This window comes from Nerophis ophidion, linkage group LG13 (genome assembly GCF_033978795.1).
Source record: "Nerophis ophidion isolate RoL-2023_Sa linkage group LG13, RoL_Noph_v1.0, whole genome shotgun sequence".
Classification (NCBI taxonomy): Eukaryota; Metazoa; Chordata; class Actinopteri; order Syngnathiformes; family Syngnathidae; genus Nerophis; species Nerophis ophidion.
This window is the reverse complement of record NC_084623.1, coordinates 30,696,302-30,768,390: the sequence shown is the minus strand read 5'-3', so window position 1 is coordinate 30,768,390 and position 72,089 is coordinate 30,696,302. Positions and strand designations below refer to the sequence as shown.

General features: G+C 40.6%; 2 protein-coding genes across 2 annotated transcripts in view; one reads left to right on the top strand and one right to left on the bottom strand.

Moving 5' to 3' along the window:
• efhd1 (EF-hand domain family, member D1) overlaps nt 1–2,761 on the top strand; it is a 34,665-nt gene extending 31,904 nt beyond the window's left edge. The window contains exon 4 of the mRNA XM_061918754.1: nt 1,265–2,761. Within this exon, the coding sequence (XP_061774738.1) occupies nt 1,265–1,399 (135 nt within the window). The 3' untranslated portion in view covers nt 1,400–2,761. The remainder of the gene's footprint in view (nt 1–1,264) is intronic.
• Nucleotides 2,762–14,367: 11,606 nt separating this feature from the next.
• On the bottom strand, nt 14,368–68,690 carry kcnj13 (potassium inwardly rectifying channel subfamily J member 13). Its single transcript, XM_061919463.1, has 3 exons — nt 68,512–68,690; nt 36,568–37,095; nt 14,368–15,775 (listed from the first exon to the last, which is right to left on the bottom strand). Exons 2-3 carry the CDS (start codon nt 37,082–37,084, stop codon nt 15,201–15,203), a joined length of 1,092 nt encoding a protein of 363 aa, XP_061775447.1. The 5' UTR covers nt 37,085–37,095; nt 68,512–68,690; the 3' UTR covers nt 14,368–15,200.
• Between the last annotated feature and the right edge of the window lie 3,399 nt (nt 68,691–72,089).

The following is a 72,089-nucleotide window of genomic DNA, read 5'->3' as shown; positions in this document are numbered from 1 at the left end:
TGCACACAGCTAAAAGCAACTCGACCTGCCTCAGCTAACGTTAGCCATGCTAATAACGTTAGCTCTCGGCGAGAGCGTGTGGCGCTACATACGCGACTGTATGTGACGTAGGTAACAAGGCGGGCTTGTTTTATGTCTCTGTGAGAAGGAGACACAAGAAGGTGTGAGAAACGCCAGTAATGTAATGCACGCAGCTAAAAGCAACTTTTGGAGAACGTATAATCAAATATTACGATATAGTCATTTTTGCACAGAGACAAACCTGCGATATATCGTTTATATCGATATATCACCCAGCCCTACTTTAGATGCTAACTTTTCAACATAACATGTTTGAAAAAAGCATTTGTTAAACAAGTCAAACATAAGATGGCATAAGCTCCCAAAATAGACATTCTTTTTGTTTCTGCTTGTTTGGATGCTTTCTGATAATGTGCTGCATCTTTAATGTAGTCATGTTGTGAAATGCCAGCTATTTGACAGTGCAAACAAACATTTCACCACAATGTCTGTCTTTTTCACTTTTAAATGATCACAAAACCTTTGACAGCTTCTCACATCTTCACTCTTCATTATTTATTATTTGTCCTTATCTCTCCAAGTGGCACTATAAATGATACAATAACATCAGCAACTAATAAGCCTTTTTGAAATAGGAAATATAGTCAGTTGCATACTTGTATACTTGGGATTTTCAACTAAATTGTTTTGGGTTCCATAGTTCCAGAAAGCTAAGGACCTGGGGCAGCACTTTTCCTTTCAGTATTAGTCTTATTTTGTATATTCCAGAGAACCAACATACTCTACAGTATATTTTTGGCAGAGTTACAGGAGCGCTCTGCAGATTTGAAGGATTTGGGCCACCAGTTGAATAGCCCAAATTATATAAGAAGAGAGGACCTTAAATGGAACCTTGAGGAACACTACTAGTATAACTAAAGAAATTGAACAAGTGACTACTGACTGCATCTGATGTGAACGAGCTACAGCAATACCGTAGTTGAATAAATCACATTATATATTTTCTGTGAAAATGTTTGTCTCCGAGGTTTTCAATTGAGCCCGGGTTGCCAAAAGTATCCATGCCAACACAACCTATAAATCTATCATAAAAAAAGGCAAATCCATGGGTCTGGTACAGAAGATGGATGGTTAATATGATGTAATCTCTATATTGTCTTTGCATGCTAAATTCTCTTTGCAATGTGTAGCAGAAAGAATGTCTTTGTGCTCCTATGAAGGGATATTGTTTGTGTGACACCAGATGCAGGCTCTTTCTGTGAGCAGCAAGTTTGAAGCCGAGATTCGAGAGGAGAAAGAAGAACGCAAGAAACAGGAAGTTGAGAAAAAAGAGAGGCAGGCTGCCTTCAAGCAGCTGCAGTCGGCATTCTGCTCATGATAATGCACAGGAAGCAGACGGCAATCCTGACAACGCATGTCCTATCTTTAACAGATTTGAAAACGACATTCGCAGTACTTTGATTCTTAAATTATGTTGCTTAGAATTTGGCACTTTAAAACACTGTTAGGTAGTTATATTAAGTAACACTCACGTCCAATTTGTTATGATCGTGTTAAAAAAATAAGAGTTGAATGGTAAATGCACTACTTGAGAAAGAAAACAATTGGGACTTGTCCAATTTCATATCTCCAGTCTACTATTGTTTCTCTATTCTTCTGTACGTCTCACTATGTACAAGTATTGCATTTTGACCCTCAAGTGAAATTCTTTTCATGTTGTATTTTCATTGACTACTGTTTGTTTTCATAGATCCCTACCTTTGCTCAGTTCATTTCAGATTGTTAATTGGGTATGTAAGGCGTTACGTTGTAGTACGGTCCTGTTGTTTAACTTTTTAAATGTATTTCAAATAACTGTATATTTGTGTGGAAAAGTAATATATTTCAGTAATTACATTTCAATGTACTGGATTAGTTGTGTGGAAGCATTGGGAGCTAGGTCTTATGCAGTGTTGGCTCCTGACTTTGACTCACGTTGAACATTGAAATTCATTGTTACCGATCTATAACTACCCCATTTCTTTCTGTTGGTGACGATTTGTTAAATTTTGCGATTAAGTTGTACATTATTGTGAGGACATCTTCCGGAATTATGTTTTCTCTAGTCCCAAGATAGGGGTGTATTTGAGTAAGGTGTACTGTGATGTAATTATGACCAAATCATTCCTGGCACGTTATTAAGCCGTCCCGAAACAGTGAGAGGGGGGAAAAGCATTTCATTCAATACTTCTCATCATTCCTCTTTAAAGTCAAAGTTTTTGCTTACCATTGATACTATTTGATTTTTCTTAGTGTGCGGATTAAAAAGATGATAATAATAATAACGTGTTGTACAGGCCAACATTAGTTGTTTCTAAATGTGTTTTATTGTTTGTTTTTTGTGCACCCCACATTTAAACCTACGCAATCAACTGTAGCACAAGAGCAATCAAGTAATGTACTTCTGTAAAAGTTAGTTATCCATTATAAGTCTCTCATTCGTCCTTTCAATAATTAATGTTTGTATGTTGTATAACAAAACCTACTGTGCATACATCTCTTATGCTCTTGGGTATTTTGTTGTGGAAAAAAGTATTTTTTCATGTAATAAAAAAAATATATATTTGTTTTAGCAGAGACCTCTACAATATGTTGCCAAACATTAAAATGTTTAGTGAGATCTATTTTTGGGCACCTGAAATATGTTATCATACTTCCTATCAGATTGGGGAGATCATTTCAATAAAGGACTAAACGCACAGATGTTGTGAAACTGTCATTTTTGTACTAAAGTACTATTTGATTTCTTGATTTGACATATGGCAATCCCATCCAGGGTACATTTACCATTGGAAGTCTACCAAATTCATTTTGAAAGTATTCATTAAAAAAACTTTTTTTTTTTTTTTTTTACTTTTCAAATACAAAAATGGCCAAAGCCGTCCATTTCCATCCATTTTCTACCGCTTATTCCCCTTTGGGGTCGCGGGGGGAGCTGTCGCCTATCTCAGCTACAATCGGGCGGAAGGCGGAGTACACCCAGGACAAGTCGCTACCTCATCGCAGGGCCAACACAGATAGACAGACAACATTCACACACTAGGGCCAATTTAGTGTTGCCAATCAACCTATCCCCAAAGCCAGTGGTTCTCAATTATTTTCTGATAAATAATCATCCATAAAGCGCCATCAATACTCCATTTACATTTCGTGACCGCAATATTGGCCAAGTATTAGCGATATTGTTATTTTAAGCGCTAACGTTAAGGAACTACATTTAGCTGCGCATTGATCTGAGAGAGGTAACTTCCTTATGCCGCTGTACTGATATCCGCTGGTGAGCTGCTTTTTCGCCTGATCTGGATTCAGATGAGTTTGTCAAGAGTAAAAATTATCTGAAATTTTCAAATTAAAGAAGCTACATGTTTTCACTGCATATCGCAATAGCAATTCTGTGTATCCCCTGCAGCAAACACGCGCATAACTTCAGAGGAAGCGAAGCTATATGCCATGTTAAGATAGAGGCAACACTTCCGTGTTTGGACACTACGTACTTCGCTGCTTAGAAATCATTTACAAAAAGTGGATTGTTACGTTTATTACTCGATTGTCTCAGATGTTGATAATGAAACTTGTGACATTTCTACCCAAATAAATGCTGTTGATAATCTGTAAATTTCGTGTTCTACTTGTGAGATTTTCTGGCGCACATAAATATGCTAAAATATTAACAAAAATATTCAACTATCCCCTTCTAACTTCATATGTTATTAGTTAAATGAGTCCAAATTAACAAGTTGTGTTGTAGATCATGCTGCTTATGTACAATATAAACCACATGAGTAAATTACATTTATCACATCCTGTAATTTGATTAGCTGATGGTGGGGACCATCAACCTGAGGGTTCCTGGTTCATCCCCACCTTCTACCAACCTCGTCACGTCTGTTGTGTCCTTGAGCAAGACACTTCACCCTTGCTCCTGATGGTTTGTGGTTAGGGCCTCGCATGGCAGCTCCCGCCATCAGTGTGTGAATGTGTGTGTGTATGGGTGAATGTGGAAATAGTGTCAAAGCGCTTTGAGTACCTTGAAGGTAGAAAAGCGCTATAGAGGAATAACCCATTTACCATTTAAACATTGACAGCAATGAGAGCATTTAAACCTGCCGGACTCAATTCTACTTTAGTCCTGAAGAAAGAGATGAAATTGTTGCAATGCTTCTGTGTGGTGTCCGAGTGTAGGTGAGTTTGGGGTTTGAGGAGATGATTTATGGTGGAGAAAAGTTGCTTGGAGTTTCCAGGGCTATTTTTGATGATATTGGAGTACAACCGGTACCATGTATCACTGAAGGACATTGCATAGGCCTTCTGGTGTTCTCGATAGGCTATTTTGTTATATCACCACATGGGCTCGGGAACACTTCATAAAACCCTTGTCAGTAACTACAGTTGGTTGCTACATCTGTAAGTGCAAGTTAAAACTCTGCTATGCAAAGCAAAACAAATTTGTCAACAACACCAAGGAACGCCGCTGGCTTCACTGGGCCCGAGATCATCTAAGATGGACTGATGCAAAGTGAAAAAGTGTTCTATGGTCTGACAAGTCCACATTTCAAATTACCATATTTCCTTGAATTGCCGCAGGGCATATAGTATGCGCCTGCCTTGAATTACTGCCGGGTCAAACTCGCTTCGCAAAATAATTAGCGCATGCTTAGTATTGCCGCCTGGTCAAACTTGTGACGTCACGAGTGACACTTCTCCTGTCATCATTTTCAAAATGGAGGAGGCTGATTTCAATACCAGTAGTTTGAAATCGCATAAAGGGAAGAAGATTAAGAGCTATTCAGTAGGATTTAAGTTCCAAGCTTACATTACAATCAATTTTTTACTGCATGCCTTTGGTAAGTGCCGGAGTGAGAAGAGGTTTTAAAATAATTAGTGCATGCTTACTTTTACCGCATGCCTTTGGTAAGGGCAGGAGTGAGAAGAGGTTTTAAATTAATTAGCGCCCCGGCGGCAATTCAAGGAAATACGGTATATTTGGAAACTGTGGACATGGTGTCCTCCGGAACAAAGAGGAAAATAACCATCCGGATTGTTATAGGCGCAAAGCTCAAAAGCCAGCATATGTGATGGTATGGGGGTGTATTAGTGCCCAAGGCATGGGTAACTTACACATCTGTGAAGGCACCATTAATGCTGAATGGTCCATACAGGTTTTGGAGCAACATATGTTGTCATCCAAGCAACGTTATCATGGACGTCCCTGCTAATTTCAGCAAGACAATGCCAAGTCACGTGTTACAACAGCGTGGTTTCGTAGTAAAAAAAGTGCGGGTACTTTCCTGGCCTGCCTGCAGTCCAGACCTGTCTCCTATCGAAATGTGTGGCGCATTATGAAGCGTAAAATACGACAGCGGAGACCCCGGACTGTTGGACTGGAGCTCTACATAACACAAGAATGGGAAATAATTCCACTTTCAAAGCTTCAACAATTAGTTTCCTCAGTTCCCAAACGTTCATTGAGTGTTGTTTAAAGAAAAGGTGATGTAACACAGTGGTGAACATGCCCTTTCCCAACTACTTTGTCACGTGTTGCAGCCATGAAATTCAAAGTTAATTATTATTTGCAAAAAAAACAAAAGTTTATTAGTTTGAACATCAACTATCTTGTCTTTATAGTGCATTCAATTAAATATGGGTTAAAAAGGATTTGCAAATCATTGTATTCCGTTTGTATTCACATCTAAAACAATTTCCCAACTCATATGGAAACGGGTTTGTACACTGTATATACATACATATATACATACAAGGTTCTGGATCATCATTTGTCCCAAAGTCCTCCAAGGTTCTGGATCATCATTTGTCCCAAAGTCCTCTGTTGTCTCTCCCGAAGAATGCTGCGAGTAGTATTGTTGTTGAAGGAAACTGTGGTTCATGCATCATGTGACTGCTCATGCTTACTATCTCACAAAGTGGCATAATAATTGTTACTTAACTCTTATTTACCCAGGAGATTTAGCATCTCTTTTTCAAGGGAGTCCTGTACATTCATACAGTACTATAGGTACCACTGTCTTGCCCAAGACACAAGCCGTGACTAGGATTGCGGAAGCTGCAAACAATCGAACCTGGAACCCTCAAGTTGCTGGCACAGCCGCTCGGTGAGATTTATATTATTTTCATCATATCTATTTACTCGCAAAAATTCTAAGTCTTTTGGTGTTATAAATAAAAAATATATGCTAAACGTTTCATTATAAAGTCAACTTACTTTTTTCATGATACTGTTCCGTGATGGTCAGTTCTCGTTTTGCCATGTCTAAAATGATCTATTTGTACAGGTTTCAAAGACAGCGGGAGTAACGTGCAAATGGGTAACCTCGTCAATATCCCTGCTTTTACTTTGAAAAGAAACTATTCTGGTGTCTGTGTAATAAAAAACATCCGTTTTGGTCTGTTTTTCCTTTTCTGTTTCCTGTGGACTTAAATTGTGGTTTTATGAAATATTAAATTGAAATCAGATCACTTTTTAGTTGTAGTTATTGCTCTTTAACAGCAAAAATGAAGAACGCTTTGTTTTTGTATTTATTTTTTGTAATATAATATAAAAACAGTGTATTTATTGGGTTTTTTTTTCAATTTCCATTCATGAAAATAAAGTTCAAAGCCCTAAACCAGGAGTCGGCAACCCCAAACATTGAAAGAGCAGTATTGGACCAAAAATAACAAATAAAAAAATCTGTCTGGAGCCGCAGGAAAGGTAAACAAGAACGCCTTATATAAGTGTTAAAATAAAGGCAACACATGATGTAAGTGTCTATACTAGCTATATTAGACTACTATCAAAATGACTGAGTCGCAGGCTGATGCAAATCTTCGTTGACAGAAATGCCATCCATCCATTTTGGGGTCGCTGGGGCGCTGGAGCCTGTTCCAGCTGCATTTGGGCAGGAGGCGGGCACAGGTGACAGGAATGTTAAAATATATTTATTCTACGCATGTTTACAACATTGGAGAACATTACTAAAACAGAGGCTTTTCAGAGAGTGTGATAATTCCTGGAAATGACTGGCTTAGAATGGCCAAAGGTAAAGATGTGTGTGTTCAATTTGAATGAAACGGAAACTACAAATAAAATGACCTCAAATATACTTAAAATACAAGACATGATGATTCATTAAGTACATGCAGCTAGCATAAATAGCATGTTAGCATCTATTAGCGTGCAGTCATGCAGTAACCAAATATGTCTGATTAGCACTCCACACAAGTCAATAACATCACTAAAGCTCACCTTTGTGGATTCACGCACAGCATGAAACGTTTGATGGACAAATAGAGACAAAGAAGGAGTGGCATAAAACATGTCTTTCTGTGGTAGCATTAAGGAAAGTTGCACATAAAAATAAACTATGGTGCGTTCAGGGACTTCCTAAATTAGGACAAAAAGGCACTGGCCAAACACTCTCATCAGTGAAGTGGGATTTCTAACAATCAGGAAGGTTTGTGTCATGCTTGTCCTCCTACAGAAACCATATTAAAACAAAAATATATTTTTTTCCTCATCTTTTTCCATTTTTGAAACATCTTCAGGGAGCCACTAGTGCGGCGCTAAAGAGCAGCTTGTGACTCGGAAACCGTGTGTTGTCCGACCCCCGCCCTAAACATACACTGACTTACACGGTTTCTACAGATCATGAACTTAACTAAAAAATGGAAGCAAATAGGTTTTTGCCTGCAGTTCAGTTCATCACCACAGAGGGACAGCATTTTTCCTCCAGCTCCCAATCAACTACATCACATGTTTTATGTGGTTAAGACCGTCCATGTGATGTGATGATATTGGAGTTCATATTTGTACAGCAGTAACAGTCAGGCTCAGTAACAAGATTGCTTAGAAAATATTTATTTATTGTAATGTACACTGTACAAAGGCACCAACGCATGTGAGACACAATGACATGACACCCGTCACAACAGCTGAATTAGCTCCAAAATCTTATCCAACAATTTGATTCTCTTTACATGAATGAAAATACATCTAATACAAGCACCTGGTTGTATACTAACTTGCTTAATAAAATACAAAAACATCAATATTTGAAGTGTTGATCTATGCAATGATTTTTCAAAATAAAAGCAATCAGTCATTCTATTTCCTTAGTTTTTTAGTTAAATATTGCATTTTATGTGGTAGGTTTAATTAAAATACTCACCAAAAAAGCATAGTAATCAATACAAAAAATAAGTTGAAAAATATGTAACATCGAGATTTAGATGCGAGAAAGCTTTTTTTCCGATCACAGTCATTAACAAAACAGCGATGAAACATCTTTTATTGCATCGTTTATTTTCATCAGGGAATGAGGTTTTAGCAAACTGTGCTTTTAATCTTTGAGATGACCACCTAATTACAGTATAATTGTTTCACGTAAAATGTAAATTGACCTTTTTTTTTTGTTTGCATATACAAGGAGATATTTAGATTGACGGAATGGTTTGAGAAAGGGTTCAGTGATTCCCAGTATTATCTTTACAATAGAATACAATACACTTTGTATGGCATGAGTAGGCCTACACTTCACTTCGTATACTTAGGGCCTGATTTACCAAAGGTTTGCGAATATTAAAACACGTGCAAAACTGATAGCACATGTGGTTAAAAAAGCGAAAATAGAAAAAAAGTGGTGTCAAAAATGCTCTGAACGACTGCTTCTAAACTGCTCATTAAAAGTGGGAGATGTCTCCTGTATGTTTTAAAGTATATTCAATTGCCACACACTGTAAAAGCAAATAGTATACCTTACTATATAAAACAAGGTGAGTTTACTAGATTTTAACCAAAATGTTGATTTTACTATCAGTGGCTATGTGCTGTGAACATCAAGTTGGCACTATCTCACATAAATGGTATCATTCAAGTTAACTTACTCAGAGAGCCTGAGTTTTCGCTTGGAATAATGAACAGCAGGTGCCGATAATGCCCCTCATGGAGGTCAATCGCAGTTAAAAAAGCTTCAGAAAAAGAAGTAGCTTTGTCACTTATTTCAGTAATACTGCTTAACCTGTGATTCAAGGGTGTTGTGCTAATAAAATCTAAAGGCCAAAGCACATTCATTTGTGCTTTGGTACAATAGTGTGCCAAGATTGGTGACCTGGTGTGTAAAAGATATAAAAACAGATTTCTTTCCTTTTTCTTTTCTTAGGCTGACGATGTAGATGCAGATATCAGCCAGTTTTCAGTTGCAGTGCTCTCTGTAATCCCGTAAAACAAAACAGGCCTGACTCCAAACTCCTTGCATTTGGAAGGTGAAATAGCCATCATTCTGGAGTGATGAGTTGTCGTCGATTTTCTGCCAGATCTGCCAAAATCTGTGTCTCCTATTTGGTCTGATCTATACTCTCAATTTGTACTATCCAAAGGCCATGCAGAACACTTTTGAATTTATTCAGAGGGTGTTTGTTTCATTAGGAGGCAAGTCTCTGAAACCCATCCATCCATCCATTATCTACCGCTTGTCCTGTTTGGGGTCGTAGGGGGTGCTGGGGCCCATCTCAGCTGCTTCGGGCGGAAGGCGGCGTACACCCTGGACGAGTCGCCACCTCATTGCAGGGCCAACACAGCTAGCCAGACAACATTCATACTCACATTCACACACTAGGGCCAATTTAGTGTTGCCAATCAACCTATCCTCAGGTGCGTGTCTTTGGAGGTGGGAGGAAGCCGGAGTACCCGTAGGGAACCCACGCACTCATGGGGAGAACATGCAAACTCCACACAGAAAGATCCCGAGCCAAGGATTGAACCCAGGACCTACGTATTGTGAGGCACACGCACTAACCCTTCCGACCTACAAAAACTCTGAATAACCAGCTTTTGACTTATATTTTTCACGCCAAATAAGTGGAATGTAATCGTGCTACCTGCAGTTGCAAACAAATGCACTACTTTAAGTTGAAGAATAACATTACCACTCCAATGTTGTGAGGCACTAGATAGAACCTAAGTGAACTTTAAAATGGTCTTTTTGCCATTTTTTTGTGTTTTTTATAACTATGTTCTGTTAGTATTCATCGGTACTCAATATCTTTTTTTTAAAGGTTTCAACTGAAGTAACCCGGTAAAATTGCATTGAAAACTCGAGTCTGACGGTACTTGCATTTGATCCTTTTTGTATACGGAGATAGGGGAAAAAACTAACTATTTGTATGATTTATTCACCTCAATGTTTAATAGATTCAGTGAGAGACGGGTATTACTTGTTTGATTTTTTTTTTTTTTTTTTTTTAATGTGATCATACTTTAATCTTAATATACTCTACTGGATTACAGCACTGCACAGGTTGTTCACATATGCATCTGTTTTTATGCATATGTCAAAGTTCAAGGTTGTACTTTGTGACTGCTTATCCATTGAAAGTTGAAGCTAATTGTGGCTGCTTGTTCCAACATATTTAGTTCACTTGAAAGAAGTTGGGAAAACAATTGCCTCAGTTTATCCAAGTAACCATAAATTGTCTCTAGTAAGTTAAATGAATGACTTGTAGTCATTCATTATGCTGATTCGAATTGTTTAAACATATTTAAAAACGATCTGTTCACCTATCTTTAAATTGTTTATTAGTTTAACTTTAATTTGGCTTGAAAGTTTGCTTTAAAAAAAATGAGGCAATTGATTTCCCGACTTTTTTTTTTAAAGTAAACTATCGGTAGTTAGAATTTACAGTGTGCAGGAAATAGAGTCTTCGTGCTTATTCACACATAAAATCCTCATTTGAACAAGGCAGTCTGCACCACTTTTTAACTGCACATGCAGTCTGAGTAGATCACAGCAACACGCCTAGTAATAGTACACACTATTTTATAGATTGCAAACGCTGTTTAGCGCATGGTATTTAGATCTTAGTGAATCAGGCCCTTAGTGTATCCGGTGTACTTATTTCCTGAGTGTGTGAATTTTTTCCATCCCAATGTTCTCCCTGTGGTTAATTGCAACTACTCAAGTTAGTCACAAGATGGCATCTTCCTGGGTTGGTAAGGGTCAATCACTTGGCAGTGTCTCAATTTGATTCACACTTAATCTTTTCAATCCGTAAGTTTTAATCTTTTCAATGCGTAAGTGTGTTCACACTGATAAATACAGCAAACTGCAGTGCACTGACAGAGTAGATGAACAGATGGTAGATAGAGAGAGAACTTGGAGGGATTCAGCGATCGGGGGAGAGACGAGAGAAGAATGGGCACACCAAAACAGTGTCAACATGATGATGATAGGAACAACATTAACGAAGGAGCAACTTGTAGTGGTGGAAAGTGTAATACATTTGGAACATAGCACTAAACGGTCAAAATTACAGCACTCAATACTTTTTAAAGTGTACTGTATTTGAGATACAACTTAAGTGTAAAAATGGTGTACACTAGAGGTGTCTCAACATTTTCACTTCCGATACGATACCGGTACTGGAGCCATATTGGTCCAATATGATATCAGCATGAATCATACATACTTATATTATTGTGAAGTGTCAAATGTTAGTAACAAGCATTGATCAAGTGAAATTACCCAAACAGAAAACAATTGTAGGTATGAAAATCCCATTTAAACTCTTTTTTTATTTTATTTTGAACTGTCTTTCACTTGACTGATTGTTTTTAAGATATACAGTATTTTTGATCTAATTGATTTTTTTAATGATAAGTTTTATTCTGTCTTGTGCATTTTCTTTTCTGCTTTTCTACATTTGTACTTGTTTGTGGTGCACAGCCCTTTGTTATTCAACAGTGCTGGTTCTCGGGCTTTATACAGTAACTACATTGGTCTGCTATTTATCAATAACTGTCTGGTAATGATGTATGCTGTCTTTAAGTTGAAGTGGAGTGGTCATTTATTTTAACAAATCCAATACTTGTTTCATTGCTGTTATTGCACCGATATCATATTGGATCAGGACACCTCCAGTTAATTCATCCAGGCAATCCATAAATACACTGTATTATTTTAAGAACTTCTATAAATTGCTGTTGTAAATTCCAATCTGCTACCATGTTCTGTGTCTATCATTAACAATCTCTATGGAAGACAAGAACACATATGTTTTCTTTTTTTTTATGCATTCTCATTTGTAATATATGCCACAAGTATTAGGTGGCTTATAATGCAACTAATGTTAGTACATTATTCCGCCCACAAAGCCCTTTAAAGGAACATCCAAAAACCGCCAACAGTGTTCCATTTACACCTTGTGGCCTGAATATTAAGCAAGTATTAGCGATATTGTTATAAGTGCTAACGCAGACAAACTACTTTTAGTGGCGCCGTGATCACATAGCGGTAACTAACTTATGCTGCTACATTGTTGACATATTGAACGGGTTGGCTTCTGCATCGCTGGCTGGTGAAAGTTAATTATGAATTATAAATCATGCCTCTCACCCTGATAGTGGAAGGTTGTGGCCATAAACTGAGAAGTTGGTCAACTTTGACATACAATTTATACCCACAGATGGCAAGAGAGACAGGAAAAAACCCAAATTTTTTTGTTTGTTTTTGTTTTAACCTGTGTAAGCTTTATGACTGATTCTTCAACTAAACGGGAAGAGACACATATCCCATCAGTCGGCATACTAGTGAGAGCAAACATTGTTCAGTAAATGATTGCTTTATTATGTTCCTGTTTTATATTTCCTGGTTAGCACTTGGCAACACTGTCGTATGACCGTATTTCACTGAAGCTTTTTCTGTTTAGCACATAGCTTTTAAAACTTGATGCTCATTCTCTGTGTATTCAGGATCAACAATATTAGGTTGTGGATCATCATCTTTGTTGTCTCTCATGAAGTCTGTCATGAGTAGTAGTGTTGTTATTGTTGAAGGGAAAAGCGAAAGTTGTGATGTGTCTGTGAAATAAATATGACACCATAAAATAACTAAAATATGTTAATATTCCAGGTTAAATATACCTGTTACTACATTACATACGTATACACTTACAGCCATGAGCGTAACTACCATTGAGGACACCAAGGTCATGTCCTCTGTATAAGTGACAAAAAGAATATGATATAACTCACAGCAAATGTACTTTGGGGGACGAGATCTGACCAATCTAAGTCTATGAGCACAAACTCATGAAGTCTCCTCGGAAGAGCGGCGAAACGTCTTCAAGGTTAAACCAAGCAGTCCAGTTGCGAACGATTGAACGCCCCGAGAGTACTTTGTGTAGCACATCGTGTGCGCTGTACAACATCATGTGGCAGATCATCCTCTCTCACTATACATGATCTTTGGTCATGAACAGCCCGCTATAACTTTAACAGCGTAACTTAAAGTAGTCCACCTTTGCTTTAAAGATCATCCGATCAGAAATGTGCTGTCAACCTAACATTAACATTAAATCCTACTGACGTAACTAATATTGCTTTCACCAGAATAAAATTGATGTGAAACGCTGTCGGTAAAATAAGACGCGCTCTGCCTAGGGCTTTGCATCTCTAATGTGTGTGACGAAGAACATTAAAATTTAAATTATTGAACGACAAAATTTTGCCCGAAACGTATTTCTGGCCACATCATGCTCGGTCGCTGATTACAATATGAAAAAACTTTTTTCATATTCTACTTTCGTTGGCTCCGTGGCAGATACAAAGCAGAAGACCTTAGGTTCGAAACCTGCCCGCGGAAAATACTTTGATAGGGTTTTTAAATGTATGTTTTAATGATGTTAAAATTGTGTAATATGTATATTATATATTATTATACATAAATAATGAAATCATTCATTAAGGTAGAACTATTACACTATATTATCTAACATCTTCGACAATTAGCATGATTTTGTAATAGTCCACCTTTTTTAAATTATCATAGTGCTGGGATGCCCATGATTTCAGCCTTGCAAAGCTTCTCTTGGACCACCATTTTTTGACCCCAGTATTTGTCAAATCCTAGTTACGGCCCTGCTTACAGCATGTATAGAAAACCTTAATTGAGGGGGTTTGGATGTTTTTGGAGCGCTTTATAGGCGGACTAGAGCGGAATTGGCTCCCTTGTTAACTGACTTTTGCTAACGTTCATTTATTCCCCTTTGAGGACATTCTGCAAAAAAGCTATTCAAAAATTATCTCAATGATAGCACTCTATAGTATTAATAAGAATATGATGCAAAAATGCGAGTCTTTCACAAGTATTTTGAACTGAACTTGAATTGAGGACTGAGGACCTAAAATGGAACCTTAAGAAACACTTCTAGTTTAACTGAAGAAGTTGAACAACTGACTACTGACTGCATTGGAAGTAAGAAGCTACAACAACACCTTACTTACATGAGTCACATTACAAAAACAAGTGGAAAAACAAGTGGAACTGCCAAAAAGGAGAGGACTAGAAGGAGTGTTTTGAGGAACGCCTCAGTTCCCAAGTTTGGACCCCAGTGTTTTATGTTTGTTAGCAAAGTTTAAATGTTGATGCAAGGATCAGGCTATGTGGTCCAAGATACTCTATACAACTATGAGTACTTTAGTGTTTTTAGGAATTCACTGCAAAATGTTTTGTCTCCCAAGATTTGAACTGAACAGGGCCATATTTGGCCCCCACACTGCCTGTTGAATAGATGAAGCTGAGTTTCCCTTGCCGCTGCTCTACTCTCCTCAAAACCTGGATGCGGGACCACGTGCTCTGAACCCCCTGTCGAGCCTCCCTTATCTCTGTGTGAACTCCCTGCCAGTAATTTGAAAATGGAAAAAAAGAAAAGTGAATACAAAGAACGGTAAGCTGAAAATGAACACTTATCAGTGTCAACAAAAATCTACAGATAGGTATTTAAAAATAATAGTTTTTGTTCCTGAAACAACTGAGCGATGTAATTTTTAAAATGGTTTGAATCTATTAAGAAAAGTGGAAGAAATTGAGGGGGAAAAAATGGATACACAAGAAGGCTCTTCAGCAATCACACAATTATGGTAAATACTTTTTTTTTTTTATCATTATGAAGCTCTAACTTTTTGTGAGTAGTGTATATGTTTATGTTACTCAATAGGTGAACTTGATATGACAATGTATCACCTTTTTGGCTTTATTGAGTTAAACCATGAAAATGAACAGTCCCTTAAGAAAGACTGACATACTGTATTTCACAATGCAAAAATGATTGACCAAATATCTCTTGTTGTCCCAGTAGAACCAATATTTTCACTCCATCCGGTCACTACCGTCACCGTTGATCTGCACAACACAGTCCTTGTCCAAAGGTTCCTTCGAGTGTGTTGTGTCAAAGTGATGGTTGCTCATCACGTACCTCCCGTGGGCATCGAGACCTAATGCAGGCACAAAGCGACGGTCAAACTGGATTTCCTGGCGAAGGTAGGAGGTCCTCTTCTGACAGGTGTCACCTGTTCCCTCCTGCGAGGCCGACAGGAACACCACCAGCTCAAACTGACTGGACGTGTCCTCATGCAGAGCGGGGTAGAGGGGGCTTCGGCGGTCCAGGGGATGGAAAAATGTGAGTGGGAAGATAAAGAAGGGACAAGGCTGTTGGCCAAGATGATCCATGAAGAAGTCCACAGAGGTCTGATGCAGGGCTTGGCCTTCATGCTCCTCATAGAGCACAGCACTCACCTTCACATCCACCAGAGGGCGCCTCAGAAGGTTTGTGGCTCTTAGCATGAGGCAAGTTTGACCCTGGTGTTGGCCCACCACGGCCTGGGTACTGAACTGGATGGCTCCGGCTCGCTTTTGAGGACAGGAAATCTTGGCCACAAATGCACCTGGTAAATGCACAATTGAGAAGTACTATAAAGACAGTGTATGACAATTGCGATATAGCGGCTCCTGTTTGGGCCACAATTAATTTCAACCATGAGTGATCTCGTCCTAAAGTGCATCGCATACAGTAGTGCTTCTCAAATGGGGGTATGCCTACCCCTGGGGGTACTTGGAGGTATGCCAAGGGGTACGTGAGATTTTTTTTTTAATATTCTAAAAATAGCAACAATTCAAAAATCCTTTATAAATATATTTATCAAATAATACTTCAACAAAATATGAATGTAAGTTCATAAACTGTGAAAAGAAATGCAACAATGCAATAATCAGTGTTGACAGCTGGATTTTTTGTGGACATGTTCCATAAATATTGATGTTAAAGATTTATTTTTTGTTGAGGAATGTTTAGAAATGAAGGCCTACTGAAACCCACTACTACCGACCACACAGTCTGATAGTTTATGTATCAATGATGAAATCTTAACATTGCAACACATGCCAATACGGGTGGATTATGTGACCTCATCCAGCAGATCAATAAGGCAGCTGTGATCTTGGCTCCTCGGCTTCTCTCAGAAACACTGGCGTTCACCGCAGCCATCCGACTTTCAGGTATGACTTTATAATCTCACTAAAATACTATTAATACAACAAGCAGATAATGGATTTCCCAGAATTATCCTAGTAAATGAGTCAAATTACATCTGAAACGCTCCCACTGCCGCCGCCTGGAGCCGTCGCCTTTTTAAAAAAAATTTTTTTAGTGCTTCACTCTAACTTTCCTTATCCACAAATCTTTCATCCTCGCTCAAATGAATGGGGAAATCGACGCTTTCTCGGTCCAAATAGCTCTTGCTGCTGGAGGCTATGATTATAAACAATGTGAGGATGTGAGGAGCCCTACAACCAGTGACATCACGCGCACATCGTCGGCTACTTCCGGTAAAGGTAAGGCTTTTTTTTTATTAGCGACCAAAAGTTGTGAACTTTATCGTCGATGTTCTCTACTAAATCCTTTCAGCTAAAATATGGCAATATCGCGAATTGATCAAATATGACACATAGAATGGACCTGCTATCCCCGTTTCAATAAGAAAATCTCATTTCAGTAGGTCTTTAAGTTCATGAGTCCAGATGGATCGCTATTTCAATCCCCAAAGAGGGCACTTTAAGTTGATGACTACTTCTACAGTGGGGCAAAAAAGTATTTAGTCAGCCACTGATTGTGCAAGTTCTCCCACTTAAAATGATGACAGAGGTATGTAATTTTCATCATAGATACACTTCAACTGTGAGAGACAGAATGTGAAAAAAAATCCGGGAATTCACATTGTAGGAATTTTAAATAATTTATTTGTAAATTATGTGGAAAAATAAGTATTTGGTCACTTCAAACAAGGAAGATCTCTGGCTCTCACAGACCTGTAACATCTTCTTTAAAATGCTCTTCTGTCCTCCACTCGTTACCTGTATTAATGGAACCTGTTTGAACTCGTTATCTGTATAAAAGACACCTGTCCACAGCCTCAAACAGTCAGACTCCAAACTCCACTATGGCCAAGACCAAAGAGCTGTCAAAGGACACCAGGAAAAGAATTGTAGACCTGCACCAGACTGGGAAGAGTGAATCTACAATATGCAAGTTGCTTGGTGTGAAAAAATCAACTGTGGGAGCAATTATCAGTAAATGGAAGACATACAAGACCACTGATAAGCTCCCTCCATCGGGGCTCCACACAAGATCTCATCCCGTGGGGTCAAAATGATCATGACAGCGGTGAGCAAAAATCCCAGAACCGCACGGGGGGACCTGGTGAATGACCTGCTGAGAGCTGGGACAAAAGTAACAAAGGTTACCATCAGTAACACACTATGCCGACAGGGAATCAAATCCTGCAGTGCAAGACGTGTCCCCCTGATTAAGCCAGTGCATGTCCAGGCCCGTCTGAAGTTTCCCAGAGAGCACATGGATGATACAGCAGAGGATTGGGAGAATGTCATGCGGTCAGATGAAACCAAAATATAACTTTTTGGTATAAACCCAACTCGTCGTGTTGGAGGAAGAAGAATACTGAGTTGCATCCCAAGAACACCATACCTACTGTGAAGCATGGGGGTGGAAACATCATTCTTTGGGGATGTTTTTCTGCTAAGGGGACAGGACGACTGATCCGTGTTAAAGAAAGAATGAATGGGCCATGTATCGTGAGATTTTGAGCCAAAACCTCCTTCCATCAGTGAGAGCTTTGAAGATGAAATGTGGCTGGGTCTTCCAGCATGACAGTGATCTCAAACACACCGCCCGGGCAACGAAGGAGTGACTCCGTAAGAAGCATTTGAAAGACCTGGAGTGGCCTAGCCAGTCTCCAGACCTCAACCCCATTTAAAATCTGTGGAGGGAGTTGAAATTCCGTGTTGCTCGGCGACAGCCCCAAAACATAACTGCTCTCGAGAAGATCTGCATAGAGGAATGGGCCAAAATACCAGCTACTGTGTGTGCAAACCTGGTAAAGACCTATAGTAATCATTTGACATCTGTTATTGCCAACAAAGGTTATATTACAAAGTATTGAGTTGAAATTTTGATATTGACCAAATACTTATTTTCCACCATAATTTACAAATAAATTATTTAAAATTCCTACAATGTGAATTCCTGGATTTTTTTTTTTCACATTCTGTTTTTCACAATTGAAGTGTACCTATGATGAAAATTACAGACCTCTGTCATCATTTTAAGTGGGAGAAGTTGCACAATCGGAGGCTGACTAAATACTTTTTTGCCCGACTGTATGTGTAGAAATCTTTATTAGGGTCCTTTGGCCCATTGTAAAATGACTCCCAAAGGAGTCCTTTTACAATGGGCCAAAGGACCCTATTGAATTTGTAATTTATAATTGAATCACTTGTTTATTTTTCAACAAGTTTTTAGTTATTTTTACATCTTTTTTTTCCAAATAATTCAAGGAAGACCACTACAAATGAGCAATATTTTTCACTGTTATACAATTTAATAAATCAGAAACTGATGACATAGTGCTGTATTTTACTTCTTTATCACTTTTTTTCAACCAAAAATGCTTTGCTCTGATTAGGGGGTACTTGAATTAAAAAAATGTTCACAGGGGGTACATCACTGAAAAAAGGTTGAGGACCACTGGCATACAGTTTTGTTTTGTCCTTCAACTAATTAAGTCCCCATTGGCAAATACATAACATTTTAGCGTGGTTGTCATGTGACAGTCAGTGTGTCAAGTTAAAATGTGGGGAAGCTAGCTCATTTCCAAGAGCCTATTTTTTGCCATTAATACTATACTATAGTGTAATACAGTGGTTCTCAACCGTTTTTCATTGATGTAACCCCTGTGAACATTTTTTTAATTCACGTACCCCCTAATCAGAGCAAAACATTTTGGTTGAAAAAAAGAGATAAAGAAGTAAAATACAGCACTATGTCATCAGTTTCTGATTTATTAAATTGTATAATAGTGCAAAATATTGCTGATTTATAGTGGTCTTTCTTGAACTATTTGGAAAAAAACCTAAAAAAAAAACTAAAAACGTGTTAGAAAAATTAACAAGTGATTCAATTATAAATAACAATTTCTACACATAGAAGTAATCATCAACTTAAAGTGCCCTCTTTGGGAATTGTGATAGAGATCCATCTAGATTCATGAACTTAATTCTAAACATTTCTTCACAAAAAAACTAATCTTTAACATCAATATTCAGGGCACATGTCCACAAAAAAAATGTATCTGTCAACACTGAATATTGCATTGTTGCATTTCTTTTCACAGTTTATGAATTTACATCCATAATTTGTTGAAGTATTATTCAATAGATATATTTATAAAGGATTTTTGAATTGTCGTTATTTTTAGAATATTTTTTAAAAATCTAACGTACCCCTTGGCATACCTTCAAGTACCCCCAGGGGTATGCATACCCCCATTTGAGAACAACTGGTGTAATATATAGGATGGCCACCGCTGTGTGTGTGTGCGTGCGTTTTGAAATGGTGTTTTTATTTTGTTTTGTTGTTTATCAATGCATGGTGCAATTGTACATGCACAACATGTATTATTCCTTGCAAATGTGTTGTTTTTTTTAGTTGGGTTTTACTCTTGTAGCTGTATGTAGAAGTGGTAGCTAATTGCATCGTCTCTGTGCTCTTTTATTATTGTTGATTTTCCCTCTTTTTTTGTGTTTTTATCATTTGCTACAACATAATTTCCCCGATACGGGATAAATAAAGTCTATCCTATTTTATCATATCCTCGTCCTCTTACCATTTCTAGAATAATTTCAAATGAAACAGGCAATGATAATTTCACGTATTTGTCAAAATAGCAAAAATACTAATAGGCGCTCAGTAAAATGCCATTTTAATTATGTGGAATTGATATAACTATATGTTTTTGTTTTTTTTCCCGGTATGTCTGTTAAAATTAGCACAAAAACTGTGAAGTTGAGATTTTTTTTCAAATATGCAATACGTTAAACATAAATAGTATCACATGTATGTAACATCACACATATATGACAATAATTAGTTGCATATCAGACAAAAAACATTAGAAATGTGTCTTGGACTGTTATATATTTGCCATAATTTTACTTTAAATCATAGCTAAAATGGGGCTAAAAGCCTAATATTACATACTCAAGACAGCAATATGATCATAGCGTGTTTTAAATGACTTAATTAAATAAATATAGTACAAAGTTTGAACAGTTGAAGTGTAATAATGCACACCATAGTATAGCCTTATTGTTACAATGCTTTAAATTAACCTTTCTTGGAAAAATATATACTTTTGAAATGAACTAGTGCTTTCACATGGTTCCATATCCTGTCATAATCACATGACTGTCACACCTAACCACTCCAAAATGTTTACTATATGTCCCTTAGAGACTTTGGGTCCTGTTCTCCAAAAAAGCTGCACAATTGCTTGCAGTCTGGTCTTCATCCAAGAAAGATGATGACCCTTAAATGGAGGCGTTCCCTCTCAATTCTGGGTTTGCGAGAATTCTCTAATCGACTTAAGTAATTTTGCTCCTACGCGCTTCTGAGGCTCCAATAAGTCAAGTGCCCCGGGATGGGGAAACATTATATTACACTGGAAGTTTGGATGCAGCCCAGCAGGCACAAGACATTGATACAATGCTGGTTATACATACATGTCCTTTAAAATTGACTTTGAAACATCCATCCATCCATTTTCTACCGCTTATTCCCTTTCGGGATCACGGGGGGCGCTGGCGCCTATCTCAGCTACAATCGGGCAGAAGGCGGGGTACACCCTGGACAAGTCGCCACCTCATCGCAGGGCCAACACACTTTGAAACAATGTTGCAAAATAGTTGTATTTGTAAATTAAGACAACATTGGTGTCTAATGTTGGATCCACGTTGTTGGTTGGGAAATTACCACATTTCAACTGTCAAATCAGCGTCAGAACCCAACATTGATTAAACGTCGTCAAAAAGCATGTTGTTCAAACGTTAGGTGTGAGTTGTTCAACGTCAGGACTTAATTCAACAAGTTTTCAATGTTGTTTTAATGCATAGCTGGGCAGATATTTTGACTCGGGGACATACTTGCCAACCTTGAGACCTCCGATTTCGGAGGGGGGGGGGGCATGGCGTGGTTGGGGCGTGGTAAAGAGGGGAGGAGTATACTGTATTTACAGCTACAATTCACCAAGTCAAGTTTTTTGTATATATATATATATATATATATATATATATATATATATATATATATATATAAATAAATACTTGACTTTCAGGAAATTCTAGCTATATATGAATATGGGTTGAAAATGATTTGCAAATCATTGTATTCTGTTTATATTTACATCTAACACAATTTCCCAATTCATATGAAATTTTATATGAAATGGAGAAGATAACTGCCTATCTATAAATTAGAGAAATTTACTTCATACTGGGAAAATTGGGTCAATTATGTCACGCCCCATAAGCCTGACTTTAATTTCTCGAATTTGTGTATGATTGTACTGCTTAAAAAAAAGGATTGCTCCCAATATACATACATATATATATATATATATATATATATATATATATATATATATATATATATATATATATATATATATATATATATATATATATATGTATATATATATATATATATATATATATATATATATATATATATATATATATATATATATATATATATTTAAATATAAATAAAATAAATAGCGGTAAGGTGAGGCGGTTTAGCTCGGTTGGTAGAGTGGCCGTGTATATATATATATATATATATATATATATATATATATATATATATATATATATATATATATATATGTATATATATATATATATATATTTTTTTATATATATATATATATATATATATATATATAAATAGAAATAAAATAAATACTTGAATTTCAGCGTTCATTCATTTACACATATACACACACATAACACTCATCTACTCATTGTTGAGTTAAGGGTTGAATTGTCCATCCTTGTTCTATTCTCTGTCACTATTTTTCGAACCATGCTGAACACCCTCTCCGATGATGCATTGCTGTGTGGCACGCACTAAAGTCATTGGGCAGACACGCTGTTTATATTGTGGGAAAGTGGACGTGAAAACAGGCAGTCCTCACTCAAGTCCGCATGGAGCTAGAGGGGGTGTGGCCTCCAGCTCCGCCTGAATTTCGGGAGAAAATTTGTCCCGGAGGTTTTCAGGAGAGGCGCTGAATTTCGGGAGTCTCCCGGAAAATCCGGGAGGGTTGGCAAGTATGCTCGGGGACCACATTGAGAAAAAAAAAAGTGTCTCAGGGGCCAAGGTTTATGTGTGTATAAATCATATGTACACATTAAGCTGTAAAAATCTGCTGTACAGTATGTGTGTTTGGATCTCTTTTTTTCTGGAACACTAATACCAAAAGTCAAATTGTCCAATAAAATTTCAAAAAATGTTCTGACAGACCAACTCCAAAAAACGGACTGGAGTTTGACAGTTTTTTTTTTTTTTTTTACTGAATGGGACACCCAAAATGTACATTAAAATAAAGAAAGTGGGATTTACAATATTAAATATGAATAATAAAACACTGAATATTACCAACATATGAACGTCGCTCTTCTTTTACTTCTCAGACCAAGCAAAACACAACAAAAATGTAAAAAAGAGCAAAAAATAAAATTGTAAATAAACACTTACAATATGATATATGATAACATAAAAATCTACTTCCACATCTGTTTTTGACACGGGCGCTGAAAACATAGATAAACGGGTCACAAACTACAGATGGCCCCTGTGCCGCACTTTGTGCAACCCAGCTGTAGAAGCTCTCTGTTATAGCCACTACAGTCTTGGTACCGTACTGTATTTGTTCCTCTTTTTGTCACATATGGGACGCGTGTTGTCTAATATCAGCACCGGTAGTTGTAAAATCAGCGCTTCACCTGGCGGGATTTTTTCGGGGATGAAAAGGGAATTCCTTCAATAGCTGCCATCTTGTTTTGTCATATATTGTTGCCTTTGCACCTGTCAGTGTTTATTTTTGTATGCACATTAAATCAACAAAAAAATCCTGACTTCGGAGCAATATTCACGTACTCTAGTATTCGACTCTCTATTAGATGCAATGGCTTTCCGTAGTGGGACCATGACTTTGGTCCTAACTTGTTGATGTCTCAAAAAGGGTAAAACACACACACACAAGCACACACGCACGCACGCACGCACACACACACACACACACACACACACACACACACACACACACACACACACACACACACACACACACACACACACACACATACACATACACACACACACACACACACACACACACACACACACACACACACACACACACACACACACACACACACACACACACACACACACACACACACACACACACACAGCTGTCAATGCAAGCCCCTCTGACGCGTCACGGCTTCATAAACAGTTGTACTAAACAGAACACTTAACATCACAAATAACATCTGCGTGGCTAAACCCGAAATAAGTGAAAAAAAGTTTCATTTACGGATTACCCTGCATATACACACAACATCACAACGACAACTCACATACAACATGGTGCGGCCTGATGAATACTGCCTTGTCAAACTTAAAGTGTTATCTTTTTCATGGCTTTCTTTTTTTGTCAATTTATTTTAATTTACTTCCAGCATCAGACATTCCTATCCATTGCATCATATTCACATACATCATATATCTGTTGTCTGCCCTAAATGTCAAAATATATATTTTTGTTTATCTCCCAAACATTCCACCCCCACCCCCCCAAAAAAGAAAGAAACAGCAGAGCAAAAAAATAGTACTTGCAAATACATCAATTAAATAAAGAAAAAATAAATAATAATTAAACAGTAATAATACATTATTAATAATAAATATCAGAAATAAAATAAATATAAACAGTGGAAGAAGGGTTAGTGCGTAATATGAAGGTGCTGGGTTCAATCCTGCGCTTGAAATCTTTCTGGATGGAGTTTGCATGTCCTCCCTGTAACTGAGGCAGCCGCTGGAGTGTGATCCAGCCAGAGGTCCGGTGCTGGAGTGTGATCCAGCCAAAAGTCAGAAACTGAAGTAGGATCCGGACCGGGGTCAGGGCCTGGCGTGTGAACCAGTTTAGGACTAGGACTCGGACTACGACGAGGGCTAGGACTGAGACTAGAACTTGAACTATGACTACGAGTATGACTTGAACAAGGACTTGGACTACGACTAGGAGTATGACTTGAACAAGGATTTAGACAGAGACTGAGACATGGACTAGGACTACGACTAGGAACGTGACTAGGAGTCAGCCTAGGACTTGGGCAAGGACTTGGGCAAGGACTAGGACTAGCAGTCAAAATAGGGCTTGGGCAAGGACTAAGGCAAGGACCAGGACTCGGACTACGCATCAGTCTACGAGTCGGACTAGAACTTGGACTGAACACAGGTGGAGGAGGTGTAGCTGGTTGTTTCGGCTTAGTGGGTCACAGCTGTGCTACCTCCGCAGCACAGCTGCTAGTACTAGCCTCCCCCCCCAAGAGGCGGATTCCAGGATTCCTTATGGTCAGCGATTGACCCTAAAGGTGGGTGGTGGGAGGTCAGGAGGAGGGTAGACTCCACCCAATTAGTCTGTACGAGGAGAGGATTGTTCTGAGCAGCAATACATTTCTCCTCCAGCTCCAGTTCAATCAGTGCTCTCCTGTACCACTCGTCCATCCAGGCAGAGCTATATTTCTCTAGGTCAGTTTTAAAATCAGGTGAAGTGGGGGCAGGACGTGAAATAGGCTGAGGAGTGGGCGGGCTTGAACCATATGGGGTGGGGGGGCAAAGTAATGGAAGGATGATCTTAACAATCAACAATATACTGAGGGTGACTAGAATCAATAAAAATGTCCTGATATTGTAAGCTACGGTAAGCTAAGCTAAAACTTAGCAGAGTCCAAAGAGTCCAAAATCAGCGTCCTGAGCGCACGAAAAGCTGAGGTGAAACTTAGCACTAGAATATATAAAGAAGAGATACCAACGTGAAAGTTGCGTGCAGCAAACAAACCATCCAGGATGAATAAAGGTAATAAATGATAAATGGGTTGTACTTGTATAGCGCTTTTCTACCTTCAATAAACTAAAAGCGCTTTGACACTACTTCCACATTTACCCATTCACACACACATTCACACACCGATGGAGGGAGCTGCCATGCAAGGCGCCAACCAGCACCCATCAGGAGCAAGGGGGAAGTGTCTTGCTCAGGACACAACGGACGTGACGAGGCTGGTACTAGGTGGGATTTGAACCATGGACCCTCGGGTTGCGCACGGCCACTCAGGTAGCAGGCAGTCTTAAATACTCCGGTGAACAATTACAAACAGGTTTGCGTAGAAACAAGGGTAGGTGGGACAAATCAGAAACCATGGAGATGAAATAAACAGGAAGTGCTCAAACCAAGGAAAACCAACAGAAATGAAGTGATAGATCGTCACACCCAAACCACATTCAGCACGTGTTACAACAGCGTGGCTTCGTAAAAAGAGAGTGCGGGTACTTTCCTGGCCCGCCTGCTGTCCAGACCTGTCTCCTATCGAAAATGTGTGGCGCATAATGAAGCGTAAAATATGACAGCGGAGACCCCGGACTGTTGAACGACTGAAGCTCAACATAGAAAAAGAATGTGAAAGAATTACACTTTCAAAGCTTCAAAAATTTGTTTCCTCAGTTCCCAAACGTTTATTGAGTGTTGTTAAAAGAAAAGGTGATGTAACACAGTGGTGAACATGGGTTGAAAAGGATTTGCAAATCATTGTATTCCGTTTATATTTACGTCCAACACAATTTCCCAACTCATACAGAAACGTGGTTTGTAAGTTAATTATTTGCAAAAAAAAAAAAAGTTTATGAGTTTGAACATCAAATATTTTGTCTTTGTAGTGCATTCAATTGAATATGGGTTTAAAAGGATTTGCAAATCATTGTAAAAGGTGATGTAACACAGTGGTGAACATGCCCCTTCCCAACTACTTTGGCACGTGTTGCAGCCATGAAATTCAAAGTTAATTATTATTTGCAAAAAAAATAAAGTTAATGAGATTCAACATCAAATATCTTGTCTTTGTTGTGCATTCACTTGAATATGGGTTGAAAAGGATTTGCAAATCATTGTATTCAGTTTATATTTACGTCTAACACAATTTCCCAACTCATACGGAAACATGGTTTGTAAGTTAATTATTTGCAAAAAAAAAATAAAAAAGTTTATGAGTTTAAACATCAAATATCTTGTCTTTGTAGTGCATTCAATTGAATATGGGTTTAAAAGGATTTGCAAATCATTGTAAAAGGTGATGTAACACAGTGGTGAACATGCCCCTTCCCAACTACTTTGGCACGTGTTGCAGCCATGAAATTCAAAGTTAATTATTATTTGCAAAACAAATAAAGTTAATGAGAAAAGGTGATGTAACACAGTGGTGAACATGCCCTTTCCCAACTACTATGGCACGTGTTGCAGCCATGAAATTCAAAGTTAATTATTATTTGCAAAAAAAATAAAGTTAATGAGTTTCAACATTAAATATCTTGTCTTTGTTGTGCATTCAATTCAATATGGGTTTAAAAGGATTTGCAAATCATTGTATTCCATTTATATTTACATCTAACACAATTTCCCAACTCATATGGAAACGGGGTTTGTATATCCATTATGATTTCCATCCATTGCTTCAGAGTTGGGCTCTACTGTGATATCCATTTCCTAGTAATGGTCTTTTTACAGGCCGCCAGTAGGATATTCATTAAGTGTTTATCTTTCTTTAGCCAGTCCTGAGGTACATGTCAGAAAAACAGAGAGTCTTACTTTGAAGGGGTATTTCATGTTTGAAAATATCCTGTAGAGCTTGGTTTATCTCTTTCCAATAGTCCTTAATGGCGGAGCAGTCCCAGAAAACATGGTAGAGGTTTGCATTTGAATTCCCACAATTTCTCCAACAGGCAGGGGAGTTATCATAGTGAGACTTCTGAGAAGGTGTGATAAAAAAAAAATCTGATCCAACTTTTCCAGCCAAACTCCCTCCACTTGGGTGAGCTGGTACAATTCTATTTATATCTCCATATTATTGTCCATTCTTCCTCAGATATAGTTATCCCTCCTTCCTTCTGCCATTTTGTTTTAATATATGAAGTTGAGTATGATTTCATATTCAATAGACCCTTATACAAGCATGAAACAGTTCTATCAATAGTTTGGGAATTGTAGGCTTTTGTAAACGATTCAATCAAAAATATACTTGTATTTGTGACACTTTTCACCATCAGATTAACAAAATGCCACAACTGCAAATATCGATGGTCTTGGTTTTCTAATATACATGTCCTTTTAATAGTTTCAAAACGAAGCATTATTTTGATCTTCCATTACGCTATATAAAGCTCTTATACCCTTAGATATCCAGTCCTTGAATCTTGAGTCTAATTTATCAGGTGTAAACTCTGAATCATAGGCACACCATTTAAAAACTGCAATATCACTTTTGAGTTTTTATTCCTTTATGATAATTTTTCATGAATGTTATTTATGTGGCTTTGTAAATTGTTATCCACCAGGATTGCTTGTATGGGCATGGAGGGCATTTCTTCTTCAATAATTTTCCATTGAGCAACATATGACGGGTTGCAACAGCATATCACTGGTTTCATCTCGGCTGCAAAATAATAATATCGGAGACAAGGTAAACGCTACCCTCCCTTTTGTTTGACCAGTTGTAAAGTTTTCAGACGAACTCATGGCCTTTTACTTTGCCAAATATACCTAGATAGCATTTTGTCCCATTCAGGGAATTGGTTTTGGTTAATCTCTATTGGTAGGGTTTGAAATAGGTACAGGAGTCGTACAGGAGTTGATTTTAAGTGAATCAATTCTAGAAATAAAGCTAAAAGAAGGAATTAAGTTCCATCGTGCTATGTCATCTTTTATTTTTTATGTATGGGTATATAATTGTATTGTGATAATGGTTAGATCTTTTGACAAATTGATGCCCAGGGATTTAAAAGACTCTGTTTGCCATATCAAGGGGTAACTGTTTCTGATGTCCCATGGTGGGTTATAATTATGAGAGTAGATGGGTTTAACTATAATGATTTATATCCTGATAGCTGACCATATAGTTCAATGATTGCATTAATTTAGGGAGCGAGTATGTTGGGTGCCCGAGGTAGACCAAAATGTTGTCCTTATAACAGGCCAATTTATACTCTCTTCCTTTTTATCATAATTCCCTTGATGGCTTCATTTTGTCTGATAGACTGAGTTAATGGCTCCGGATATAACGCAAAGAGTAATGTGGTGAGCATACACATCCCTGTCTAGAGCCCCTTTCCAGGGTAAAACTATTTTATAAGTATCCATTGACTTTAATCCTAAGCAGTAGGATTGTTATATACTGCCTGTAGAGTTTTAATTATTTAATCCCAGTGGTCCCCAACCTGTACTGCGCCGCGGCTCGATTGGTACCGGGCTGCAAAAGAATTTTTTATATATATATATATATATATATATATATATATATATATATATATATATATATATATATATATATATTTTTTTTTGTTTTTATTTTTTGATTGAAGCAACATAAAAAACACAAAATACACTTACAATTAGTGTACCAACCCAAAAAAACCTCCCTTTTTCATGACAAAAAAAAATTTGAAAAAAATCCCCCCTCCCCACCCCCCGCCGGGCCGCGGGACAAATTATCAAGCGTAGACCGGTCCACAGCTACAAAAAGGTTGGGGACCACTGTTGTATCCTGAAAGCCAAATTTATATAGAACTCTGTAAAGAAGGTTCCATTTGACCGAGTCAAAGGCCTTTTCAGCATCCACACTTAAAACAATTGCTTCAATGTTTTTTATTTGGATATGAACCATAATATGTAGTGTCTTTCTTATATTGTCTTGTATTTGGTGTTGATGTATAAAACCTGTTTGATCATTATGTATTGTGGTGTCTCACTCAAGCACCGCCTGACAGGTAGGCACCTCACAGGGGAGGGGAGCCAGAGGACAATGCCCAAGGTGTGGCCGCATCATGGAGGGGCGGTACATTCCCCTGTACCTGCTCAATCAGTCTGAAGTGCCACTGCTGTGCGGCCAGGTGGGACCCAGCGACAAACCTTTCTTAACTCTACCTCATTCAGGTCTGGCTCTCCTTTGTGTCAAGGCAGGTGCATCAGGCGGTAAGTTGAGACATCCACTATTTCTCCACTAAGGACATTACTAGTGAAATGTTTTACTTATGTTGTTTTCTATTGTTTAATAGGCAATTACCTACAACATATATAAAAGTGTGCTGTGTGTGCTCCCCGGATGGGAGATTTTTTATGTTTGTTAATGGACACTTTAAGTTTGATACGTCCACACCCTGCCCTTCTTACAAAGACTTGTGCAATAAATGCCCTTTTCGGCTTTCTCCAAACACAATCTTTTGTCTTTGTGAGAATCAGGTGCCACAGTATCAATATAGGTAAGAAATCTTCTAATCGTTTGGCCAATTCAGTGCGGGGAGTAAAACAGTTCTTTTTTAAATTTGTAAATTCCTTATACCACTTTGCCATGTAACCGTCTGATCCTGGCGACCTACTTAATTTAGCCTACTAATTGCAACTTTTAATTCATCTTCAGTTACATCTGCAGACATTGTTTGGTTTTGTTTTTCATCTAAAGAAGGTAAATCCAGGAAGTTTGGGGAGCTATCAATTTGGGTTATGCTCCTTCTAGGGACCTCGGAGTATTTGAATTGTGATTTCCGCTATATTTCTTTTTTAACTTTCCAGGCCAATATTTTCATAGACTTAGAGCCACTTTCATAGTGTCTGTTTCAGAAACAATACATTTTTTTATTTTTATTGTGTGGCCAAACTGTTGATTTCATTCCTAATATTTCTCATTTCCCTTAATGTATCCTGTGCCAAATCTAGTTTGTGTCTTCTTTCAAATTGTTTTAGTTTAGTTTTTTTTAAGTCTTCTGATTTTGTATTCTCATTTTTTTTTTTTTAATGAAGCTATTGCACTAATTTTCCCACTTAAAACAGCCTTCAGGGTGTCCCATAACATGGGAGGCGAAACCTCTCATGTGTCATTGAACTCCAAGAAGACACTAATTTCAGATTTAATTTGCGTCTTAAAGTATAGGTCATTCAGCCAACTTAAATTTAGTTTCCATGTATTATTTTTGCCCTCAGATTAAAGTCAATAGATAGGTATATAGGTGCAAGGTCACTTAGATTTAATATCTCAATTTCCCAGGTACATATTTTATCTTTATCCTTCCCAAATGATAGAAAAGAATCTATTCTTGTATAAAGATCAGAGAAATAAGTATAATCCCTTCTGTCTGGGAAGAAGTCTCGCCATATGTCAATTAAGCCTACTTCCTCAAAAAGTGTTTACTTTCTTAAAAAGGGGCTTAACATCATGTATTTTTATACTACATGAGTCAAATTTTGGCTGTAATTATATATTTAAATCCCCACCACAAATCAAAAGACCTTCGGTTTCCATTACCATAATATTGGTGATTTTTTGGAAGAAATTATCACTCCCAGAGGGTGCATAGACATTCAATAAGGTGATTGGGTTCCCATTTATCTTTCCCTTTACCAAAATAAATCTACCCTTCTTATCACTAAATTCCATTACATTTTCAGAATTTAGCTTATTTGAGATGAGGATAGCAACTCCTCTCCTATGTCCTAATTTATATGACAAAAAAAACAAATGAGTGAAGCCCCATTCTCTTTAGTTTTACATGCTCCTTGTCAGCCAAATGGGTCTCCTGTGTGGGCTTGTTCTGTCTGTAATGCGGTGGTGACTTGTCCAGGGTGTACCCGCCTTCCGCCAGATTGTAGCTGAGATAGGCACCAGCGCCCCCCGCAACCTCAAAGGGAATAAGCGGTAGAAAATGGATGGATGGATGGGCTTGTTCTGTCCACACCTTCGATAAGATTTTACTGCATTTTATTGGGTTCAAAAGCCCATTAACATTAAACGATACACATTTTACTTTGTCACTTACCATATGTGTTTACTTGTAAGTGTACCAACAAAATATTCAAATTAAAACCTAGCAAGTCAACTCCCATAATGAAAAAAACTGAAATAACATAAATAAAACAAAAAAAGAACAGCAGAAAAAAAAAGATGTAGTTCCAAGGCAGGGGACTCTAATAGGTGACCCTGGGTTAGGCTAGATAAAACGTCTAGCTGTGGGGGAAATCCTCTCCCAATTATGGGCTGAAGGCCCCCATCGTGGCACTTGGTAGAAAGAGAAAAAAAATCTCTGTTCATTACATAGATATATCCCTCATTTGTATATATTCTCACCTATCTGGGGTTTACTATATAAACACAAATGTCTTGGAGTGAATTTAAGGTCACCTGTTTTGGTTCTGTTCATCTTACTAAGACTTTGAGAAGTCAGTCAAGATTAACAGGTCCTCCAGAGAAGGCGATGATTATCTTCTGAAGGCTCGTAGTCTCTCCTTGATGCTTTTCTCTGGCTCCTCGCCTGTCCCCTCCCGGCTCATTCCTCCCATGGTCTCCCAGGCGGAGCGGTACAGCTGATACAGCAGGCTCTTCCTCGGCGTAAGCACGCTGTCTGGCAGTCCTCTGTCCTTCATGTCTCTTGTCGCCTCCTCTGCTGTCCGGTACATCCTCATAAAACACTCGTCGTTTGGTTGTGAATGGAGTCTGGAAGCCGATATATCTTTGCTTTTACACTCTCTTTGCTTCAACATATTCTTTCATCTTTTGCAGGACTGCTGGGGGTTAATTCTGGTCAAAGTATATAGCCTCCCGTTCAGAAAAATCTTATTCTTTCCCCGAGCTTTGCACATGACCTCTTCTTTAAAGGGTAACATTACCACAATTTCAGAAGGGTTAAAACCAATAAAAATCAGTTCCCAGTGGCTTATTTTATTTTTCAAAGTTTTTTTCAAAATTTTACCGATCATGGAATATCCCGAAAAAATGCTTTAAAGTGCCTGATTTTTGTTATCTGTAAATCCACCGTCCATTTTCCTGTGACGTCATCTAGTGATGCCATTACAAACAACATGGCGGATAGCACAGCAATATATAGCGACATTAGCTCGGATTCAGACTCGGATTTCAGCGGCTCAAGCGATTCAACAGATTATGCATGTATTGAAACGGATGGTTGGAGTATGGAGGCAGATAACTAAAATGAAATTGAAGAAGAAACTGAAGCTATTGAGCAAATAGCTATTGAAGCTATTCAGCGATCGCCTTCCAACCAACGATTGCATCATTTGACCAGACCACTGGAGCAACTTAAATCCGTCGATTGGTAAGTGTTTGTTTGGCATTAAATGTGGGTGGAGGGAAAGGCTAGATGCAAATATAGCTACAAATGTACATACAACTAGCCTAAATAGCATGTTAGCATCGATTAGCTGGCAGTCTCATTAGCACATAAGTCAATAACATCAACAAAACTCACCTTTGTGATTTTGTTGACTTTATCATTGGAAATGCACCTACTTTGAGTGTCGCAGGATAGCTACACGTTTCTCTGTGCCATGTCTGTCGTAGCATTGCCGGTAAAATGTGCAGACCAAACAAGGGACTTTCACATCTTTTGACACTGGTGCAACTGGAATCCGTCGATTGGTATGTGTTTGTTTGGCATTAAATGTGGGTGGAGGGAAAGACTGGATGCAAATATAGCTACAAATGAGGCATAAATAGCATGTTAGCATCGATTAGCATGCCGTGCTAATCGATGCACACTTCAGGTAAATCATCTTGAATCCGTCCCTGATCGTGTTGTTACACCCTCCGACAACAGACCAGGCATGATGTCTCCAAGGTACGGAAAACAGTCGAAAAAACGGAAAATAACAGAGCTGATTTGACTCGGTGTTTGTAATGTGTTTGAGAAAATGGCGGATTGATTATCTCTGTGACGTCACGTTGTGACGTCATCGCTCCGAGAGCGAATAATAGAAAGGCTTTTAATTCCCCAAAATTCACCCATTTAGAGTTCGGAAAATCGTTTAAAAAATATATGGTCTTTTTTCTGCAACATCAAGGTATATATTGACGCCTACATAGGTCTATTGATAATGTTCCCCTTTAAGAGAGCAGAAGAATTTGACTATTAAGGACCACGGCTTGTCTTCTCTGTCTCTCGTGGGTATTGGCGCCAGCGCGCGTTGTGCCCTTTCGATGTCGAGTTGCGTGGTTGCGGGGATCTCCAACTGGGGATCTCCCGCAGCAGTTTTTCCACAAACTCTGGCATGGACGTTCCCTCGGCTCCTTCAGGAACATTATATATCCTCAGGTTCTCGCGTTGGGATGGCCCTTCATAGTCGAGTAGTTTTTGTTTTCTTGCTGATGAATTTGTTCAACAGGTACTCCACGTTTCGAATCCGGTGCTCCACCTTTTCAATTTATTCCTGTCTGTTATTTGTTGTTTGATGTTGCTGAGCTCGGATTTAATATCGTTCAGTCATTCTTTTGTCTTTTTGGAAGACCCGAATCTCCTCCAGAACTTGGGCTAAACCTTCGGCGTCCGCCTCCTTTGAGCGAGGGTTAGCAGTAGCATTGTAGCTTTACAGGTGAGCTGTTCATGGGCACAGAGCTTTCCTCATTTACAACAATATTTCCCCATTCTTACCCCTTTTGTTTGTTCAGAGATTATCTGAAAATTTGGTGTTTTACGGTCTAATGGGGCGAAATAACTTTTCTTACGAGGGAGATGTTACTCTAAAATGCCATTCAGCTTGATGACGTCACCCCTTTTTCATGGATTTCCAAGACTTTTACAAGCGTTGGTAAAACTTCATGCTCCAAAAAAAGGCATCATGGCAAAGTCCGCCTCATTACAAATGTGTCCGCCTTCATTCCAGACTTACGTAGTCACTTACACGGGGTGGGTGGATGAGAAAATACTAAGAAGAAAAATGGACCCAAAAAATCCCACTTAAGCGCAAACGGGAGAATAAAGCCTATGATAAGTTCAAGTCAAGCACACTTTAGGAAATCCATTTGGAAGCAATATTTCATATGAATAAAATCTCTACCCATGCAAACACCAGGACGCAGCAGCAGTAAAGATCTGTTAGGCTTGTCAGCTCACAGCCGATCTCTGATCAGTTGAAAAAGGCAAATATTAATTCCATGACAGGTATAGGGACATCTCTACTAATTACCTATGTATAGCTTGTGTGCTTAGCTGTGAAGTAGCTGCTAGCTCTTAGTAGTTTATAGCCTACCATGGCTACCTTTTGTAAATGACTTAACTGAAATACAAGACAAGACCAACTATGTGTGCTTATTGGAAGACATTTCGAGTTTTGCCCAAGTAAACATGCAGCAGGACTGCTTGTACCTGAGTGCTTACATCAGAGATTTTACAAATTACAATCTGATACGTGTTTTTTGCGGATATCAATACCAGATTGGGACATCTCTTCATTGAGCACATTAAGGACATGAACATTTAATTAATAATATCAATAATTGAATGTAGCTGAGATAGGCGCCAGCGCCCCCCGCGACCCCGAAAGGGAATAAGCGGTAGAAAATGGATGGATGGGTGGATATGTAAAAGCGCTTTGAGTTACTAGAGAAAAGCGCTATATCAATATAATTCACTTTACTTCACTTCAGCTACTGTCTGGTTGTAAAACACCAATAAAAATTAAATGTAGCATTTAGACTATACTGTAGCAAAAGTCATCACATGTCGTCCACAACCATGTGTGTTCTTAAATGTGTATTCCACGTCTTCCATGTCAAGATTTGGACTTTCATGATAAACAACTCAAATGAATATGTTGGGCGTTGATTTATTCAGAATTTTGAGAACAAAAATTTATTTATTCCATTTTGCGATAAGGCTGCAACATAACCAAATGTGGAAAAAGTGAAGCGCTGTGAATACTTTGCACTGCAAAAGGAACAAATGTGATGTTGTCCTTCCCCAGTGTAGCGCCATGGCGTATTATTTGGCCGACTTACAGTATGTACTTCTTCAACTAGTTATTTTTTCTTTTGGTACCAAATTAATGATGTGTGGGAGTGTGTGTAACCATGCAACTTTGTAACACAAGGACCACCTTAATATATGATAAAGAGTTTGTTTTTAGCATGACAATGTCTATTAAGTTTTTAAGATATCACTTAGATCAGTGGTGCCCAACATCCAGTCCGGGGACAGGCACCGGTCCATGATGCATTTGCTACCGGGTCGCACAGAGACATTGAATAATTTATAACCGACTGCGTTTTCTCCTACTTAACTTTTACCAGTCCCACCAGACACACCGATAAGCTTGTTCATAGATTTATTATAAAACTCCTGATAGGAAGTCTCCATTTACTATATTTGTTACGTCTTCATTACATAGGACAATGCACATTAATAAACATATCAAATGTAAAGGTGCCAAATTGTCGCCAAAAGCTAGGTTCCATCTGCAGTTTGTGGCAGGTTGATGACTTAAGATCAGGGCGGATCAGGAACAAAGTGACCATAGTAGTTAAAGTGCATAAGGCAGATGGAGAAGTGTTAAAATGTTGCATTTAATACTTGTGCTGAAGGAAAGAAATACACATCTAGTAAGTTAAAGTACTGGTATTATTGCACATAGTCCTATTACACAAGTAGTTAGCAATAACAAATGTCCTTACACAAGCTGACAGTGCATCTATGTATGAAATATTGCACAAAATATGAATACATAACTTTTAGAATGGAAATAGGAATAAACAGAAACTAATGTCAAGTGTTTCTAGCTTTATTATATATATCCATGCTCTTGTCCTTGAATGGGATGTATCACCTATAACCCATTAGATACTGAAGCCAAAAAAACTACTACTACTACTACCGAAAATGAGTAAAAATAAAAAGTCTATGGAGAGCTTATTTGCAAAGGGAAAAGGCCAGGCTCCTACTAATTCAACGTTATGGTGATTTTTTTGATGTATTCATTTTTCATGCACTTGTTTGCTATACTTATCTGGCACACCTGAAATGAATGCCTACATTAGATCGGTCCCCGGTGCAAAAAAGTTTGGGGACCACTGACTTAGATAACATATGAAGATAAAAAAAAAATGTTAGACAAGCGATAAATGTTAAGGTTAGTTTCTTTTGATAATTCCAAATCTACCTTTAGTTACTCCAGACGTGATCGCCTGCCGAGAGAGGGGTTGAGAAAATGTGTACCTGTGATGAAAGCCTCCAGCATGAGCCCCAGCAGCATCTGCACAGCCAGCAGAGCTATGGCACTTGGACAGTCACCACTTGGGAACATGGTGCCATAGCCGATGGTGAGCTGGGTCTCAAGGGAAAAGGAAAAGGCAGCGGTGAAGCTGGTAATGTGCTTCACACAAACCACGTGCCCCTGTGGCGGGGAGTCATGATCCAGCACATCCAGGTCTCCATTGATATGGGCTAGCAAGTACCACAAGCAAGCAAACAGCAGCCAGTGAGCCACAAATGATGCACAGAAGGCCAACAGAACCCATCTCCAGCGCAGACCCACTAACTGTCCCCACATGTCATGCAGGGCGAGCAGCCAGGCCCGGCTTGACGTTCCAAGCCATGACCCAGAGGGACACAGAGGAAGGCGGAGGGTGCAATGTCCATCTTTAGTGACCAAACGTTGACGGTTTGGTGAGGACAGAAGAGGGGAGGACGACGCCTTGCCACCCAGAACACTGCTGTTGGATTTGGTTGTCATCTTTAGAGAGCCTGAAATAGAAAATATGTGATTAAATAAGTATTTTAGCAATATTTTTAGAGATTTTATATCAGAGGTCTCCAAAGTGCGACCAACAGCTTATTTTGTGCACTGCAAAAAAGAGCTGACAAAATATACAATAAATAGACTAGAGTCAAGAAAAAAAATGCTATAAACTAGTGAAATTGTCTGTCTATGCAGCTGGTTAATTTGACTGGAAATGATCAGGAATATTAAGATTAAAAAAAATTACAGTATTTCATTCTAAAAAAAACGAGCATTAATCAAATTGCACTTCTTAAAATAAGCCTGCGATTTTGCAGAATCTCTGAACCAGACTTGTTTTGATTGATTGATTGATACTTTTCTTAGTAGATTGCACAGTTCAGTACACATTCTGTACAATTGACCACTAATGGTAACACCCGAATAAGTTTTTCAAATTGTTTAAGTTGGGGTCCACATTAATCAACTCATGGTAATTGTTATGTGGGCATAACCAAAATATCCTATTTTGAATAGTTATTTTTTGCAATTTCAACATTTTTGAAAAACAACAGGAAAAATATAATTTTTGATGCTATAATCGAGATTATGATGTAAGGTCAATGACTAAAAGTAAGTTGATAGCTCTTAAAACTAAGGAAAACTCCAGAAATACAATTCAAAATCTTGGCGAGAGGCAAAAAATTTGCAGTGTGTCTTGTGTATTCTACAGATAAAATTAGACATATCACGCACGTTTTCTCACTGACACTCATCAAAAGTGGACACTCCTTTACCCTCTCTCTTATCGCTCCTCGCTTCTTTGTTTTGTCTTGTCTTGGATTTCTTTTTGCCTGTTTTTGCACTGCTCTCTCATATCTAAACAATGAAATTGATCACTTGTCCTCTCAACAAAATTGACAAGGTCTCTGGTTTGGGGGAACTTGCCTGTCTTGACGGAACGGTTGTTGCTGGACACACAACGGACTCTTGGGAGAAGAGGAGTGCCGCATGCCTGGCTACCCTTACAGACGAGGACGTTGAACATATCATGAGAACCTGACATCTGCTGATTGGAATAAGCGTTACCCTGGTGTATCGACAATTTAGAAGATGCTGGCAGCCGTTCAACGTAGCCTAAAGGTGCCACAAACGATTGCAGCATGCGAGCAGAACTGTGGGCACTCAGACTTTTGCAATTTTGGACCATATTGCAAACTTTGGTGACATCTTGAAGACGCCAGCTGCTCTGATGGAGAAGTATGATAAATTTGAGAACCATAAATAGACAATTAGAGTGAACAGTTAAAATAAATTTTTCCGCTCGCTCAAACACAAATTTAGTAATCTGAATTGTTTTCCCTGGCTGCAAGTGACGTGACAAGGTCGTTGATTCGAGACTCTCCCAGAGGACAGTGCAGTGAAGACTTAACAAACTCCTTCCCTGTCTCTCATGGACACACACCTGTTGCTGTTGACTTTTGTTGGACTGACTGGCTGTGCTATGGCTTATACACACATATTCATCCACTAAAAATACACGCCACACACACACACACACACACACACACACACACACACACACACACACCCACACCACACCTTCGACGCGTCACCCCACGTGGTATGATAAAAACAGAATAGCGCCCCTAGTGGCTGGCAGCTTCAGCCGGATGCCCGCCCTCTCAACCCTCGTTGCAAGTCTATGGCTGTATGTTCTAATATGTACTGTATATGTGCAGTGATGGGCAAGGTACTTGGAAAATGTTTTAGGCTAAGCTACAAGTTACTTTTGATTAAATGTAGCTAGGCTACAGGGGAAGCTATCCCTAGAGAATTGTATCAAGCTACACTACAAGCTCAATGGCAAAAGTGGCTTGCTACATCAAAGCTACCTTTAACATAATTTATATCTATGGGTCCACAAGTATAATAATAATAGCAATGTTAATGTAACTGAAAGTGTACGAATGGACCACATGAGGGTGCATTACTATTAACTATCTGTCATCTAGCTGGGGACAACCTACCGCTACCTCTAGGGCTCCCCACACTTCACTGGATGTATTTACTTAGTTTGCATTTTCTTTGGCCCACCCCTATAATGTTATTAATTTCATCTACCTACAGTAAAACAACAGTATCTATCTATATCCGGAAAAAAACCCAATGACTTTTGTGTTGTGTGGGAAGAGTTGGTAATGGTTATGTGCAGTAAAACTTTTTCATCTCACCTTAATATATGTTCCTAAATTTAATGAAGAGAGCAGTAATGATTTTGGTTTACAGAGCAAACATTGTTTTTCTCTAAATACATGCATTTGTCTAAATATGGCTAATGACACACATTATTGTGGGTTTCCTTCAAGTCATCTTCATCACTAAAGGAAATATCTTATCTGGGGTAGGGAAACCCTCTGACATTTTCAACTATGCTTCTTTTTTTTTGAGTGGTCAGCTTGAAGCCTCCCTCTGTCTCTGAATCCCTCGTCGTCAAGTGACACGAGTGCATGACTATTATGATTTTGCTTACTAGTTTCGATGACCCATCTTATCTTGCCTCTGATTGACCAGACTGGGCTCCCAATAGGAGCCAGTCTGAGATCTTTTTTTTTTAAGCATCGTTCCCCAGCATCTACCTTTTTCTCAACTTTTACAAGGTGCAGTCTCTTTGTACAGTGTGTGTCTATAATTGAATGGGATTGTACTGAAAATAAATTTGGTTGTACATCTGCAATGACAATAAAGATCCATTCATCCACCCAAATTGCGAATGGTCCAAATCCCCCCTGAAAAAGCAGCTGACAGTTGGCACTTGGATGATTTTCGCGTGTCCAGTCATGATGAAAATATGTACCTGTCATGATGAAAATATGTACCAGTAAGACATTAGTGGTGGGTTTGCCACTGAGCAGGTTGTCCAGGACTCCTGGAATAAATGTTGCAAGGGTTTCAGGGGCCAAGTTGCAAGATTAGTTTTCAATTATGCTCACGCCACTTCTCAGTGTCACGGTTCGATAACAATATGGGATTGTGACACACCCAATATCAGGCCGATACCAGCAAAAAAAACAAGTTTTGGGTCGTATTAGCTTGCGTCTAAAATTGCCACTATAAGCGATGTGATACAATCCTGCAGTATGTTTACTTGTGCAAAGCTTGACAGCCAGTTTACAAATTGTTTTGTTTGTTGTTTTTGTTCATGTAATTGTAAATTGTTTTGTCTTTTGTTATTTTGTGTTTTGTTATTGAAATTTGTTTCATGAAATGTAGAAATAATTTGTACTTCCAGGCCACCGTAGTTAACATCCAAATGCCCTCCAATGAGCACACAAAGTTGGTCTTTTCTTATAATTTAGTGAAGTAATTTACAAAAGGTAAACATGGTAGGCTAATGGCTAATAGGTGCTAGCAGCTACACAACAGCTCAGCACACAATACCACACAAGCAAGACATTATTTGTGTATTTAATGTTCTTACATTTTGCCATTTAAGGTTTAAGAAGGAAGGTAAGGAATTGGAAAAAAAAAGGTAAGACATCACAGTATTTTCCGGACTATAAATTGCTATTTTTTTCCTAAGCTTGCAACCCCGTGGCATATACAAAGGTGCAGCTAACATATGGATTTTTCTTCGCTAACGGCTAAATTATGGAATGGGTTTAGCAAAGAAACAAACAATATATTAGAATTATCCACATCAAGAAAACTGTTTAAACTCAAAAGGTTTAGAAAGTACAAGGAAGAAGAATCCTGATAAACATTTTGACCCCTAGTAAAACAAGAGAACATTGTATTAATCTCATAAAGGATGAATAAAAAACATAAATGGCTTTTCTGCTTTGCTTGATCAGCTGTTTTACTGCCTACTCAGTGGCCTAGTGGTAAGTGTGTACGCCCTGAGGTTGGTAGGTTGTGAGTTCAAACCCCGGCCGAGTCATATCAAAGACTATAAAAATGGGACTCATTACCTCCCTGCTTGACACTCAGCATCAAGGGTTGGAATTGGGGTTTAAATCACCAAAAATGATTCCCGGGCGCGGTACCGCTGTTGCCCACTGCTCCCCTCACCTCCCAGGGAGTGATCAAGGGTGATGGGTCAAATGCAGAGAATAATTTCACCACACCAAGAGTGTGTGTGACAAACATTGGTATTTTAACTTTAACTTTGATCAAACATGTAGCTAAGCTATGTATCTTAACTATATTTTCCAGTAGCTTGATGGTAGCTTAACTACTTTTTTTAATGAGTAGCTTTTCTTGTAACTTAGCTACTTTCAGACTCACTAGGCTTGGTAGCTTACATCAAAGCTATAAGCTACAAAGAGAGAAAATAGACTGCAAATCCAGGCCCCCCAAAATATGGAGAAAATACAATGACCTGCATGAATGACAACATCCATATATACGGAGAAAATCCATGATGATTGGTTGGTGTTCGTGTGATGATTGGCTAAGGTTAGAGCGAAACATTACGGACTGGCCATTCAGATGCAAGATAATCAACGAAACTAGTAAGCAAAATTATAATAGTCACGCACTCATATCACTCATGACAACAAGGGAGTCAGAGAAAGAGGGACGCTTCAAACTGACGACTCGACCAAAAAAAAAAAACATACCTAAAAATGGCAGAGGAATTTTATCCCGCAGATTAGATTTTTCTTTTAGTGATGCAGATGTCAGGGATGCATACAAGGTCACACCCCTACCCCCACTAGAGAAGTCTGACCACAATCTTGTTCATTTGCGGCCAAAATACACCCCCATGGTCCAAAGACAGCCTGTTAACACTTGCTATGTGAGGAAGTGGTCCCCTGAATTGGAAGATGCCCTCAGAGACTGCTACAACACCACAGACTGGGACGTGCTGCTTCCACAGGGTGAGGACATTGATGGGCTGACTCACTGTATCACAGCTTACCTCAACTTCTGCGTGGACGTGATCTGCCCTGCTAAGACTGTTCGGTGCTACCCTAATAACAAACCCTGGGTAACACAAGACGTTAAAGCTGTCCTCAACAAGAAGAAAGCTGCCTTCAGGAGTGGAGACAGGGAGGCAATGAGAGCAGCACAGCGGGAGGTGAAACAACGCGTGAGGGAGGCTAAGGACAGCTACAGGAAGAAGCTGGATCCGAAGCTGCAGCAGAACAACATGAGGGAGGTCTGGGAAGGTGTGAAAACCATCACAGGCCACAAGACAAAGACCAGAGCTGTTGTGGGGACAATAGAGAGGGCCAATGAGATGAATAACTTCTTTAACCGGTTTAACCAGCCCGTGTCCTCTCCGTCCCCCACTCCCCATCAAAGCCACCCCCTCTTCTGCTCCCTCAACGCACCTCCCCCCCAGCCATGGCAGAACCCCCCTCCACCACCTCCACGCAGACATTAGTCATCTCTGCGGACCAGGTCAGAGGTCAACTGAGGAAGCTACAGCCAAGGAAAGCAGCAGGCCCAGACAAGCTGTGCCCCCGACTCCTGAAGACCTGTGCTGCAGAACTGGGTGAACCACTTCAAAGGATATTCAACCTCAGCCTGCACCTGGGAAGAGTGCCCACCCTCTGGAAGACATCATACATCGTTCCAGTTCCCAAAAAGAACTGCCCCAGTGAGCTGAACGACTACAGACCAGTGGCGCTCACCTCCCATCTAATGAAGACATTGGAGCGGTTATTTCTCAGCCTCCTCAGACCACAGGTGCAACATGCCCAGGACAGCCTGCAGTTTGCGTACCAGGAAGGCGTTGGTGTAAATGGGTTATACTTGTATAGCGCTTTTCTACCTTCAAGGTACTCAAAGCGCTTTGACACTATTTCCACATTCACCCATTCACACACACATTCACACACTGATGGGGGAGCTGTCATGCAAGGCCATAACCACGACCCATCAGGAGCAAGGGTGAAGTGTCTTGCTCAAGGACACAACGGACGTAACGAGGTTGGTAGAGGGTGGGGATTGAACGGTACGGCCATACGATTGTACGGCCACTCTCCCAACTGTGCCACGCCGTGCGGAGAGTGGAGGATGGTATCCTTTACCTGCTGCACCGAGCCCACTCACACCTGGATAAGGGAAATGGCACTGTGAGGGTCCTGTTCCTGGACATCTCGAGTGCCTTTAATACCATCCAGCCCCGCCTCCTTCAGGACAAGCTCTACAAAATGCGAGTGGACCCCTGCCTCGTTGCCTGGATTTCGAACTACCACACCGACAGGCCACAGTACGTCAAACTGAAGGACATCACGTCTGACACTGTGATCAGCAGCACCGGAGCACCGCAGGGAACGGTGCTGGCCCCTCTTCTCTTCACCCTGACTTCTGCTACAAATCAGAGCTGTGTCACATCCAGAAGTACGCGGATGACACAGCCATCGTCGGGTGCATCAGGTACGGCAGAGAGGAGGAGTTTCGGAACCTGGTGAGGGACTTTGTTGTCTGGTGCCACACAAACCTCTTGCAGCTCAATCCGTCAAAGACCAAGGAGCTGGTCATTGACTTTGGGAGGTCGAGTCCACGGTCACAACCTATTGTGATCGAGGGAGTTGAGGTACAGACCGTGGACTCATTCAAGTACTTCGGGGTTTGGGTGGACAATAAGCTGGACTGGACTGTTAACACGGACCACCAGTACAAGAAAGGACAGAGCAGGCTGTACTTCCTCAGGAGACTGCACTCCTTCAACATTTGTAAAAAACTCCTGTGGATGTACTACCAGTCTGTGGTTGCCAGTGTTCTGTTCTACATGGTAGTGTGCTGGGGGGGCAGTACATCTAAGAAGGACAGCTCCAGACTTGAGAAACTGATCAGGCGGGCCGGTTCTACAATCGGAATGAAACTGGACTCATTGGTGATGGTGGCAGAGAAGAGGACTGTTGACAAACTACAAAGCATCCTGGATGATGCCAGTCACCCTCTGCATAGCGTTATCAGTAGCCAGAGGAGCCTGTTCAGTGCTAGACTGCTTCATCCCAAGTGCAGGACAAATAGACTCAAGAACTCCTTTGACCCAGACGCCATTAGACTGTACAACTCCTCTCTGGGACGGGAGTCGGGGGGTACTAGGATGACAGGGGATGCAAAACATTAACAGTGCAATACGTTTTCATAACATGGTCACTACTGCCTACTTTGTCTTGTTATATTCTTATTTTACTGTTATATTGTCATTCCCATTGTTTTTATTCTTTTTGTAATATTTCTCTATTTTGTTTCCTTTTAAACCCCCATTACTTACTTTTTACTTTTTTTTAAATTGATCTCAACTCTGTACACTGCTGCTGGAATTTAATTTTCCTGAAGGAACTCTCCTGAAGGAATCAATAAAGTACTATCTATCTATCTATCTATGACATGCAGACAATTCACAATAATGTGTGTCCTTGGCCATATTTAGAAAGATGTATGCATTTAGAGAAAACAATGCCCAAAGCCATAGTTTTTATTTGTTTACTCTGTAAACCAAAATCATAACTGCTCTCTTCATCTAAAATGAAGAGAGCAATGAACAAATTTAGGAACACACATTACGGTGAGGTGAGTTCGTGAAAAGTTTTATTGCACATTACCATTACCTATCCCGTCACTGTTTTTGTTAGTCAAGATATATATATATATATATATATATATATATATATATATATATATATATATATATATATATATATATATATATATATATATATACATATATATATATATATATATATATATATATATATATATATATATATGTATATAGGCTGTTTTCTTTTTCTTTTCTTTTTTTTACTGTAGGCTGAGAAAATGAGTAACATTATAGGGGTGGGCCAAAGAAAAGGAAAATTAAATAAATACATACATATACACACAACAAGAAAAGTCCACAAGCGAAGGGAGGGCGGAGGGAGGCCATGGTGGCGGGTCACCAGGTCGTGTGTCCCCGAATCCACCGAGGACAAGTCATGTGGCGGCGGCGGATGGAACGCCGTTGCCGCAAAAGTATTGGCGGGCGACCTCGAAAAGGCCACAACGGTGGCCGCCGAGAAGGTGGGTGTGTGTGGGGCCAAAAGTTGAGCAGCCGTAGAGTTTTCTGAGAGGGCCGCCTGCAGGCCCCAGATTGCTGCTTGCGCAGCAGGCCAGCTTGAGGACGCTGAAACGTCGTCGAGGAAGCAGAAGGTGAAGTCGTCATCGCTGTGGAAGCAGGAGGCGGCGTCGTCGTCGTAGAAGAAGCGGGCAGCAGCGTCGTCGTTGCCATGGAAGCAGGAAACGGAAGCGTCATCGTCCCTGTGAAGCAGGTGCGGGTGCTGCAGCCGAGGAAGGCGGCGTCGTCGTGGAGACAGGCGTGGAAGTCGTCGACGTGTAGACAGGTGTAGTCGTCGTGGAGACAGGCGTAGTAGTCGCCGACGTGTAGACAGGCGTAGTCGTCGTTGATGTGGAGACAGGCGTAGTCGATGTAGCAGGAGCTGGTGTAGGCTCCAGCTCCGGAGCAGGTTCTGGTGTGGGCTCCAGCCCCAGAGCAGGCGCTGGTGTGGGCTCCAGCCCCGGAGAAGGCGCTGGTATGGGCTCCAGCCCCGGAGCAGGTGCTGGAGTGTGCTCCAGCCTAGGAGCAAGTGCTGGTGTGAGAACCAGGCAAGGGTCAAGTGCTGGTGTGAGAACCAGGCGAAGGTCAGGTGCTGGTGTGAGAACCAGGCGAGAGTCAGATGCTGGTGTGAGAACCAGGCTTGAGTCAGATGCTGGTGTGAAAACCAGGCTTGGGCTAGGGCTAGCTACAGGTGCAAGCCGTGGTGCTAGTGGAGGCGGCCTAGCGGGCCGCAGTTTGACAGGGCGGAACACCGGTGGAGGAGGACGCGCTGGAGATTGTGGCTTAGCGGGTCGAAAAACCGGTGGAGGAGGTCTCGGAGGAGGTTGTGGTTTGACGGGCCGAAAAACAGGTAAAGGTGGCCGCATGGGAGGTTGCGGCTTGATGGGCCGAAAAAAAGGTAGAGGTGGCCTCATAGGAGGTTGCGGTTTGACAGGCTGAAAAACTGGTAAAGGTGGCCTACATGGAGGTTGCGGCTTGGTAGGTCGACAAGCCGGTAAAGGAGGCCTACTTGGAGGTCGCGGCACAGCCACCAGCACTAGCCTGGACCACAGCAGAGTGTTTCCGTCTCCCACGCTCGAAGCAAAGTTCACGTACTTTCGCCAAAAACCTCTTTGCTGCCTGACGCGGAAGAACCTTTCAATGCTCGGACTCAACTGTGAGGCCTGTGTGGCATAACGATGCCGGATTTGTTCCTCCAGGGATGCGTCGGGCAAAAACACAGCGTAAGGTAAGATATAAGTATTTATTAAAGTAATAAAACAGGCTAGAACAAAAACACTGGTGCTAACAGAAAGGCAAACAAAAAGCGCTAGCATTGAAAGCTAGGAAAAACTAATGGAAACACAAACACTTGGCACAAAGGCACGAAAAGGAAAACAACACAATTAGCATGAGAGCTAGGAATCGACAAAACGCAGCACGAGAGCTAGCGAGTAATAATATGGAAAACAAGTCATCAACAGTTGCATGAAAGCAAACTAGAGTCCGAGGATGAGTGAACAGAAAAGGCTGGCTTTCATAGGATGGTGATGAGTAAAACAGGTGTGCGGGAACCGAGAGTAGCAGGTGGAACTAATATGTAACCATGGTGACGGACTAAACAGGAACTAAGGAGTCAGACGACGGAGAGTGATACAAAAAAGGAATCAAAACTACAAAATTGAACGATCCGAGCAGCGGATCGCAGCACACATACTCTTAGAGGTAGTTGAAAGGTGTCCCAGCTGAATGACAGATAGTTAATGGTAATGGACCATTATTGGGTCCATTACACTGTACACTCTCAGTTACATTAACATTGATATAGATAGAAATTCCATTAAATGCAGCTTTAATGTAGCAAGCTACTTTTGCCACGTAGCTTGTAGTGTGGTTTGCTACAATTCTCCAGGGATAGCTTCCCCCTTAGCTTAGCTACATTTAAATGATAGTAACTTGTAGCTTAGCTTACTACATTTTCCAAGTAACTTGCCCATCACTGCTGTTTGGAAGCAATTAAGGTATGTAAATAAACACGTTTCCTGACTGGAGATCAGTAGACACACCTTTCTCTTTTCTCAGGTTATTAATCAGGTGGTTTCAAATGCCAGCAATGGTTCCTTGTTCTCAATGCTGCTCTATGCTTGTACGTTTGTGTGCCTCCGCCTTGGTTCATGTTTTGCTTTTTACTGGTTTAGTTTTTTGACACACCCGTGGACCGATGCTTTTTTTCTCCGTTATATTTTATTATCAAAATATTATTTTACCTCAATGCCGCCAATAGTCTCTGCATCCTGGAGTCAGGCCAACAACACCAAACTCACCCAGTGACACGTTACGTCCTAAAGCAAAGTGTTTCATCGTAATTTGTTACCAAAGTAACCTTAATCTCCTTAAAAAACATCTCAAAACGGCGTGCACGCTAGATGTTTTTTAAAAGTTTTTGAAAATGGTACTTTTTTTGAGTAATTTTCCAACAATACTTATCTGTTTTTTGTTTAGGCATCAAAGTACTGTACATCAGTACGTTGTGTTTCAAATACCTTGGTTTTACTACATCTGAGGTTTTCTTTTCACTTTTTAAAAAACTTTTTTCAGCATATTCAAAATTTTTTGGCCTTCAATTATGTGTAAAGATAAGTTTTATTTACCCTTTATGTGTAATATTGGGGAGCATTTGTCTATTTGTTATTATTACATTATGACGATCGATAAGGTAATGATGCTAACAACATAACCGCTAGTCTTGGCGCTATTTTCACAGCGATAATCTCAAATTGACCAACTTTTGGCAGAACAACTTTCTAATAGACTTCCTCTTGAAACTCGTACCTCATCATTGACACATCTCCACATTGGTAAGTTTTTGACGCAAGCAATGTTAAGACAACAACGGAAATATTATCGAACATTCGGTGAGGCAGTTCAGGCTGGCTTAGGCTGCTATCAGCGAGCAACAGCCGTTCCTTCAAAGTGGAGATGAACTCTCTTGATTCGAGATGCACTTAATTTTGACTTCAACAACACAGCTTTGGCGTGAGCTAGTGTATGTAGAACGACAATGCAGGACACGACAGAATGCTCAAAAGCAATTTTCCCCCCAATTTTTCATATGTGTGAGCAAACGCCAAAACTCCTTACGCATTCATCCATCCATCCATTTACTACCGCTTATTCCCTTTTGGGGTCGCGGGGGGCGCTGTTCAGTGGCGCACATGTGAGCGACGGCAGACGTGCACACTGTTATGCGCTTATTTTTTTATTCGATTTTGTGTGCGGCCTAGATTTGCCGTGCCCAGAGGACTCGTGAGCAGTATGCATTTGCAAAGGCGCGTACCTTAGAGGGAACGTTGCTCACAAGTAACTACAAAGCTAATGATTGTAGCGACTGTTGACCAAGTTTTTGCCGAACAACTTACGCCCGTGGTTTCAGTTTTAACGTACAGAAATTATTCGGGATGTGACAAAATACTTTCAAGTCGTGGCCGGACGACGGCTATAGCAATGGCCCTTGCAGGATCCTCCGCGCGACTGGTGAGTATTGTAATCTACAGTAGAACACATTCAAGGCTGAAGCAAGTGTAAAGGTGATTATACAGGTGCTATTTCATATTAAAATGGCTCTAATAATATTTAAAACCCCCCAAAAACATTTAATGTCCCATACCAATCAGCAGTGATGACTGGAGAAGACTGTAACTGTTTCAGCTGCTTATAACTGTGATGGAAATGGGAACCTCTTCTTACATGTTATGTCCTATGCCTTTTCCTGGCCGAGGCACAACAGTCATCAGTCCTCAGATTGGCTGACCCACATCGATATAAGCGATTGTCAACATAACCTCTAATATCCATTTATTTCGCATTTACTTGTGACTGGTGGATTATAAATAGTTTCTAAACATAAGGCTGTTTGTAGACATCAGTTTCCTCCATTTTGCATGTATTCATAATAAATGGTAAATGGGTTATACTTTTCTACCTTCCAGGTACTCAAAGCACTTGACACTATTTCCACATTCACCCATTCACACACATTCACACACTGATGACGGGAGCTGCCATGCAAGGCCCTAACACGACTCATCAGGAGCAAGGGTGAAGTATCTTGTTCAAGGACACAACGGATGTGAACAGAATGGCAAAAGATGGGGATCAAACCAGGAAAATGTGTATATATATGGTATTCACAGTAATCACAAAATGTAAATTAATCTAATAAAAAAAAGGCAACTCCAACCCATCCCATCTTTACAATAGTTAAGATAGAAATTTTCAAAGCAATTGAGAAGACATACATATACAAAATGAAAAAAACAGGAAAAACAAAAATTATACAATCAACAGTATCAATAATAATAATAATAATAATAATATTAACAGTAATATTTGTTTAATGTTTTTAATCCATAAATTGGTTCTTAAAGAATTTGCACACAAAAAAAAGATTCTCAAAACATTTAATAATAATCATTTTAATTGGATAATTACATTTATATAGCAGTTTTCTACACACTAAAAGTCCTTCACAGAGAAAAGAGAACCCATCATTCTGTCACTCTACATTACACCTCGATGGTGGAAAACTACATTGTTAGCCAAAGCTGGCCTGGGGCAGCCAACCTTCTGAGGATGGTTGGCTGCCAATTTGAGCCCACGACCCCTCAGACCACCACAAAACATTTGTTCATGAATTGTCTTGCCCAAGGACACAGCGGCTGTGACTAGTTTAATGACAGCTAGAATCGAACCTGGAACGGCCACTTTCCCATCTGAACCACGTTGTGTTGTTAAGAATTGATTTAGAATCGCAATAAATAAAAATTGCGATTTGGATACGAATACATTTTTTATAGCACCCTTAACAGCTACTTTGCGAGGTGCCTTTTTGTTAGATGCTATTTTGCTTTGCCTTGTCTTGGCTTGACTTACCTCGTCAAGTGTCTGCTCACCCGCGGTGCACCCCTGCTGCCACGCTGGGGCTTCCTGAGTTTTCCTTTTACCTGCACCTCTCTTCCCGTCTCTGTATTTCGGGGTAACGCCGCATACCACCATTACCGCAGACAACAAAAAAAGGACCTTTGGGCCTGTGCCGGAACTTTGAAAGTAAGCAGCAATTATTGTCTCGTGGCCTCTTTATTGTTTTCTTTTTTTATTGATTTTGACATTACGTCAAGTCTCATGCTAAAACACGTTTGCGATAATGATGAAGTTTATTTAATACAAGTCAACACAAACTCACCAATTTTTCAAAGAATTTACACTTTCTGGTCTGAAATCTTATATCAACAAAAGAGGTAGAACTGAGTAAAAAGAGGAACATATTGAACCTGGACGAGATGACTTGGTCGACAATTACACCATAAGTCTCACTTACCATCCACTGGCCTGTGGTTAAGGTAGACAGAGCAAATATCCCAGGTTTTTATAATATCCTACTATATCTTTAATAGTATTTTCCATGAAAACATGTTCATCTTTCGTCATGGATCTGAATCAAAGTGTGTACAGCCACTCTTGATAGCCAGATGCATGTTTGACGGGCAGTCCTTTCCAGAATTTCTATTTCTATGTCAATATTGTTGCCAGGAGATTAGAGCAGTTTCCAGCTGGGAATCGGTCTGAGGAACACAGCGACATGCAGAGAAGGAATGTGCCTTTCATCTGCAGGGAGCTCTAAACTTACCAAACTACACTTATCTTGTTCAATGACTGATGCACTTTTATTACCATTTCAAATGTTTGCAATCGTACTTTTGCATTTTGCGGGAATTTCTCTTAAATAAAACAAACAATGAAGGCATTTAAAGTATTTGAACACAATTACTTCAAAGACAACATCATCTTAGCACAATATACTGTATTGTACTGTGCTAAAGTTGTAATTACAAGGTGGGTGAAGCATGGTCTTAGTGCAATAGAACCTTACATACTGCTGAACACATTCTAGCGTTGTTTTTCTTACTTTCCATAGTGTAATTTAGATCTAGAGTCCATTGTAAAATGGATGTGTAAAGATAAAGCTGTCTCCTACAGTCAAGTTACATGGGAGCCAGGCCTCCCACAAGGCACACCTGATCTCAGTGGGGGTCTTTTCACACATGGTAAACATTCATTATTTTTATATATATGAGTGCTATTTATAAGTTAACCTTTTAAAACCGGCGGACCCCAACACCGTACAGTACAGCTGCATGGTGTTGCTATGGTAACTGCTGCGCTGCACTTGTGTCAATATATACACATGCTTTACATCCACAATCCCAGAAGAACGTAAGCTAAAAGCTCAAACAAAAAAGTGAGACAAACATTGAGGACAATACAAAAACCACAAACATTTAAATGGGAAAATATTAAATATCATATGTCATGAATGTTTTCATAAAACAAAACACATTTGAGATAATAATTTAGGATAATAATTGAAACACTTAGGCCTTCCAAACTAACATTTCTTCACCGCTTAAACACACTGAACAAGCAGCTTTGTTTAATCTTATCAAGTTGCACATTTACTGTAACCATTAAAGTCTCCTGCGGGGGGGCATGCCTTTGGGGCCACAGGATTGTTACTCCTAGGTGTGCTGCAAAGGTTCCATTTTGGGGCATTTGCTTTTTTTTCTGCGCCGTATTTTTAGGCGCACTGTAGTTAAATTGGTCTTTTCGGGTCTATTTTCATACACAAGGCGCACCGAATTTTAAGACGCATTAAAGGTTTTTATTTATTTAAAACATTTCCTTGTAGTCTACGAAACATGTGATGGTGGTTCTTCGGTCAATGTTTTTACACAATGTTTTCAAGTCACTTTCTGACAGTCTCTTCAGGATGCCCCGTTTTTTGGGCTGGTCTTTTAATGTACGTGCCTTCACTTTGACAGCTTCTTCTCCCCAACATCTTTTGTTGTAGTTTTTATTGCTTCCATAGCGAGTCTACTGGCAGATTAATTTGGAACTATACACTATTAGAATTAGTATTAGAAATGGGAACAGCGGCGGATGACTGCACCACAACAAAAAAAAAAAGAAAGAGCTCATTGACTACAACGCGGACTATAATTGTAGACCATACTTGCCAACCCTCCAGGATTTTGCGGGAGACTCCCGAAATTCAGCGCCCCTCCCGAAAACCTCCCGGAAGAAATTTTCTCCCGAAATTCAGCCGGAGCTGGAGGCCACGCCCCCTCCAGCTCAAACATGCACTATTCGAAGCTTGAAAGGGAGGATTGCAGGCGGATCTGACGGCATTTAAAGTCATTTTTAAATACGACTGCTAATCCTCCTCCATTTCGACTGGACGATCGCGGAGCATTAAAGTAGGAACACTCCGAAGGCAGTAGTTCATTAAGAGGGGCGGACTCACCGGCTCTCGGCCATGTTTCCGTCAGACAGAGGAAGTCAAGTCCGCGGGAAGTGAAGAAATCCTTCAGGATAAACGTTTTGTTTGTCAAAGATCTTGCGTTCATCTAGCTAGCTTACTTGTCGCCGCCTGCGTTTGTTCTCTGAGCCACTACATTGACAGCTCTCTACTTTGCTGCCAATCATATTTGGATGATTACAACCCGAACACAGTTAGTTCCTAACCAGCTTTAGTTGTAGAGTATTTGTTAGACGCCAGTGAGAGGGAATATTTTTGACGTGACAAATGCACACAGAGGTCAAAACACAAAAAGTATAATACTCAAGGGGGCGTGGCTACCGGATTGATTTGCCAAATGGGAAATGTTTAATGAGTTCTATGCTTGCATGTTACATAGTTTTACATGACATTTTCAAAAGTAATATTGGTAGTAAATTATCTACAAAAAATTATGTTGTACATTACATGGGGCATGTAAGTGTAAAAAAGACAGCCAAAAGAGGTTGGTAGACGAGAATTAAAATAAAGGTAAAATATTGTGTAAAAATGGGACATTGTATGCAATAAAAATGAAGATGATGCAAATGGCATTTTTTAATACCTACGAGATGCTTCATGACAATCACTGGCCATTGAAACAAATTAGTAAGAAGCAAAATAAAAATAATTTACCATGGATGACAAAAGGACTGAAAAATGCTTGCAACAACAAGAAGAATAGATTATTTAGAACATTTATAACACAACGATCTACAGAGGCAGAAAACAAGTACTAAACGTATACGAACAAACTAACTGGCATACTACGAATACGGATGAAAGACTATTTCATTCAATTATTGGACCAGAGCAACATGGGGAATCCTAAATAGCGTTATTAATAATGGTCCCAAGAAATATTACCCGAAATACTTCTCAGATTGAATTGTCAAAAATTACAATATGAACAAAGTACTTGAAAGCTTCAATAAATACTTTGTGAACATTGAACCAAATCTGGAGGAAAAGATTCCGAATCCCGAGACAGTTGTGGACTTAATGATACTATAGACAGAAATCCCCACTCAATGTTCCTCGAAGGTGTGACAAAAGAGGAAATCAATATTGTGAAAAAAATTAAATCCAAGACCCCAACTGATTCCAACAAAATTGATATGGAAACGATAAAAAGGTTATTGAAAAGATTTCAGAATGGCCGTGCGCAACCCGAGTGTCCCTGGTTCAATCCCCACCTAGTACCAACCTCGTCACGTCCATTGTGTCCTGAGCAAGACATTTCACCTTTGCTCCTGATGGGTGCTGGTTAGCGCCTTGCATGGCAGTTCCCTCCATCAGTGTGTGAATGTGTGTGTGAATGGGTAAATGTGGAAGTAGTGTCAAAGCGCTTTGAGTACCTTGAAGGTAGAAGAGCGCTATACAAGTACAACCCATTTATCATTTATTTATTATTTAAATCAGAAAAATATCTTTCAAACAGGCAAATTCCCGGATAAAATGAAAATAGCAAAAGTCGTACCAATTTATAAGACTGGAGACAAACACCAGTTTACAAACTACAGACCTATTTCTCTACTTCTACAATTTTCTAAAATTATTGAAAAACTGCAAAACAAAAGATTGGAAACATTCATAAATACAAATGAAATACTCACAAACAACCAACAGGAAGCAATATGTGAAGATAGGTGAACACACTTCTACAGCGCTAAAAATATTGTGTGGTGTACCTCAGGGATCAATACTGCTACCAAAATTGTTCAATCTTCATATAAACAACATTTGTAAAATTACAAAGGATTAAAGTTATTATTATTTGCAGATAAAACAACTGCATTTTGTGTAGTTTAATGTTTTTATAATATTTATATTATCTTTGTACTGTAGGCAATATTAAGATCTGTTCAGGGAGAGCAGTGGAAAATAACCTTTAGGATAATTCTGGTACATTTCCAGCAAAAGGTTTTACCTTTTCAATTTAAGAGGGATTTCTCTGTAAAAGGACAGGACTAAAAAGGTGGTTGGTCAAAAAGCGTTGGTCTAAACAGTATTCTGATGCGGCTGATCTTACAACTGCTTACAACCTAATCACAGGCAAATCAAACAACATTAAAAAAAACCTTGAGATTCACTATACAAAAATACAATTAAAAATACTGGATAATAAAACAGTTACGCTATCCCCATTGCAGCCCTTTTTACGAAAGCACAAACTCTTTATTTGTAACAAATTGTATTCAATAAAGTATAGTAATGTATTCAAACCTTTATCTAATATACAAACTCATCCATAGTCTGTCATCTCCTCCACTTCCTCAGTTTGTAAACATAAAGAATAATTCTCAGAAATCAACAAGGGAGACATCCGAGGAGATTGTACAGTTCCATTACGGAAAAGTGCATTTAGTCAGAATGCATTTTGAGTTACAGCTGCACATGAGTGGAACTCTGTCCCTCAGAACATCAGGGAACCGATGTCATACAATATGACATCAAAAACTGGCTTATAACACATAAACCATGTGATCATTAATCATTTAGATTGATAGTTTATGTTCTTCCCCTAACCCAACTGTCCTGCCACTTGCGTAATGATGAGTTCCTTGTTTAAATTCTGATCATTTTATCTGTCTGTCCTATAGTGTCTCACACATGTAAATATAGTTTTTAATGGAGTTTTATAGTGATAAGTCGTTTAATTTGTTTTCAATTGGATTATTTGGTTCACTGTATAACATTTTTTTGTATTATATTTGTGCGGTAGAAAATATTAAGAATTGGTCAAGGACAACAGTGGAAATTAACCTTTTGTCTAATGCTGCTACATTTACAGCAATATTATTTATTTATTGTACACTGTCATTATTAAAAAAAACAATAATTAAATGTGGGCCAGAGTGTTGCTGAGCGAACTGGAATGTGTGTTGATCCAACTGTACTGGAGAGTTGATGTTTTTTTATGGGGAAAATATGGGAATGGACGGACGTGGGGAGAGAGGGTGATATTTACCGGGAAAGGGAAGGAGGCCAGACCAGAAGTTCTGGGGGATAGGGACTGAGACTGGCCGGTGTCGTCTGGTTCGTACCGTTATGTACCGGGAAAGGGAAGGAGGCGACACCAAGGCAGAACTGCGGTTTAACAGGTTTATTGAAACCTTTGATGAGTGTGTGGAGTGTGTATGCTACTTCAAGTGAATGAGTGTGGACGATGTGTAGAATTAACCATGTAAGTATTACCAGGGTTTGTTGTCTGTGTGTGTTCAATGAATCTTTCGCCAAATCAAGGGGTCAAGGCGAAGAGGGAGTCCGCAGGGAGGCAAGAGAAGCAACAATGTCCGTGTCCAAGAACGGGTCGAGGATCGAGGAAGGCAGTCAGAGATCCGGATGGAGGTCGTGAGGCAACACACGATCAAAGATGACAGAGAAGACACTGCGGAAGACACAATGGACATGAACTCGGGAACAAGGGAGGGATGCCAGATGTGATGCTTACTGTGCAGATTGGCTACGTTCTGGCAAAGGTTCCTTGGGTCCGCTGGTCTTTATGCCGCTCCCTCTTGTTAGACCCATATGCGCTGATTCCCGATTGCCTGGAGCCTTGTCGCTGCGTGGGCGTGCTGCGCCCAGCCCGAGCAGAGGCGTGTCTGTGCGGACTGCCAGTGGAGGTGCTGGCAGACCCAGCTGCCGGGGTAAAGCGGGTTCGACCCTGCCCCGTGACAGTACCCCCCCTTAGGGGAGGCACCCGATAAGTGCCGGGGAGCATCAGGATTAGCACAGTAGAAATCCTCTAAAAGTGAGGGATCGGTAATGTAGGAGGCTGGCACCCAAGATCTGTCCTCTGGTTCAAATCCCTCCCAGTCGACCAGATATATGAGCCCCCTACCTTGTCTACGGACCCTGAGGATTTCTTTGACCGTACAAACCCGATCTCCGTTCTCCAAGAACGTAGATGGAGGGGGGGGGGGCAGGGATAGGAGAGGACAGAGTGCTCTCCGCTACCGGTTTTGATCTGGGACATATGCACTACTGGGTGTCGCTTGGAAAAGCCAATTTGACAGATACGGGGTTAATGATAGACACGATGGGGAACCGACCAATGTAACGTAGAGCTAATTTCTTTGACGGTCCCTGGAGACTGAGGTCCTTAGCAAGTAACACACCTCGCTGTCCCGGCCGAGAGGATGGAGCCGGGACACGATGACGGTTTGTGTTGCGGCACATCTTCAGACGCTGATTTCAAAGCAGCTCAAGTGACTCTCCACACCCTCTGACACTTCATGATATGAGCCTTAGTCAAGGGCACAGCTATCTCCTGTTCTTGTTCAAGTCAAGAGTCAAGTCAGCTTTATTTGTCAATTTCTTTACATGTAAAGACATACACAGGAATCAAAATTTTGTTTCGCACTCTCCCATGTGTAGACAAAAAGAAGACACACTATGAACCCCCCGTTGTAGAAATACGGGGGGTTCATAGCCCAATGAGCATTCAAATGGTGACGGATGGCCACGGATGGCCACCAAAAGTGTCTTCGCAGAAGTGACATGGATCATTGAAAGCCTGCAGGACACGAAAACAGACGAAAGTTCTCCCAATCCAGGACCCTGGATCGCAGATCCCGATGGGCGAAAAGCTTGTTGGGTGGTCCACCTCCAGGTAATAGATTGGAGCACAGCGCATACTTGACCAACTCCTCCACCTTCCACGTAACCATCCCCACGATGCAAGAGGGATGAAGGATGGGTACGTCAACTGACGGCCCGGACGGTTTGTCCATAAAGAGTCTGGAGAGAGCGTCCGCTTTAACGTTCTTCGATCCAGGTCTGAAAGACAGCAAGTAGTCGAATCGAGAAAATAATTGTTGCCATCTTGCCTGTCGATTGTTCAGCCTCCTGGCAGAGTGGATGTGGAGGGGATTGCTGTGGTCGGTCAGGATTTGGAACTGGCGTCGGGCTCCTTCAAACCAATGTCTCCATTTGGCCAGAGCTTCGTGTACCGCCAACAATTCTCTATTCCCTGCGTCGTAGTTTTGCTCTGCTAAAGATGGCTGTCTAGTGAAGAAGGCCCAGGGGTGAATCAGGTTATCAATTTTAGAACGTTGTGGAAAAACACCAATCCTGGAGTCGGAAGCGTCCACCTCTCCCAAGAAAGTCAGGGTGGATGAGGACAGGAGCTGAGATGAATCTCTTTAAAGGTCCTCGAAGGCTTTGTTGGTCTTATGAGACCAAAATAAATGGGTTATTCGGAAAAGGTAGGGCATGGACTGGTGCTGCGAGTCGAACATGATGTTGGTGGTCTGAGAAACCACGAGAAAATATCAAAATGTCGTCCAGGTAAACGATGATGAATTGGTCCAGCAAGTCCCGCAGAATGTCATTAACGAGGGCCAGAAAGACGGCCGGGGCAGTAGTCAGTCCAAAGGGCATAACACGGTATTCGAAATGCCCTAAACGGGTGTTGAACGCCGTCTTCCACTCGTCTCCCTCTCTAATCCGCACAAGGTGATAGGCGTTGCGGAGATCCAGTTTGGTAAAGAGGGTGGCAGGTGCCAATGGTTCAAATGACAAATTCAGCATCGGCAGGGGGTACTTCTTCTTAATGGTAATGTTGTTGAGATGGCGGTAGTCAATGCAGGGCCTGAGCGAACCGTCCTTCTTGGTCACAAAAAAAAGTCCCACCACCAGTGATGGCTTGGACGATGTGATGATGCCCGAGGCAAGGCCCTCCGTAATGTAGTCCTTCATCGCTTCCTTCTCAGGGAGTGATAAGTTGTACAGACGCCTGGAAGGTAGCTTAGCATCGGGGAGTAGCTCAATGGCACAGTTGTAGGGTCTATGAGAGGGTAGACCTTACGCTCCCTCTTTGCTGAATACCTCGGCCAGGTCATGGTTGCAGGCTGGAATCAGGGACAGATCTGTCTGAGGGGCACTGGTACTGGGATGGTGGACGGGAGGGGAAGCTGACCTGAGGTAGTTAGCGTGGCAAGGTGTACTAATACCTTCCAACCCTCCCGGAATTTCCGGGAGTCTCCCGAAATTCAGCGCCTCTCCCGAAAACCTTCCGGAAGAATTTTTTTTCCGAAAATCTCCCGAAATTCAGCCGGAACTGGAGGCCACGCCCCCTCCAACTCCATGCGGACCTGAGTGGAGACAGCCTGTTATCACGTCCGCTTTCCCACTATATAAACAGTTTGCCTGCCCAATCACGTTACAACATCTACAGATTTTAGTAAAAAACTGCACACTCAAGGAGACGAAGCGCAAGAATGAGGAAGTTACAGCCATGGCGACGCCATCGACAAGCAAAATGAATGGAAACAAGAATTTCAGTTTATCCAGGAGAGTTCGAAGGGGAAGGGGTATGTTGCCTGTAAATTTTGTAGAACAGACTTTTCCATTGAACACGGTGGCCGAACGGATATCCTCAGTCATGAACGGTCAACAAAGCGTCCGCAGCGCAGCATCGTTCACAACGCAGCATCGTTCACAACCCAGTTATATGGGCCACCTTGCACAATGGAAACGCGATGGTGTAACTTATGCTGAGACAAGTATGGCTACGCTAATTGTTGGAAGCAACATCTCCGTTCTCCTTCACGGATGGATGTCTACAACAAATCCGTGAAGGATATGTTCCCGGATTCGGAGATTGCTCGCCAGTACGCAAATGGCAGAACAAAGGTTACTCAAATAGTGAAAGGTAAGTGTTGTTGTTGTGTTTTTTAGTAACCAGCAAGAACGTATAGTTTGTAGAACAACAGTGTTTTTATTACTGTGTATTTGATAGGTGCCGTCTGAAATTCAACTATTTATTTTATTTATATATACAATAAAATAAATATATATAGCTAGAATTCACTGAAAGTCCAGTATTTCATATATATATATGTATATGAAATACTCGAGTTGGTGAATTGTAGCTCTAAATATACTCCTCCCCTCTTAACCACGCCCCCAACCACACACCCCGCCCCAACCATGCTCCCAAACACGTCCCCCCACCTCCCGAAAACGAAGGTGTCAAGGTTGGCAAGTATGGGTGCACTCCATGCCAAGATCCTGCCCAAAGTCTAAGACACGTGGGGGTCGTGATGATGGAGCCAGGACCTGCCAAGGACAAGTGGAGCAACGGGTGCTTCCAACACCCATAGGGGCATGTCTGGACACGCCGCCAGCGGAGGTGCTGGCAGACCCAGCTGCCGGGGAAAAGCGGGTTCGAGCCCAAGCTGTGACGGAAGGGCAACATATGGGAGTCTCCTGGGAAAATACGGGAGGGTTAACAGGAATGCTCCATATCTGAATACAATTGAGTCCAATTGGTGCCTTGGAAAGATGTAAGAAAATAGTGAAGAAATATGAGAACATACTTTTGTGAGACCCAGATATTATTAATAACGGACTGGTGAAGCAATTACATAATAACACCGGCGAAACTATAAAATTGGCTACATTGCAGTTATGGCTGCCATCAGAGGGCCTCTTTTATCAGTAAATAATATATAAATGTTGCGATGAGGTGGCGACTTGTCCAGGGTGTACCCCGCCTTCCGCCCGATTGTAGCTGAGATAGGCGCCAGCGCCCCCCGCGACCCCGAAAGGGAATAAGCGGTAGAAAATGGATGGAATATATAAATGTTCCTTTGCAGTAAATACATTCTATACATTTTTTTTAGATACACTCTAAACAGATTTTTAAAACTAGCAACTCAGTCACCAGCATTTTACTGTAAAATGTAAGGTATACATATATGTATATATATATATATATATATATATATATATATATATATATATATATATATATATATATATATATATATATATATATATATATCAATGACGTGTGCAGTCAGGGGAGGCCTCACCTGCCATCATGTAAAGAAAAAAATGTAAAAAGAAAAAAATATATATTATATTGTTATATGTATCCAGTGATTATACTATAAAGTTATTTTCCATTTAACTTCACAGTTTTAAATATTTTTTTATTCAAAATCGCTTAATTTTCACATTTGCTGTTCAAATACTGAGAATTACTTGCGGTGAGTCACAACCAGTTGAGCCTCCCCGTGGATTGCGCAATGACTCGGCTAACTGCTGGCTGCTGTGCAGTGAGACCTTATTTCTATATGAATTATATTAAACATTTCCATAGTTTAATAAGCTGAGGTGAATAATGTACAGTGTATTTTGTCAACAACTGTATGTGTGTAACGTATTTCTTGTGCTGGGCAATCATAAAACGGCTGCGAAGACGCACTATGTGAGGCACCTGTTCTCCGGCCTCCTGGTGGTAGAGGGCGCTAGTGATACCAGGGATCATTCTTGCGGCTGCAGAAAAAGTGACAACAATCTACAGTTAGCAAGTCAAATGCAGCGGCAGCGATCGTTTATTTTTTCATTTCGTTTTTTCCTCTCGCCTGGAGTTTTAAAATGGAGGATTATAGACTTAAAGGCGGTACTGCATCAAAAACCGACATCAGTGTGTAAAGGATATCACCACATGGGCTCAGGAACACTTCATAAAACCACTCTCAGTAACTACAGTAGGTCGCTACATCTGTAAGTGCAGGTTAAGACTCTACTATGCAAAGCCAAACCCATTTATCAACAATATCCTGAAACGCCGCCAGCTTGGCTGGGCCCGAGATCATCTAAGATGGACTGATGCAACGTGGAAAGGTGTTCTTTGGTCTGACGAGTCCACATTTCAAATTATATTTGGAAACAGAGGACGTGGTGTCCTCCAGAACAAATATGAAAATAACCATTCAGATTGTCATAGGCGCAAAGTTCAAAAGCCAGCATCTGTGATGGTATGGGGGTGTATTAGTGCCCAAGGTATGGGTAACTTACACATCTGTGAAGGCACCATTAATGCTGAAAGGTACATACAGGTTTTGGAGCAACATACATTGTCATCCAAGCAACGTTATCATGGACGCCCCTGCTTATTTCAGCAAGACAAGTGTTACAACAGCGTGGCTTCATAAAAAAAGAGTGTGGGTACTTTCCTGGCCCGCCTGCAGTCCAGACCTATCCCCCATCGAAAATGTGTGGCACATTATGAAGCGTAAAATACGACAGCGGAGACCCCGGACTGTTGAACTAGTGAAGCTCTACATAAAACAAGAATGGGAAAGAAATCCACTTTCAAAGCTTCAACAATTAGTTTCCTCAGTTCCCAAACGTTTATTGAGTGTTGTTAAAAGAAAAGGTGATGTAACACAGTGGTGAACATGTCCTTTCCCAACTACTTTGGCACGTGTCGCAGCCATTAAATTCTAAGATATTTATTATTTGCACAAAAAAAAAAAAGTTTATGAGTTAGAACATCAAATATATATTCTTTGTAGTGCATTCAATTGAATATGGGTTGCAAAGGATTTGCAAATCATTGTATTCCGTTTATGTTTACATCTAACACAATTTCCCAACTCATATGGAAACGGAGTCTGTATGTATATATATATATATATATATATATATAATTTGTCGTTGGGGTATTCCTGTAAATGGAAAAACAGCATCACTTGGTTTTATGGTAAACAAAAAAAACAAACAAAAAAAACAAAAAAAAAAAAAATAAAAAAAAAAATATATATATATATATATATATATATATATATATATATATATATATATACACCCCTTGGGAGGTGAAGGGAGTAGTGGCAAGGGTGATGGGTCAAATGCAGATAATTATTTTGCCACAACGTAGTGTGCGTGTGTGACAATCATTGGTTCTTTAATTTTAACTTAATACATATTGCAACATTTCAAATGGAAAAACCATGACACTGTTTTTTTTTCTTCTGGAAACTGAGCTGCCACTTTTTTTGTTTACCGTAAAACCAAGTGATGCCGTTTTTCCATTTACAGGAATACCCCAACGACAAATTATATATTTTACGGTAAAAATACTGGAGCTCAGTCGATAGACTTTTCAATAGAAAAAAAAAAAGTATAATTTTTTTTTTTGATTTACAGTTATATGCTGAAAAAAACACTGTCATTTTTACTGTAAAATCTATCGTCTTTTTCACATGTTACAATTTGATCGTTAACATATTTTAAAATCATAAGTCGAGCAAATATTTAGGTATCTATTTCTCCTTTGGCAAAAAAATGTTTGGAACATATCATAATAAAATCTCTATAATATATAATATAATATAATATAATATAATATAATATAATATAATATAATATAATATAATATAATATAATTTAATATACCCTGTGTATTTGACCCATTCCCCTGTTCCACCCCCTGGGAGTTGAGGGGAGCAGTGAGCAGCAGCGGTGGCCGTGCTTGGGAATCATTTTGGTGATTTAACCCCAATTCCAACCCTTGATGCCGAGTGCCAAGCAGGGAGGTTGGCACCTTAGCTTTGGTTAAACTTTCGTTGCAAAAACCTTGTTGGGATGTCGCATGGCTGCAGTTGTGTGTCCCCGAGTATGCAAGAATCCAGGAGAGTTGCGTGGAGGTAAGATGAATTTAATACACAAAAGAAAATAACAAAAGCAAACATAAAGCAGTCGTGCAGATAAACGTTCTCAACATAATGTTATCATCGAGCACTGAGGAGTGCTCGAGTGAAACATAAATAGACACTAGTGTGATTGACAGCAGGTGTGAACCGCTGCCAATCAACGAAAAGAGAAAAATAGTGCTCCGTGAATAAAAACAGGAAATACAACAAAATAAGAGCACTGAACCGGAAGTAAATACAAAAACACAAAAAACTAACAGAAATGAAGTGACACATCGTTACAGGACCTCCCCCTCAAGGAACAGATACCAGATGTTCCCTGGGAAAGAAAAAAAAATGGAAAAAAGTCCAAAATGTAAGGGAGGGTGGAGGGAGGATTTGGTGGAGGGTTGCCAAACCTCGTGTCCCCGCAGCCAGCGAGGGAAAGTCAGGTGGCGGCGCCGCGTAGAGCGCCGCTGGAACTGGCGAGGCGGGCGGCCAGGGAACGGCCAAATCACTGGCCGAAAAAGAGGAGAGTGCGCAGGGCACGGCCACATCCACGGCCGACGTAGAAGCGGGCGCGCTGAAGCAGGCCGGGAAGCAGAAGACGTAACCGGCGGCGTGGAAACCGCAGGCGTCATCAACGGCGTGGAAGTGGCAGATGTCATCGGCGGCGTGAAAGCGGCAGACGTCATCGGCGGCGTGAAAGCGGCAGACGTCATCGGCGGCGTGAAAGCGGCAGACGTCATCGGCGGCGTGAAAGCGGCAGACGTCATCGGCGGCGTGAAAGCGGCAGACGTCATCGGCGGCGTGAAAGCGGCAGACGTCATCGGCGGCGTGAAAGCGGCAGACGTCATCGGCGGCGTGAAAGCGGCAGACGTCATCGGCGGCGTGAAAGCGGCAGACGTCATCGGCGGCGTGAAAGCGGCAGACGTCATCGGCGGCGTGAAAGCGGCAGACGTCATCGGCGGCGTGAAAGCGGCAGACGTCATCGGCGGCGTGAAAGCGGCAGACGTCATCGGCGGCGTGAAAGCGGCAGACGTCATCGGCGGCGTGAAAGCGGCAGACGTCATCGGCGGTGTTGAAGCGGCAGGCGTCATCGGCGGCGTGAAAGCGGCAGATGACGCCGGGCGAGGAGCAGCAAATGCTGGCCGAGGAATAGCGGATGCCGGCGGTGACGAAGCCCGGCGTGGTGCTGCTCTTGGCGGCGTTGGGGCTCGGCGTGGAGCCGGCGTTGGGGCTCGGCGTGGAGCCGGCGTTGGGGCTCGGCGTGGAGCCGGCGTTGGGGCTCGGCGTGGAGCCGGCGTTGGGGCTCGGCGTGGAGCCGGCGTTGGGGCTCGGCGTGGAGCCGGCGTAGGGGCTCGGCGTGGAGCCGGCGTAGGGGCTAGGCGTGGAGCCGGCGTAGGGGCTAGGCGTGGAGCCGGCGTTGGGGCTGTGCGAAAGCCCGCCAGGCACGTAGATGTCTCCGTGGAAGGAGACGCTTGCGAAGATGACAGCAGTGTGTGCCTGGCTGCACCGCAGTGTATTGTGGGCCCCCCTCCACTAGGCGGCTGCCAGAAACCGTCCACACTTGCGGGAAGACATGCCTGCTCGTCGGCGTCCCCCGGTGCGAAAACCAGGGACGGGCGGGAGGAGGCCAGGAAGAGGGACGAAGACACGTCCCGCGCCGAGTCCCAGCAGGAGGACAAAAGTGACCTCACTGTGGGCTCCACTGGAGCTCTCGGCGATCCAAAAAAGAGAGCGGGAGCTGGCAGAAAGAGCAGCCGGGGAGCAGCCGCTGGAAGCTGCGTAGGAGCAGGGAGAAGCAGCTCAGCAGACGACGGGAAGGATGGCGGCGGCGGACGTGCCGGTCGGAGAGCCGCAGTAGGCGACGGAGCCGCAGGAGCCGCGAGACGTGAAGGAGGAGGTGGGCGCGCCGGTCGGTGAGACGTAGCCGGCAGCGTTGCCGAGAGGAAGGATGGCGGCGGAGGACGCGCCGGTCGGTGAGCCGTAGCCGGTAGCGTTGCCGCGGGAGCCGCGAGGCATGCAGGAAGTGGCGGACGTGCTGGTCGGAGAGCCGTAGTCAGCCGTCGAGCCGAGAGGAAAGATGGCGGCGGGGGACGCGCCGGTCGGAGAGCCGAAGCCGGTGGCGTTGCCGCGGGGAGAGGGTCCGCGTCTGTAGGCTGGGACCGCACAAACCTGGCCTTCAAGTCCTCCAGGAATTGTGCGGTCCAGAACGTCGGCTGAGGATTGCCGACAGGGATTCTCGCGAGGACACTTTCTTCTGGCTCGATGATACTGTTGGGATGTCGCATGGCTGCAGTTGTGTGTCCCCGAGTATGCAAGAATCCAGGAGAGTTGCGTGGAGGTAAGATGAATTTAATACACAAAAGAAAATAACAAAAGCAAACATAAAGCAGTCGTGCAGATAAACGTTCTCAACATAATGTTATCATCGAGCACTGAGGAGTGCTCGAGTGAAACATAAATAGACACTAGTGTGATTGACAGCAGGTGTGAACCGCTGCCAATCAACGAAAAGAGAAAAATAGTGCTCCGTGAATAAAAACAGGAAATACAACAAAATAAGAGCACTGAACCGGAAGTAAATACAAAAACACAAAAAACTAACAGAAATGAAGTGACACATCGTTACAAACCTAATTTAAATAAGGCTGTCCGCATCACTTTTGCAGTTGTTATTCGCGCCTTCAGCCGTTGGATTTCACCTTCAACACGCAAACAAATAGCACTTGCGTTTTTTTAGTATGCACACCCAATTTTAGTTTTCGTTAGTTGGGATACTTGTAGATCAGGCCCTAAGTGACATACATTTTTTTTTTGCTGGGGTTGTTAGGTCGCAGTTTTGCGTAGGAATGGGTACCAAAACTCATAGTAACCAGAGAAAAAAAACACATATTGGTGACTCAATGTCTTGCTAAATGAATACCTAAATCCCGGATTATACAAAAACCCTATGATTTATACAACGGTGAGGCTAATTTATGGATTTTTATTCGCTAATGCCTGTTGTGTTTTGTATTTAACAAATGATTTTCAACAAACATTGAAAAGGTGTGTTATTGTTTGTGCTATGGTGTCATCTGTTGGACGAGTTTACTCACTGCAGGTGCTGCGGGTTGCACAAGAAAGGTATAACTGTGGTCACAGAACTATTGTAAGTTTCCCCCACAATGGTGACGACATCGGAAGTGAACTGTGTTTTAAAGACATGGCCACAGTGGCGCTGACAATGCTAGAATGGACACTTAATTTGTAACGTTATCCAAGATGGCTAATGCAACGAACCCATCCATCCATCCATTTTCTACCGCTTATTCCCTTTCGGGGTCGCGGGGGGCGCTGGCGCCTATCTCAGCTACAATCGGGCGGAAGGCGGGGTACACCCTGCTATCATATATGCTATCATAATGTAATCAAGCTAGCATCGGTGGCATGAGCTAATATGCCAACACGTGCATTGATAATTACAATTATTAACTTACAAAGGCATTTATTTTTGTTACTGTTTCAGTTTCCTGACAATTTGGTCATGTTGGTGTTTTCCTGTGTTTAGTGTTTTCATTCCTGACCAGTGAGCTTCTGATTTCTACTTCCTGTGTTTTTGAATCACTTCTTGTCGTGGTGCTCTTGTGTTGTCAGTATTTCCTGTTTGGTCTCTATGTTTTGAAGCGCCTTTACTTTCTGTTCCTTCCCCTGCCAGCACACTTGATTGTCATTCATTAGTTCCATTTACTTTCACCTTGGTCCCTCCTACTGTGCTGGATCATTCTACTTGTTAGTCGGCTTCCTGTGCATCTCCCTGTTGCCAATACATACCTGCACACCGTCTGGTATTTCTGCATCTTTGGACTTAGGCTGTCTTTAGGTTGAAGCGGAGTGATTATAATAATTAGGCGACATCTTGTGGCCACAATATATCATTCAGTTACGCTTACGATGCAGTTGAATGACGCGGCCGCGTGTTACGTAGGTGTTGTATTGGTTTTGCGGTGGTCGTTTGTCCAAGATGCAGAAGGACGTCCGGAACCATTGTGCAGGTAAAAAGGTGAGTTTTTCTTAATAAGCAGAGCAAAACAATTAGAAAAACTCAGACACTAGTCATGTGCGGAGCAAAAAATAAACAAGATTATCGCCAGAGGCCAACAGTGAGAAAGTCTTATACCAGAAAAAATGCAAACACGTAGGGAAAACAGGAACCAACGTAGTAAATGTCTCAAAGAGCGAGCAAGACTGCCGGGCAGAGTGTGGCGCGAGGCAGGAATAAATAGTTCTCTGATTAGTGGAGCAGGTAAGCGTCCCGACCACTGATCAATCAGCATCCATGGCAAAGAAAACAAACAAGGTTGCTGAAACAGAACCAAACAACAACTAAGGAAATACCAAACTTAACCAAACATGACCCGGACAACGGATTATGACACCATGTTTGTTACTGGATACTTTCAAATACGGTTCTGGCTTGCTATTTTTTTGTCATTGTTTTAGTTTCCTGACATGCACTGTGTGGAAAAAATTAAGGTATGTAAATAAATATTTACAAAATCATTCTGTGTAAATAACACACATATATACACAACGCATATATATCTGCGGCTTATAGTGCGGTGTGGCTAATATAGGGACACATATTCTTTTTGTTTTAAAATCGTTATATTGCACATTTGAATTCATTGTTACGAATACAGATAATACCTTTTATTTGAAATGTATGAGGAAGCTAACTAACAGTGTTTTGTGCAATGTCTGTGGCATAGGAATATCTTGACGCTTTACTTCATGAGAGCAATATTCTCAAACATTGGTACATGTACCCCTAGTGGTACGCTGGCTCCATTTTGGTGGTACACTAAATAATCACTTGATTAAAGTACAGTGTTTTATTTTCATATATTCAAACACAATTTTACTGTTCAAACTGTGTGTAATGTTACGGTGGCCAAAAATATTAAATATACCTGCTAAATATAACATCTGCTTTGTTTCTAATGGATATGTAGGCCTAATTTGCAACTGTAATTTAATGTTTGTCATTATGGTGGCCAAGTTTTTTCTGCGGTGGTAGTTGGTGAAAAACGTTTTGAGAACCACTGTGCTAGAGTGTTAACTAGTAATAATGGCCGACAGGAGATTGTGATGAGTCATCCTTTTCAACTCCCTCATGCACAAGTAGGAGTTTTTACAAGCAAATAAAAAGGAATGTGGTTCCTCGTAACCATCAATTTCCACCTTATCCTTTGCAACACGATCATATTAAAAAGAAAGAACATGATGACATAACATATAACACCATATATACCATATGTAAATAACTCAAGTTAATGAACAGCATTTGCTGTTTAAAACACATGGACAAATGAACAATGTGCAGCTCACGCTGTTAATATACTCCTGAGACCCATTGTCCGCTGTAGTGGACATTTGTGTTTTGCAGACAACAGAAACTGACCAAAATAAATGTCCAATGCAGAAGACGCGGCTTCTCAGGAGAATATGAGTACAGTCAGGAGTCATTCTGCTTGGTTCCTCAAACTGAGATGAGAGTCCTTTCTTTGTCACTGAAGTTTGTACTCACCTTGAGCTGCACACCGACTGAGAGAAGGGCCCTCCGACCTTTTCACCTATATGATGGTCTGCCAAGTGGACGAGGCTAATAGAAATGGTGCAAAAGGTAGTTCCTTTGGGCATACAAGGCATAAAATCCTGAGACAACCACTGAGGTGTCACCACTGGATGGTTTTCTTGGTGAGGGAGTGCAACTCTCTCAGCCCCGCCGATTTGCAACTGCCAGCTCTGGGCCCAGGATGATTCAATTGGTCACATTACTCTGCATGGAGCCTATTAGCCTTCCCGGAAGACAGACGACAGAGGGAGGGGGAAAGAACAACACCTTGTCACAGTTCATTCAAAAAGAATCTTGTTGCTGGTTGGTGTGCCGCAGCTACTACTTGCCAAAATGGACATCGGATGCATTTCCATACAGCAGAGAGGTGTCCAGAGTGTGGCCGTTTTTTTTGGCCAGAAGCTTGTTTTTTTTTGTTTTTTTAATTGATATTTTCTCAATTAATAATTAATTAAATGTATTATAAGCAATGCTGTCAAATGATTATTTGTTAAATCACAATAATCCCACTTTTTTTATTTGGATTAATCATGATTAATTGCAGGTTATTACTCACTTGCATGATTTAAGTTAACTTAAAAAAGACCCCAATTTTTTGGACACCGATGCAACTTTATTGCTAGAATGTGATGCGTGAACATTGTTTTAAATGTTTAACTTGAATGGATGTCATTTATTTGCTCAATACATTCATCTAAATTCCGGTCTGGGTGTATTTTTTAGGTCAAGTTTATCAGCGACCACATAACAAACGTGCTACCATTCAGGTAATCATCAGCAGTTAAGGTAAAGGGTCACGTGCGGTCAAAATAAAGTGCAATCAATCTGCATTTAAACAGTACATCAGTACATACATACATCCATTATCTACCGCTTATTCCCTTTGGGGTACATATTTAATATTTTTGGACAATGTAACATTGCACACAGATTGAACAGTATCACTGTGTTTAAGTATAGAAAATAAAAATACTGCACTTTAATCAAGTGATGCTTTGGTGAACCATTAGATGAAGCCTTCATACCACAACTTTAATCAATAAATATTTACCTCTGCAAAATTGGCTAAAAAATTTAGCATGCTAATGCTGGTAACGTTGCCTGAGGTTGAGTGAATTAGTGGCCATGATACTGGAAAGCTCAGTCTGATTGTTTTGGTCTCGTAAAGTGGCCAATACAACTGTAGTATTAGGAGTCTTAGTTCATTTGGCCATTTTTATGTTTGAACATTGTTAATTTAGGGCAAAGAGACATAGAAAATGCTATGTTACCAATAACACAAAACTAAAGTGTAGATGTTGTGTTCAGAGAGTGTAGCACATATTGATTGACCTGTATTGATTTGGTTTTAGTATATTCAGTGTACAAAATTTATCAATGTGACCCCCTCATCTTTCAATTTTTGCGGCCCTCCCTGGAAAAAGTTTGGACACCCCTGATTTACTCAGACAAGGTTTCGATCTCAAACTTTTCTTATACATTTGCTGTAATTTTTTGAACCTAAATTCCACATGTAAAGTTCATCAAAATAGAAGTATTTAATCTTCCATTGGAAACCTGCTAAAGACATCATGAATAAGAGATGCAATCCAGAAGTTCTTGTTGTCAAGTCTAATTGCAAGTCAAACCATCTGAGGGTTAAACAAGACAACAGGGTTTAGTTTATCCGGATATATGTGACTTTGGCCTCCTTAATTAAGTGTGACACAGTTACTGCATCACTGTTTCACCCCAGAATAGTTAACATATTAACTGCTGGTGACAAAAGAATAGCACAATCACATGACAGGAGGTAAAATGTCAACACTGTTTTTGACCCTTGAGCAACAGAAATTCACTTTATCCATCGCATTAATGGTCTAAAAACAATGGACATTCATAATTTGCTGTGGAACCTCTGAATGTTGCTTTCAAATACTGCTTTATTTCATAGAAAATAATAAAAAATGGATGCTAGAACATTTTTGCACGTGTCTTTTTAACATTCTTAACCTACTAACCCAAACAACGCTAACCCTGCTCTGTGGTACCTCGGTTTTTGTAAGCTCTTTTGTTTTTAAGATTTTATTATCGACAAAATTCTGCTTTTTCAATGTTATTTACTTTTTCCACTTTCAATACGATACCGATATTACAGCTTTGAGTATTGACTGATGCTGATATCGGTTCGATACGATATCAGCAATCATACATAGTTTTACTATTTTGTAGAGTGCAATGCTGGAAAATGTTATATCAAGCGAAATTAGTCAAACAGGAAACAATGATAGGTATGAAATCATTATTTTATTTATTATTAACTGTCTGGAATTTTAGGCTGGCTACTGACAGTTTGGTATTGTGGTGTTTTCCTGTTTTTGGTGTTTTTATTCCTGATCAGTGCTCTTCTAGTTTCTACTTCCTGCATTTTTAATCACTTCCTGTCCTGGTGCTCTTGTTTTGTCAGTATTACCTGTTTGGTCTCTGTGTTTTAAAGCACCTTTATGTTCTGTTCCTTTTCCTGTCACCACACCTGATTCTTGTTAGTTAAATGATAAATGATAAATGGGTTGTACTTGTATAGCGCTTTTCTACCTTCAAGGTACTCAAAGCGCTTTGACACTACTTCCACATTTTCCCATTCACACACACATTCACACACTGATGGAGGGAGCTGCCATGCAAGGCGCCAACCAGCAACCATCAGGAGCAAGGGTGAAGTGTCTTGCTCAGGACACAACGGACGTGACGAGGTTGGTTCTAGGTGGTATTTGAACCAGTGTTAGTTCTATTTAGTTTCACCTGGGTCCCTTCTTCTGTGCTGGATCATTCTACTTGTTGGTTGGCTTCTTGTGCACCTCCCTGTTGCCAATACATATACTTTTACCTGCACGCCATCTGCTATCTACATCCTTTGGGTCACATTACAAGCATTGCTCGCCAAATCCTGACATGGAATGGACTTACGCTGTCTTTAAGTTGAAGGGGCAGTTATTATGATGTTTTGGTGACACCTAGTGGCCACAATATTTCATTTAGTTACGCTCACGATGCAGTTGAATGATGCGACCACTTTTGGATACTTTCAAATACGCTTCTGGCTTGGACATCAGTAAGTAAGATGCATCTATAATTATTTGATACTTTCTTATGTTGATTAATGTATTGTTTAATCTGCAATATAGTTTAATTAAGGACGTTGTTTATGTCCATCTTGAGTGCTATTGTGTGCTTATTTGTTGTTCAGCTTCTAGCTTCTAGTAGCCTAAAGCCAACGATGTTTACTTTTTTCAAAGGACCACATGGAAACTCGTCGCAGGACTTCTTGTACCAAAGAGTTAATGTCAGATTTTAGATAACTGATATAATTGGATACTTTTTTTGTTTTTTTGTTTTTTTTGTTTTGCTGTTATTGGACTGATATCAGTATTGGATCGGGACACCCCAGCTAATTATTTTGTGTATTGATACTTTTATTGATTGATACTTTTATTAGTAGTTTGCACAGTACAGTACATATTCCGTACAATTGACCACTAAATGGTAACACC

Bases quoted from the DNA above. Each gene is read 5' to 3' on its own strand.
- kcnj13 (XM_061919463.1), bottom strand. From the start codon at position 37,084: ATGACAACCAAATCCAACAGCAGTGTTCTGGGTGGCAAGGCGTCGTCC. The intron at 15,776-36,567 runs GTACACATTTTC...TGCATTTACCAG, and splicing joins GCTGGAGGCTTTCATCACAG to GTGCATTTGTGGCCAAGATT.